The sequence below is a fragment of the Cavia porcellus genome, unplaced genomic scaffold (genome assembly GCF_034190915.1).
Source record: "Cavia porcellus strain 051 isolate PalLab524CR breed Dunkin Hartley unplaced genomic scaffold, mCavPor4.1 scaffold_4, whole genome shotgun sequence".
NCBI lineage: Eukaryota > Metazoa > Chordata > Mammalia > Rodentia > Caviidae > Cavia > Cavia porcellus.
Genome location: NW_026947487.1, coordinates 25,692,515 through 25,764,603, shown reverse-complemented (window position 1 = coordinate 25,764,603; position 72,089 = coordinate 25,692,515). Strand labels below are relative to the sequence as shown.

The window sequence follows — 72,089 nt, the reverse complement described above, 5'->3', positions numbered from 1 at the left end:
ACCATTTATTTAAGAGGCTATCCTTCTCCCAGTGAACATGTTTAGCCTCTTTATCAAACATAGGGTGGCTGAGTTCCTTTGTAGTTGTATTTGCATTTTCTAATCATTGATCCTCTGGTCTATTTCTTTGCCAGTATCAGGTTGATTTTATCATTGTAGCTTTGTAGTATAATTTCAAGCCAGGAATTGAGATACCTCCTGCCTTGCCTTTATTGCCTAGAAATGCCTTTGCTATTCTAGGTTTCTTCTGTTTCTATTTTTCAATTTTCATAAGCAGAGAATGATTTACTATTTTTTAATAGTGAAATAGTTACAGTTACAGTGAAAACTGTTACAGTCTTATATTGTGTGTCACAGAACATATGGTGTTAGGTGTTGTGACTTCAAAATTGAATTCTAAGATGCTAAGGAAATTTTCTCTCCTTATAAGGTGGTAAAAAAAAAGTCTAAAATGATAAGGGGAAATCTAAAACAATCTATAAACTACTTAGAGCCTTTCTAAAAGTTCTTGTAAGAGCTCCTGACAGTGAAATTTTCAACATTGTGTTGCAGAAGGCAGGGATAGGCTAGGTAGACAGACAGATGATTGACAGTATAGAGATAGATAATATAGAGATATGGATGATATAAAATAGATATAAATGACATATAAATTATAGATGTTAAATACATCTCTATATATAGATTGATATAGATGATACATATAGATTGATAGAGATAGATGATAGCTATTTATATATATATAATTTATGTTATGTATTATATATAAAATTTACATTCTAAAATGTAGCATATTTCCACTGTTTATAACTAGATAATATGTGTTTACTGAACCCATAAATAAAACAAGAAACTCAAGAGAAATAGTGAGAGGTGATTTGTATCTGTGTACATTTTTTTTTAAAAACAGGGGATCGAACTCATGGCCTTGCACTTGCCAGGCAGGAAATTACAGCACTGAGCTAAATCCCTGGCCTTCATCTATGCACTTTTTAATGGTAGCTTTCATAATTTAAGATTTTCATAACCAGTTGTATATTTGATCTGACAGCTTTTTAGTTACCTATTTCGTAATATGGAATTATCATGTATGTAATTTTAAGTTTTTTTAGATGAGTGTGCAAAATTCTTAGAATGAGGTAGAATCTTCTGAAAAGCAGATAAAAAATTTGACTGTTCCAACAGGCACTAAATATACCCTAAAGAAGAGTAGCTAAAACTATAAGAAAGGAAATTGATCAGGAAACATTCTCTAATTAGGCACAGCTCTGCAAATACAGACTGGATAAACACTCAAAAGTTTCTTAATGGATGAATGAATAAAATGAATGCATGAGTTATATGAGATATCACAACGCTATTGAAAATCTAAGCACAAAGGAAAAGTACTAAATAGAGAAAAAATCACAAAAAGTGTAGCAGTCAATTCTTTCCTCATAAAGAGTTATGCTTTAAAAACTAGTAACCAAGCATCCCTCACTCCTGCACTGCTTGATCCCTCTCATTCCTAAGAGGAGAAACCCAGCATCTGAGCAAAAAATAGGCTTTATTGAGAAAACCCTCTACAGAATCACCAAGTAGCCAGATGTGGTGGTGCATACCTGTAATCCCAGCATTCAGGACCTTGAGAAAGAAAGGAGAATCCTAAATTCAAGGCCAAAATACGCTACATAAAATGTTTAAGACTGGTTCCAACTACACAGTGAGATCTTGTCTCAGAAAAACAACCACAAAACCTCTTTTGTTTTATTTTTTCTGGAAACTGATACATTGCTACTGTTTACTAAATATTTCTTACCCTCCCAGCAAACAACAGCGAAAGACAATCTCAAAAATGATTTGGGAGCATCACTGACTAGTTAACTTTATCGTGTGATTCAGCTGGAGAAGTTTGTCCAAACTGCCTTGGCTTTTAATGTATCTAATAAGCACTTAGCTGTAAATAGGTGAACCTTCCCAAATATAACCACATAATTTCCTACTCAGAAAATGAACAGGAATATGTAATGTTTATCAATTGTTTGCCATAACTCAGACTTTAGTTTGCATTTTATTTTAAACAGTGTAATTTCTACCATCATGCCAAACATTTGAATGGATATATATATATACACATACACATATGTGAGTGTGTGTGTTATAAATATTTATATATGAATAGGCAAACAAACATTTTACAAAAAGCATGCTCTTCTTTAATCTAAGAGACACTTCAATTTTGTAAACAATGGCCTATAACAGTATTTCTAGCTCTTTCAAGTATGATATTAAAGCTTATGCTATTATTATATCTTAAATCTTTCTGTGACAACAGTTTTCTTTTTCATATCCACAGCTTGAGACCACACAGAATGACATGAAGCTTCCATAGATTCAGTATTTTTTAAAATGATCTTCTCATTCTTCGGGACATGCATATATTTTTGAAGTAAATTTAATTCAAATATTCATTTAATAGATATTTACTAAGTAACTGTGTTAGTTATAATCATGCATGAAGTTACCTCAAAATTTAGTAGTTTAAAATATTAAACACTTACTAGGTTATATACTCTCTGAGGTTAAGACCAGGAGTGCTATACCTGGATAATTCTGGTCATAGGTTCATGTTAGGCTTCAGTCAAGCTGTTGACTATGGATTTAGGGATCTACAGCTCAGCTCAGTTGTGAGGATTTGCTCCCAAAATCATGTTCTTGGATGTTAGCAGGCCTCTATTATTAGCTCTTGGCAAGCGCCCTCAGTTACTCCATGGAAATAGCATCTATGTAGCAATGCTCATGTCATGGCAGCTGACTTCCCTCAGAGGATAAAAAAATACAGGGAGAGAGGACAGAGATAGAGGACGGCAGAGAGACAGAGAGAGAAACAAGAACAAGAACAGCAAGAACAGAAACAGGAACAGGAGGCAGAGAGGCTTTGATCCAAACTCATAAATCACCTATTATAATTGCTACTATGTTTCTTGTAGACTTTTACATTCTCATAGTAAAGTGAGATAGACCAGCAATTAAAGAGAAAAGTATACACTTAGAGCAAAAGAGAGAAAGTGGTGGAAACAGGGTTTGTGTGAGATAGTCTGCTAATGTAGTGTAGTTCTTATGCACGGGTTTTGGTTGTAAAGTCTATTGAAAGATGCCCTCCAGAAAATAATTGGGCAAATGGGGAAGTCTTCTAGGTGCTCCACTATTTTAACTCTAAGAGAAAGGAAAATGATTCCACTCTTTCAACCCTAACAGAAATTTTTGCTATAGTTGGGCCTCAAAAAATTTATAAGTAGACTCCAAGTCAACAGAGCTTTTCTTTATTTGTTTAACTAGTTGGCTACATTTTTTCCCCTCTGGTGTACTTTAAAATAACAACAACAACAAAAAGATAACAGCAACCAAGGAAAGGCTTCGGTGGGATAGCTTGGGTCAATACAGCTGGGTCATAGGATAGTAAATGGTCTCTCAATGTAGAGTGGAGGGTCCAACCTTTTGCAATCAAGACATTTCCCAAAGAACTATACTAAGGTGAAGAAATTTTTTCCAAAGTATCAATTGCAAGCAGATTGGTTAGAATTTGGGGTTTTTTTTCACTATGTCTATTAGATAAAGCTTTAGAAATTCCTCTGCAATACAAAAGAGGAAGATTTGAAGGAATGATTTTAACTGTAGATTCTAGTAAAACTCAGCAGTTTCATCTGTGCCTTAGAATATTGGCAGTTTCATTTTATTTTATTCTAAATATGCATTTAGGTATTTTATGATTCATATTAAAATATGTATTTAGATATTTTAGAATTCGTATTGAGAGCAAAAATCTGGCTCTATGTGACAGCTTTCGAAAAACAAGCTGAAATTATCTCAGCCAAAAACATTATCATGACACTGGACAGCAACTATTTAGATGCTACATTTCAAAAACAGCATCTGGAGACACAATTCTTGTTTCTCCCTCCCTTGTAAAATCATATTTTGCTGCTAAAGATGGGCCTATGTATAAGACACATTTAGATTTAGGTCTTTACTTTATAAGGTAAAAGTAGGTGTTGGACTGTCATAAAACAGTGCTATAAATTCTCCTGGCACCAATAACAAGACCCAGCTGTGAATGCTAAATGCCTCAAAGATCAAATTTTAAGCACGGCACCCATTTAGCCAAGTTTCACTATTTCTGAAAACATCTCAGAGTTGCTAACAGTTTTATTTTTGGTATGTAACCAATCTATCAATAAATGCTGAATTTTTAAAGACAGATTTCTAATGTATTTTTGGAAAGTTAGTAGGTTCAAAGCTATCAAAATTTCTACATAATGTTGGTCTGAGATCTGCATTAATGTCTATAGTTGGTGTCTGCCATAATGGAACTTCCTATGAAACCATTTCTCTAGGCCAAAGCTATTGTCTTCCTGAAAACAAACATCAAAAGAAGAAGAAGAAAAGGAGGAGGAAGAGGGGAAAGGAAGGAAGGAAGGAAGGAAGGAAGGAAGGAAGGAAGGAAGGAAGAAAGAAAGAAAGAAAGAAAGAAAGAAAGAGAGAGAGAGAGAGAGAGAGAGAGAAAGAAAGAAAGAAAGAAAGAAAGAAAGAAAGAAAGAAAGAAAGAAAGAAAGAGAAAGTGAGAAAGAAAGAAATCAGCCCTGCTAATTTGTGGTACTGGGTTGTGTGTATATATGAACATCATTAAACAGAGATCTTCTGAAGTTAAAAATTTGAGACTGATACCATGAAGTCTATCATTTATTGACAGACTTAAAGTAATTTATTGCTAACAACCTTCATACATGAAATAAATAATGCATCTGAATTGACGTAATTTTCTATCTGATACAAAATCTGTTTACTTAACCTTTTTGTTACTGCTTACAGGGTTTTTGATTTCTTTTTACATGACTATTCTTGAATTTTCATAAAGACTTGAGCATATCTTTTTGACTAATAAATCAATCACACAACAGTCAGTTCCACCTGACTTCTGGTTATTAATACAACAGACTATCAAAAGAAGGCAGCTAGCTCAAAGAGCAGCATTGCTCAGACTGAGCTATGAATAGAGCCATGAATTCATCAAGCCAATCAGAAGTACTCTCTTGTCAATGAAATTCCATTGTACAATCTAATAATTTGTCCCCATCTTAGTATTTACCTTTCAGGAACCAGAAAATGTATTAATAAAAACAATATCTGATTATTTCCTAGACAATCAATCCATCCCAGATGCTGTACTGAATAATTTTGAACACAGACGACGTCTTACAAAAGAGACATCATTCTTCGTCTCCCCATGACCCTGAAACTACATAGAGGTAAAATGATTTGCATAAGATCCCTCAACCAGTAAATGGTCAGTATTCAGAGTACCTGAAGTCCATGGTCCTCTCCCATCTCTAAACCATCTCTCTGCAGAAGGTTTTGGTTCCCTCTCATTTCTAACCCAAAGGTTTACGTGGAAGGTATTGGAATATTTGGATGCAATGTATAAATACGCGCTCAGGGTCTTAACTAAATGTCTTGTAAAATCTAAAATAGTTAATGTTACATCACTCTAACATAGAAAGAGATTGATCCAAAACTTTAATAGTAACCATTAGCTACAGAAAACATGATGCATTATAATGTAAATTTAGCAAAATAAAGGCCACCCAAGGTGCACCTAAGGGTAGGCTATAAGATCAACCTGGAGGTAACATGACATTCTAAATATCAAAGAATAATCTCACATATGTGAACAAAATAAGTATACCTACTATGACAAGGATTTACAGTACCTTCTTCCTCTAAAATCATATCTGTGACTGTTTTGGTAAGACAACGCTGCAGATTTTGGTCCTGTTTTTCATTAGTAGCAAGATTTTTAATCAAAACAATTCTTAGTTTTGAGTTGGGAACATATTTTCTCATGGCACATACATAAGATCTTTACGTGATTATTTCTGTTGTCAGTCACTTCCAGAAATTTGTTGTAACAAGCAGCATACTGACAAATCCAGGAAATGAATCACTAACCTTTTGACCTTCATCTGTGTCTAGCTCTAAGATCTTAAGATCACACATGTTAGAATGTGACAGTTTTCAACTGAAAATGCGTGCTCCTGAACCATCATTATTGTGCTGGACCTTACTTCAACTTTTGTTAGGGACTTAGGCCTTAAGTAAAGTTGACAGGATAAAAATTAATTTACAAGTTAAGGAACGGAAGATGGTTTTCATTATTATAAAATTAAGCGTTACAAATACTTTAGAAAATATTTAGGACACTCTTAAATAATTTCGTGAAAATGTTGCTAAGACCATAAGGTTTTGCCTTGGCTTTTTACCCCTAGAGTGAACTTGTCTTCTCCCTGGGGTAAAGGTGAGAATACGTTGTTCTCAGACCTGATGTCTTCTTGACTTCCAGAAGCTGTGCTGCCTCTGGAATTCCAAAGGAAAAGGCCAGTGTTGTTTTTCAGGCAAATCTATTTACAGTTATACGTTTCAGATTAAATAACTTAAATATGTTGTCTCAGAGCTAATTTTAAACCAAACACATTGTTGATGCCTCTAGTGGTAAACATTTTCAAGAAAGGCATTTGAAAGGCATTCCTTTCAAAAACAAAGTTCCTTAAAAATACTATGTGCTGTAGCTAATTTTACACCAAAAACATTATTTGAAAAAAATATATAAAATACTTTGTAACAATACTGAAACCACTGTGTAATAAACAAAAAGGATGGAATGTTTCCTCAGAATATTTTGGGTGTAAATCAAGACCACCAAAGGTCAGAGAATGTGGTTCTTGACTCAGGTCAATTGTTGACATTACAGCTTTAAAAGTAAGGTGATACTATATCTGAGCACTTGTGAGGCTGAGGCAGAAAGATCACCATGATTTTAGTGTGTCTGAACTACATAGGAAGACCTTGACTCAATAAACTAAAACCTGCCAGGTGTAGTGACATGTGCCCAGAATCCCAGTACTCAAGAGGCAGTGGCAGGAGAATTGCTGTGAGTTCAAGGCCAGCCTGGGATCCAGAGTGAGTTCAAGGCCATCCAGAATTGCATAGTAAGACTCTGTCTCAAAAAGACAAAAAATAATGATAATAATAGTCATAATAAATTAAAAAAGAAAAAAGTAAATACAAGACTATTAGAATAAAAAACTTTAAATATATACATATTAAAGGTATTAAAATATATTAAAAGTAATATATAAATATACAATCTTAAAAGAATTTTTATCCATCTACGTTTTTGTAAGATTGTGTATCTGTTTTTATATATAAATGATTAAATATACATGAGTAATAATAATGCTTTTGTAACAAATATTTAACTAAAACAGGTATGTTCATGGTGAAGATGTAGCTTAGTAACATTTTCACTAAATTATTTAAGAAATTCCTAGTGTTCCCTTTCCTTCCCCCAGTACTAGGAATTAAATTGGGGCTTCACATTGAGCTACATCCCCAGCCAATTAATTAATTAATTAATTATTTAGAGACAAGGTCTTTCTAAGATGCCCAGAGAGAACCCTAATTTGTGATCTTCCTGTCTGAGCCTCCTAGAAAGCTGGGTTTACAGGTGAGTGTCAACTTGCCTGGCCTTCTGAAATATTTCTATGTTTAGCTTGAAAATAATAAAAACCACCTTCTCAAGCCCAACTGTATGCTAACTTCTGTAGTTATCAAATTTATATAAGGCCTAGTCCATAAAGAAAGATAAAGGTGCTAGAAAAAAAGAGCCTGTATTGGTCTAAATATATTACAGCTCATATTGTGGATAAATCTTATCCAAAGCATCCTCATCATGATAATCATCCAGCAACTTCTTTCACTTAGAATTGGAAAAATCTCACAAAAATATATATATATCAATTTCCTGGCTGCTAAATTCACCTCCAAATCAGGTGTACTTTTTTGTCAAATTGTCAAAAAGAGGGAATTTGCTTCAGATTTGTCTTGAGAACTCCCTCCCTGTTTGCCTCTGTCTTTCTTAGGCATAAACTTCCTCAATCTTCATATTTCCAGAAGATGCTGTTTACTTTCCTTATGAATTTTCCAGCCTGCCCAGGCTGTCATCAATCCAGATCAAGCCAGGACAGAGTCCAATAGCCCAGCCCTCAACATGCTTAAACTTGGGACCTCTCAACTTCCCTCAGCTCCCATAGATACTGCCTGATGGTCAATGCTTCCACAGATTCTTTTTTTCCCCCGCGTAGACTCTTGAATCTCAGACTTCTTCACTCAGGAGAGGCAAACTAAGTCATTATGAACAACTTTTCTATTGACAATATGTAGATACATACGTTTATGTAGCTAGACATTTATAGATGTATATATACATATGGATATATCTACGTTAATATATAAGAAGCCATGTGAAGTGATACTTGTGTTAATCAGCTAGATTCAGTTATTCCATAATACACATATATTTCAGGGCATCAGATAGAATATGGAAAATACATACAATTTCATCTGTCAACTAAAAAATAAATAAATAAAAACTCTGGGCCTGTTTGCAAAAGAAATAGAAGTCCAAAAAATGAGGCTGCTTCTATGAAGTTCTTCAAATGACTCTCACATTTTTCAATCTAGTTCTAAGAAGAGGCAATCTGTTCCACAGAGTGGCAATCTAAGAACTCAAAAACTAGAAGCCAGGACACACCATGAGTGAAGGCCCCTGTATATTTCCCCCATTTAGCGGCTGAAACTCTAAAGTGTGGTTTCTTGAGATATGACATAAAATGTGTCATGTTAACCAAGGGCAATGAGCCATCACCTGTACAGCAGGCAGCTTCAATGACCTGCCAGCAGCAGCATGCATGTGGGACATCAGTGGTTCCCACCTCCAAGACAATTTCTTTTTAACCGCCCAGTAATGGATACCTACACACCAGTCATGGTGTAAGGCCTTCTGATATTCAGACCTAACCAGGGTTTCCTGCTTGCCAGTCTCAACCTCAGGCCGGCACATCACCAGTAGGAACTTTGGCCTGCTAACTGGGGTCCAGCTCTGGCCAGGGAACTGTCATCACCACCCAGCAGGATGCAACCATACTGTGGCCTGCCCTTCTTCAGGGAGTGTCCCTCAGCCCTACAGTGATATCTTTTATAATTCTCTTTTGTCTTCTCTCATTACGTCTAGTAGGTGACCTCTGAAATGGATCCAAATTATCCCCACTTCCTGATAACCACAGCCTTGTTGTAATCCTCTCTCTCTTTTCATGTGGCCAGATCTACCAATTTGTCTAGATAGAAAGCTGTCTTCATGCTCTTACCTGCTCAGAGAGAAGCCAGCTATCTTTCAGAGAAGTCCATCTGGCCAGAAACTGCTGTCCAGTGTGTGAGGCTGGGCACTGGCTGGGAGGCGCATTTCCTGAAGCCACCTGAGGATTCCTCTGTTCTGGCCTCACAAAGACAATAGCTCAAGGTGGCATCTGACTGTAGCTTTGTGAGGGATTCTAAGACAGCACCATCCAGCAAAGCAGCCCTGGACTTTTTATGTATGGAAAAGGTCACATAACAAAGGCTTGTTACTCAAAATTCTACTCTTTTTTTTTTTTTTTTTTTTTCCCAATACTCACAGTCTCAGATTCTCATCACTAGCTCCTTCCTGTCTGGCCCAGCATCTGATGTCATCACTGTGGAGTCCTCCTCTCCAACACCACTGTCAGCTCACCGGACCACCCTCTTCAGGCTCTGTCTCTACCATGGAATCCACTGCCAAGGAGGGGAGAGTCTGCCCCACCCTGGCAATTCTCTTCACCCACCCTGTAAGAAAACCCTGTTCTTAAGATGAGCACTTGCTCCAAACTGGCATCTTCAGGTACCAGGAAACCACAAGGAAAGGTGTATACATGGGGGATATGAGAGTGGCATCTTCCCACAGGTCCAAAGCCATATAGCAAACCATGCACAGTACGTACTGCACAGCATAACCCCTTCCATTGCAACAGCCAGAGGGTTTTCTTTTTGTTTTTTTTTTAATATGATCTTACCATGGAATTATTTGCAAATTGCAATTTATATTAGTTACTATTTTTTCTTGTTTGATATGAGTGTGCTCCATTGATATGAGAGGAGGTAATGAAGCAGCTATTTTGATCCTAATACATTTAGAGAGAAATGTGTTTATTATATTTTATAGTTTAAATATTCATAATTTTCAATTTTTGGTCTTATCAAGTACTTAATTTCTGAAAGATACTTTGTTTTAAATATTAACCTCATGTTTAAAAAATAAATCCTGGCATAATATTTTAAAAACGTGTTTATGTAAAATGGTGGAGCTACTATAAAGAGCACTATAATCCAGCAAACCCATTTCTGGGCACATATGACAAAGAAGCAAAAACAGAGTCTTGAAGTGTTATTTGCACACCCATGATTGTGGCAGCACAATTCACAACAGCCAAGATGTGGAAGCCACCCAAATCATCCATCAATGAATGAACGAAAACAAAATATAATAGAAACAAACAATGGCATGTTATTTGGTCAGAAACAGGGCGAAAATTCTGGCATATATCCCAAGGGAATGAACATTTAGGAATAAACACTAAGTGAGTAAATCAGTCAGAAAAAGATGGAGACTGTATAATTTGACTTATATGAGTGATCTAAACTGGTCAAATTCACAAAAACAAAAATGTTGATTACCAGGAGCTGGGAAATCATCCTCTGTTGAGTAGAGTATTAGATTAGCAAGATGAAAAATATTATGAAGATCTGTTGGCCAGCAGCAGTGTTCCTGACACGGTTAAATTACTAGTATAATTTAAATGGCTAATCAATACATTTCATGTTTTTGTTTGGCTTTGTTTTACCACAATGAAAGTACATCAATATATGGATATTCAAAGTATTAACCATTCTTTGGTTCCCTGCGGTCATATCCACTCTGCTTTTTCTTCGGCTCTTAGTACCTATTGCTTTGGCAGTTTTTCAAATGCCACCCTTGCATTATCCAGCTGCCCTCATAGGAAGTAAGTCTCCTGTGCGGTTCCTGTGAGATTGTGCTAGTAGTTTCACTTGGATAACCCTGTACTGACAAAACTATTTCAGAATCTCTTTCTCCAGAGGTAATGATAACTGTTTTTCCTGGCAAGGCCCAAAAGAGAAGAGGCAATTTCCTGTATATGTCTCACTAAGCAGTGGGTCAAAATCATTTTATGACTTTGAAAACCCTGATGATCTTACCCCTTGACAAAAGTGTGCCCTAACTGTGAGCCATTGATTTTAAATTGGACTGCAGACTATATGATTCATCTGATGTGCAGTGAATCAACCCCCAGGAAAATCTGTTTCCTGTTAAATGTTGCTTCAAGTAGTTCTACTCCCTAAATCTCAAAGCACTATTAGAAACTTTTATGAATATCAATAGGTTTTGATTGGCAAGACTTCCATTCCCAGAGCTTAATAATTAGTAGAAATGTGATTTTAAAAATCTCATTAGTTAAATACAATTGGTAAAGAGGAAAAGAAGCCTGTTGTGGGTCTTTTTCTTTTTGGTGTCTGTCAGGATACTTGATTCTGTGTTGCAGAGAACTTTCCCTTTCGTTATAAAACAGCACTGCTCCTTTGTTCACCACTGAATTGTCAAAGCTCCAAGTTTCTCTTTATTTTCTTCCTAACCTCCTTTGAATGTTCCACATCTCTGTAGACTCTGTATTTGTACATCAAAACAACAAAAACAAGGAAATGTAAAAATTGTAGAAAACAATTACAGAGAAAAAATGCATAAGTGTATAAATTGCACTCCCTATGAAACAGTCCACAAAAGATTGCCTTACGCATGACAAGACTGTTCTAACATCAAGTTAAAATTGTGTTTCTTCAGGAACAAATGAGCTAAAAATAGTTTACATAAAAATCATGTGCATTGACCAACTAAGAAACTATGGATGAAACTGCCCTGTTTGCACTGGAATTTCTAATATATTTTTTAAGTTGTGTCTAAGTTTTGTAAGCAGTTTTAAGTCTGTAAAATAAGTTATACTGAAAGTTTATTTTACTGCAATTGATGTAAACAATATATCAAAGAAAGGAATACAGAAATCTCCTAAGTATTAGTAAAGCAAATAATTACTCTTTAATTAATGTAAATTATAGCTTAACTAAGCTGAATGGCTTGCCACAAATAAAAAAAGGAAGTATGACATTCCTGATTTCTATATTTTTATAAGCGGAATTCAATTAATGTGTTATTTCGAGTTTATTACCAAGCCTATCAAATTTTCATTACTTCAGGACAAGGACTACTTAATATAAAGGAAATAATCATTGTTAAAATCTGAAATCTTAGATTATATCATCTGTAAACAAACCTCCTATTTCAATTAAAATATATATATATTTGATAAAGCAGATATAATATCTTGATGGAAGTTTTAATAGAAATTGTATCTAAATTCAAAATATTCAGATTTTGCTATTTTCAAAATCTCCTTAGATAAGACATTGATGAAAACTCGTCAGCCTATATACTTAAATCTTGTCCACTTACTTGTGTATAAACTACATTTTACTTTTAAAAAGATTCTCAACCATATGGCCCAGATACCTATAGTCACTTAATATAAAGGAAAAATCCAAGAACTAGAAATGTTCATGCTGTTTGCTGTTGATTTGCGCAGTCACTTTAAATCTTTTTTATGCTCTTACTTCAACCCCTATTTGATCATTGGATCTACTCCTCAGGGAATGTATGGAGAAGCAATTGAACCACCTCTGCCTTCGTCTTTCACACACCTTGTCCCTAAGCATTCATGATTTAGAGAGTTCAAGGTAAGCTTCTAAGGTACATTCATATCAATAGGATTACATGAAAGTGTTAGCTTTTTTTGTGCTAAAGGGCTTTTCTTTTTTCTTTTACTGGGGGAAAAGATTTGCTTTTGGCAAACTCCCCATGGCAAACTTCTTTGAAGGAACAAATTCTGAAGTGCATTCATCCCTGTCTTCAGGAACTTGCTAGCTAAAGCATTTAAAGGAGGTACTGGGACATTTCCCAACACTACCTTTCTGAATTTGCAGGGTGATCTTAGTCAATTTGGAATTTTGACAGATTTCCCAGAATACCTTGTAAAAGTGTCTTTCTAAAAGCAAACTTCATGAAAGATTCCAATTATGCAGCCCCATGTCCCCAAATAAATTCTTTGTATATGCCAAATTCTTTGTATACGCTAAACAAACAGTATTCAGCAAATGATTCTTAAACTGAGAAACATTTTTCTAATATACACAGTGAAATTTATACAGTCTCTAACTATAGGTGACTTCATAAAGTTAATGAATATGAGACAGCAAGGTATAAGATGAAAAAAATCTGTGTCCAGAGTAGCACTACTCCAAGCATTATATATATATATATATATATAATCAAAGCTATGTCTGTTCCAATTGTTTGGCACTTCAGATCACTCTTACAGGATCAGTTTATCAGCCAGTTATTTATCAGAACAGAAAGTAACTTTAACTTTAACCCTGCCCTTCTGTTTTACAGAGAGAAACTGAAATTCAAGTTCTTGAGACTTAATCATGATTATTCATGAGGTTCAAAGATTTAACCTTTACATTTCACATGGTTACATTTACCCATGTTGGTGAAATATTTAAGGTTAAACTTCTATTAAATATTATTAGTGTTTTATAAGGGCAGTTTTCCCAATATATAAGAACAACATTTTTCCAATAAAAGCATTGCTTGCCCAGTATATAAGAGAAGATCTGCTTAGATTTGAATTAAATTTATCTAAAGTATAGTCTAAGTAACCAGAGAGACATAGATTCAAATCCTAGCCCCAAATCCTGGTCTCACAACAAACTAGTCATGTGACTATGAGAAGATTTTTGGGACTCAATTTTACTACCTATAAAATCATAAGAAATAATTTTGGGCAAAGACTCTTGTGAAGGAATAACTGAATTCCAGTAAATAATGTGCCTACTTAGGAAATGGGTCCTATACTCAGTAAAGTGTACTATGTTTTAAATTCCAAATGAGAAATGGCATATGTTTACTTCAAAATTATTTGGCTTCATGTTTGAGCCCTGTGACTAGAGTTGCTAACATATAATTAAATAATTTAAAATGAAATTACTAGCTTATGAAAAATATTTCTTGAGCTCAGCTTGAGTCAGGCATCGTGATAGCACAGAAAAAACATGTAATTCAGTCCCTGTCCTGCAAAAGAAATCAATAGTGATCCATAAATGTCTCTAGGTGATCAAGTGCTAAGCTATATAGGGGAGAAGAGAAGAAGTATACCTTTGTGGAAATCATAAAAATGCCCAGGACAGACAGTGGAGGACATATGAATGAAGGTGATGATTAAGATGACAGGGGAGAGACAGTCCTGGGTGAGAAGGCAAGAGGGATTGTGTAAGAGGACCAGGCTTAAATCTGCCCTAGAGAAGCCAAATGAGCGAACTAGTCATACTCCAAGTGCATCCATTAATTCCTCTTTCAGATAACAATGTGCATTGTTCTTCACTCTGCTATGAAACAATTGAAAGTTGACCTTTTTCACTGAGGTGGAGTAGATAAGAACTATGTTCAAAACAGCCTGTTTTGTAATTAGCACTCACAACTCCATCATACTTCACATTCCTTTAACCTCTTTTTTTTATAGTAGTCTTAACTACATGTTTTCACTTAAAATTCACTTTCTAAGATAGAAATTGATTTTCGGCTTCCAGTTTCCCAGAAAGTATTTCACTGGGGCAAAAACAAAAGAGAAGAAAAGAAAGGCAGAGAGAGAAAGGAAAGAAATAAAGTCCAACATTCAAGTCTCGTCTAATCCATTAACTAAGGGTGAAAACAAGAAAGTGCGCCTAGTCTCCAGGCCAAACCGCTCTGTGAATGGATGGAACATGGAATGGTGCTTCGGGGACCTGAAATGTCACAGTCCTGCTGGGACGTCACGGACCGGAGGACAGCAGAGTCACATGCAGTGCACCACTGGGCCTACTTGCTGACTTTTATGCAAGAGCAGAGCTGCTTTGCAGAAAAAAGAAGGCGCGCTGGCTATCCTCTCCAAGAGCAGCCCCAAGGCCGGAGAGAGAAGGAATGATTTCTCTCTTCCCTGCTGGGGTCCTTGTGGACTTGAAACCTCAGGGTAAAACAGAAGCAAAGAGCACAATCCCCAAACCAATGAGTTCCTAACAATCACGGCGCGACATTTATCCATATGAAAAGACACAGTGCGCCTTAAAGCGATTAACACCGAGGTTTGTTCCGGTCTGGAGCCCCCAGCAGGACGCGGTGCATGACAACTTGCCCTTGACTCAGATTCTTCATTCGTAAAAGTTAGAACGATGACAAACACAGAGCCCAGCCCGTGCGGGACGCGCCCTGGTCAGGCTGCCCTCTGCAGCGGGCAGCTCCAGCTGACGCTGTCCAGGCTTTGCCCGAGGGGAAAGGTTGCCGCTCGGTCTGGAGGGCGGGAGAAGTCTGGCGGTGATTGATGGGGAGTGGAAGAATGAATAAAAGTGCTTGTCTGGGGACAGCGGAGTCCCATTCCCTCAGGGTTTCGTCAGAGCCAGGCCCGCCTGCAGTTGGGGGTGGCGGGGGTGCCCCGCTCCCAGCAGGCAGCCCAAGTCCAGCGCGCGGACTGCAGCTCTGCGTCCCACACTGAGCTCGGCGCTGCTCACCCACGCCGGGGGCGTCCTATCCTCAAGGTAAACTTTCTAGCTTGGCGATGAGTTAAAACCAGTGACTGACTCTTGTTTTGGGTTCAGTTCGACTTACTTACTCCTTTGGGAAAATTTTTCTTTTTAAAGAACTCAGTAAGAAATATAGATGCAGCAAATTTAAATGAAGTTGTGTAAAGGAGACGTTTGAGTGTTGGAAGCCACTTAGAAGAGACAGAAGCTTCCAAGTTATTGCTGGTGTTTCCCCAAGTTAGACTTGAGGTGAGAAGACTGCCTCCCCGATTCCCTCCGTGCACTCCTGCGCGCTCTGGGGGAACTGCGGCGCAGCAGGCTGGGAGCAGCTACTTGCACCGCCGCGAACAGTTCTGGAAGGTCTGGGTGGCCCTGGGTGATCTGGGTTCCCCTGCCGAGCAAAATACAGAGATCACCACCTGCCCTTGGCCGCTAGATAAATTGATTCCCTAGTCCCTACCCTTAGTTACAATGCATATCCTCCTCGCCTTACCCTGGAGAGTTCTGTCCAGAGCGCTACCATCCTTCCTTCCTAGGCACACCCCTTCCAGAATGCCCCGCCCCACCGAGAGAGACCTACCCCTTGGCGGGAAGTGGGGGAGGAAAAACCCGGGAGAGGTATTTTAAGAAGGAGATTTAACTCCCAGCGAGTGACGCACACCGAAGCTCCCACTGGCGCGCAAACTTAAGTTACTTTTGCACGCGGGTAGTGGCGATGCGCTGAGCTTTGCGCTAGTGTTTGCCGAGGTGCGGCTCAGTAGCTGATCCTAGTGTCCCGTCTTGGTTTCCCCTCCAGCCTGCAGACCGAGATCAGCGGAGCGGCCACCGGACACCCACTGAAACAAGCAGCAGCATGCTGTCGCCGCCAAGTCTGTGCGGGCTCGCCCTGGTGGCGCTGGCTTTTGCCTGCATTTCGGCTGGAGTCTGGGGAGAGGATAGAGGATTCCGGCCAGCTTGGACCACTCCAAGGCTTCTGGAGACCAGAGAGAGAATAACGCCATCTACTAAGATCTCCTGGCCAAGAAGTTCCAACTCCAGCTTGCCAGAATCCTCGGCACCTGCACAGACACCCGAAAGAGGACAGACGCATGGGGGCCCACCTCGTCCTCCCTCCGCCTCACAATGCCACAGAAACATTGAGATCAAGGAGACTTTCAAATATATCAACACGGTGGTGTCCTGCTTAGTGTTCGTGTTAGGCATCATCGGGAACTCCACACTGCTGAGAATCATCTACAAGAACAAGTGCATGAGAAACGGTCCTAACATCTTGATCGCCAGCCTGGCTCTGGGAGACCTTCTGCATATCGTCATTGACATCCCCATCAGTGTCTACAAGGTACAGGGCGCTGTGCACACCTGGAGGGTTTATATATGGGAGGGGCCTGGCTGGACAGGGGCGCTAAGACCGCCATCAGAGGGAGCTTTCTCATGAATATTCTTCCCCTCCTAAAAGTCACTGGAACCAAATTCTCTTCTTGTCTTTGGTAGCTCTCTGCAAAGCCTAGGGCAAGTGCAGTGTTTTGATCAGCACCTTACCTTTACATTGGGAACTTACTAGAAATTGAGGTTTTTACTGCCCCACCCCAGGCCCAGTGAAACTCTGGGATGGAGCACAGTAATTTGCATTTCTAAAGCCCTCTATGTGGTTGTAGTGAACTCTGTGAGAATCACCAAGAGTAGTCTAGCTATATGGGTACATTCTCGACTCAAAGTGTAGCTCACAGGCTGGCAGCATTGCCATCCCCGGGGCTTGTTAGGGAATGCAGGTCTTCCCCAGACTTACTACAATAGCATCTGCACCTCTAAAACTCAGGTGATTCATATGCATGCTAACTTCAGGGAGCATTGTCTTGGGAGATCAAGAAAGTGAGTAGCTGGAGTAGGTTTGGGGGAAACAAAAGGCCTGGAAGGAAGAGGCCCCAGCCTGGTGAGTGGGAAAAACAGTCCAGCTGCTAAGCTTTGGTGTCTCCCCCAAACACCTGCAGTAGTACAACCCACAAATAGATATCTCCAACCTTTTACAGGTGACTCTAGAAGGTTCAAGGCCTTCCAATAGTGAGAACTAGAGCTGGAGATCAGCCCCAAGTCGGTCAGGTTCCAAAGTGTACACCTTAGATTATTCTATGGACAAGACTAAGGAGCACTCAAAGTGTGTGACAATTTTAGTAGTAAGCATTACTGTGTGACCTTATTATTAGCATTATTGTCATTACAGACATCAGAGGACAGATATAAGAAATGGGGCAGAACAAAAGCAACCACTGTTGGACTCCAGGTTATTTTGGAACTCTGGACACATCCCAACCCTCTGGGTCTCAGTTTCCTCAACTCCACAGTGAGGCTTGTAGTCTCCACATACTAGCTATTTGTGGTGTTAAAGAAAGCAGCTTGAGTCAAGGAGCAGGAAAATTTTAAAGCACTATGCAGATATTTAAAACATTGCTTCCCAATGATGAGCAATAGATTGTCACACGTAGAAGCATAACCAAAGCATTAGGGAAGGAGAACACCTTTTGTGGATTTGTGCACAAGTGCAAAGGTAAACATGGGAGGTAGGGTTGGGTGATATTGCAGGGGATGCTTTGAGTGTGGTTAACGAACAGCATACTTAACGCATTTGACTTCTTAAATCTCTGGAAATTCTAAGCCAAATGCCACATTATAAAGTAATTCCAGATATTTCTGAGGTTTAGAGGTGAGAGTCAGATAAAGATCTAGGTCTGCAGAAATCTCTTCCAGGATTGGGGAATAAACTGAAGAAACTGTACAATCCAGCACAGCACTTGGTTCTTAGGGACTCTAAGGGTTTACTTTAAACCAAAGTATGGATTAAAAGTCGTTTTATTGTAGTCATAACTCCAATAGGGAAAAAAAAAAATCTGCTTCTTAAGGAATCCTACAGACTAAACCATACCCTGGTAATTTGATGAAGAAATTTTGGTTCATTGAAACTGTAGCCCCCACACATCTAGCCCAGTTGTAAACCTCCCTAAATCAACCAGAAACTGAAGTTTGTGTTGAAGGTAGGGTTGAGAACATTTTCTTTTGTTGTGTTGCTTCCAGACAAGATGTAAATCAGTCCTTCCAGGATGGTGGAAGAGACTTTCTGTCTCATCAAATGACTGTTTTCCATAAACCAAAGACTATCTGACTGAGCACACAGGATTCCTTTCATTTCAAAGTCTTTTATTATTTCCCTAGGAAGTTGCATCCTTTTCTCTGAAGCCGTGCAATCTGTTAAAGCTGTGTTTTTACTTCTGAAATAAAATAATGAGTCATTACAAACCCAGTCATCTAGATATTTTTGTAAGTCAGAGATAAATCCATCACATAAAATTATGTCTCACTGTTAGGTTTGCTGAGATGGGCTCTTGCATAGCTTTTTTTTGGTTTAATATAATAACACTGGCTACCATTTAGTATGAGCTAGAAATTTGCTTCATTTCATTAAATTACTGCAAGAATTTTAGGAAGTAGAAATTGTTATCATGCTGTTTCAGATCTGGGAAAATTACAAGTTGAGTGAAGAAGTAAATCGCTCCCTGTCACAACACTACAAAGCGATTGAAGTAGGCTTGAACCTAGGTCATCTGGCCCTGGGACATGTGTTCCCTGCACCCCAGGGCATCAACTATACTCAACAACGTGGCCTAGAGCCTTGGCCCTTGTGACAACCTCAGCTGGGTGTCTCTGCAAAGTATGTGACGCATCACCACACAGTAGAATTCTTGGTAAAGATGTTCAGGATGAAGCTGAATTCTCTGAGGGTTTTTAACTCTTGAAAACCCAGTTATCTAGACATTGGTGGCCCGTAGTGTATAATATAAATATCAGTGGATGTTTCTCTAAAGACTCCTCACCAAAATGCTTAACTGAAACTAACTTATTCATCTAAAAATTGTAGAACCATAAGTTTACAAAATGCATTTAGAAGCTGGGCATAGTGGCTCAAACTTATACTCCTTGCATTATGGAAAGCTGAGGCAGGAGGACTGCAAGTTCAAACCCTGCTTGGGAAACTAGCAATTTAAAAATATCTTGTTTAAAATTTTTAAAAGGGACTGGGGATTTAACTTAGTGAGGAGGCCTTGGGTTCAACCTCTAGCATCACAAAAAAATTTTTTCTGAGTTGTCAAGTGTCATGGTTACTACAGTTAACTTAAGTGAATTAGGAATGTTATTGTTGAGAATGCCTAAGGTAAAACATTTGAATCCCTAAATAAGTGATTTCTGATTTTTTTTTCTTTCTTTTTTTTTTTTGTGAGATGTTAAAATTCTCCTTGAGAATCCAATATACACAATTTCTGGAGGTTCATAGAATCCCTCAACCCTTTGGTTAATATACTCAAGGGGCCAAAAATATCCATTTGAACCTACAACATTAATTTTGAACTAAACAAATACAGAGTTCAGTAATACTGACATCAATAGAATGCCATGGCTCTTGCTGGGGGCCACAGTCCTTGATGTGGCTGTAAAATGGAACAGAACTTTACAGGAAGAGAGGTGCCTGGAGGTGCTGATAGCCTTTGGAAGCAGACCTGCTTGCTGGGCCTTGTCTCCCTCGAAACTCTCAGAATCAATCACTTTCCCATCTCCTATGTTAAGAGATCAGTACTGAAGGCCAGGGGTCTCTGGAATGAGCAAATTGAGGTTGTTGAAGCATTTCAGGTACTCCAGTAAACTTGCTGAGCATAACGAGCTCTATTTACTTTCCACAGGAGCACAGATAAGGTCGTGCCTACATTTCACAACAGAAAACAGATGAAAAGTCAGTAATTCAACCACCCAAAGTGGATATTTACAGATACATGTAGGCATGGATATATGCTTTATATATATAAAATGTTAAATGTTACATGAGGGCATAGATACAGAAGTGACTCATGATTATCACATGGTAAAGTCTTGTACGTCATAAGCAAAAATGCTAGTGGAATGTATGTATATTTGAATAAGCAGAAATTTATGGTTGAATGATCTGTTTTTCAGCTATTATCTTTACAAACTTGGCCTCAAACACATTTGTACATCCCATTTTGTACACATGTAGGGCTATATCTAAATGGTATATTTCTAAAAAGTAGAATTACTAAATCAAAGATTGTATGCATCTGTAACTTTAATCTATTTTGCTGCATTATGCTTTGAACTTTTATCATACTCTCAGTTCTAATCATTATTTTATGTAACATTTCCACATAGATATACATACACTAATATAAGTCTCTAATATGCTTGAGTCACAATGCTCAATATTTACATGGTCTGATAGCCACCTGAATCAAAAGCCAAAGTTGAAATATCTATGAAAGTGAATCTCTTCTTATTTTCAAGCTATTTACTGTGCCCTTACATCCCTTAAAACGGGAGCTTCCTCTAGATACATGTTGGACACAAAGTCTGTTTTCTAGATACTAACTTGTTGTACAACACAAGTCAAAGCCATAAAGAAAGTCAGTTAAGTGTAATGTGACTAATGTGGTGGGTTTTTTATATTGTTACTTAACTGATTAGTTGATTTGGCTTGGTTTGGTTGAGTCATGATACCTGAAAACACTTGGTGACAAGTTGTGAAGAAATTAAAATTTCTCGAGCAAATATTTCTGGACTTTGTTTAACAGTTCAACTGTGCTACAATTTATATGAATAACTGGGTCAATATGGTTCTCAAATATAACTTCCTTTATATGCAAACATATCAAATTTTTTTAAAATCTTGTAAAATGATAAGGTAGATATTGATATTTGATTGGACTGACTAGGATCTAAATGTGATCAGGTTTCCAGGGGTCAGGGAGAGCTAAAAATTAGCAGGATGTTCCATTACAGTGCTTTCAGACTGTTTTGCTGCTAAGACTTTATAGGCTTCCATAAAGAGGCAAGGAAATTGCTTTTACAGCTAAAAGAAAAAAGGTGAAACAGCTGATCTTTAACATTTAACTAATGAAGATGGGGGTGCCTGTGATGTTAAAATGTGAAGTCACAGAATTATACCCACAAATGAGTTTTGAGTGAGGTGATCTTGATAGGTAATCAGATATTTTGCTCTTGGGACACAATCATACTTTTCTTTCTAAACAAATTTACCTTTCTCGCTGTCTTTCTTTATATGATTTCTGGTACTTAATAGATTTGTGTACAATTCACTATTTTCATTGTTAAAATTAAGAGTTGATGTCACAGTATCAAATTTAACTTTTAAAGTTATAATTTCCAAATCAGCAAATAGAAGTATGTGCGTAATGTGCATACAAATGTGTCATAAGGAGGGGAATCTTATTTCTCCCATTTTAGTACTACTGTTCTCATCACCACACTTTTCTCCTTATTGGTCAAATAACTTAGATATTATAGTGAGATATTTTAGTGGCAGATAAAGATACTTAATGACAGAAGCATTTCATTTCAAAAATGGAACTTATAGCCAGGTATAGTGGTGAATGCTGGAACTTGGGAAACTGAGACAGGAGGACTGTCCCAAGTTTGAGACCAGCCTGGGCTACAAAGTGAGCTTAAGGCAAACCTGAACTGCATAGTGAGACCCTGTCTTAACAGGACAAAAAATTGTAAAGAAATAATGGAACTTACATACCTTCAGGATATATTTAAAGCAAACTCAAATTAAGAAGCACCATTGAGAACATTTAAATGTTATATTTTAAAAAGTGTTAAATAAAGGATGAAACCATTAGTTGTGACTAACAAGTCAAACAGATATCCCCAACCCACTGGATAGAGTGCTTACAACAGTCAATGGCAGTTTGATGCTTCCAGATAAATGATACTACGCAAAAGACAGAAGGTTAGTGAGCTCTTTCTACTTGTATTTTTACAAATCACCAAGTGAAAGAGGGCATGCTTGAATTCTTGTGCTCCTGGATATTGGTCTAAATCTAGTAGCAGATCAGTAACAGAATTCAAATAACACAGCAACTCAAGACTTCATGTTCCCTGTGTACTGTTTCACCTGTTACCACAGATTCCTGTGACAAAATGCTTAGCAAACATGGGGCCCTGGGCAGTGAAAGGTTCCCCAGGTTGACTTTGTGGTACTTGTGTTTGCCTTTGATCTGACACTTGGTTGCTCCATAAATCCAAACCTCTAAAAATGTCAAGGTAATGTTCCTTTCAGTGTTGTAAGGGTTTAATCTATCAAAGGCTTTAGCTTTTTGCTTTGCTTACCTAATATGAGCTGTTCAAGATTGAAGGTTATTTCCAGAGTTACACAAAAGGATAACATGGCCACAACCCCGTTGTCTCAAGGCCAGGGAGCTATGTTCTTCATTTCACAAAGAAACCATATACGGTTATCTGTGTGTGGTTAATATGCTATAGCTGATTATTTTTAGAGAAACATGTCAAATGCTAATAAATGATTAAGTGCTTTAAAAGGTGTTGACGCATAAAGTCTGAGATTGAAATTACATTAGATGTAATTTATGATGTGAAATAGTCTCTTTTAAGACTTTGCAAAGTTAAGAAGTTGGTTATGTTTGGGAGATAGCTCAGTGTAGTGCATGAGTGTACTTTGGCCAACAGCTTGTCTAATTTTAGACTAATTTTATTCTCAGTGCTTTTATATTACAGAGTTATTTTGTCTTTGATCCTCGGGCAAAAATATGTAAGAAGGAGAAAAGGTACAAAATGTAGTAGCAGAAGGAAGTAGAAGGGGGATGGAGAAAGAAGAAGGAAAGATTGTGCCTTTAGAAAAATATTAGCTAAGCTGACTAATGCATTTCTCAAGCAATTTTCCCTCTCTAGGCTCCTGCTCCTGCTCCTGCTCCTGCTCCTGACCTGTGTCCCTTCTCTTCTTGTCTCTCCTTCAGTTTCATTGTAGCTTCCAGAAAGGAGGAAACTTACCCTGGGGAGGTTTATAGTGTACACCATCATTTTCCCTCACTCGGTATCTTCAAACTATTTTAAAGGACTTTTGGTTTCCATAGAAACCTGATGTCTTCTGATGGTAGCTGATGAGTATTACATAAGATCACCCTCAGATGGATGAGCTTTAAACACGCACATAAGCGCTTAGTCAGATTTGCTGAATTAACTCCAAGAGTCTCATTCTGAGCCGTCAGACTGTCCACATTCCCATTCTTCAGTTCCATCAGGTGTCTCAGAGGGTCCAGCTCCCATAACTGAATCTGATGAATAAATTCTCTTGCTTTTCAAATACATAATGTATCAATGAGAGTTATTTATTTGTTTTGCAGTACAGAGGATTGAACCCAGGGCTTTACTGATGGATAACATTGCTGGTCCTCTTTTAAATATTTATGTATTGAAACAGAATCTAGCTAAGTTGCCCAAGTAGAGCTCAAACTTGTAATTCTCCTGCTCTACCTTCCAAAAGTGCTGTGATTACAAGCCTGTGTTATCACGCTCAGGTCAAAGAAATTTTCAAGAACAAGCTTATTAAAATGCTAGTTCACACAGAAGAAGTTATCTTCTGTGGATATATTTTTCAGTTCAGATAATAGGACAATAGCATCCATACAGTTACTGGCTTAGAAATACATTTTATTGTGATAAAATGATAAGAAAACATATTTGAAGTAAACTTCAATTTCTTCTAAGAAATATTTTAAAAACTATTTTCCTGTTTCTGCTTCTCTTAGAGATTTTGTTATGAGAAATTTAATCCATTATCTAAGCCCATTATTCTATTTCATTAAGTCACAGGAATTTTCTGGAGGAATGGAACACACTCTGTTCTGTGGATGTGCGTAACGTAGGTCTCCAGAGCCTCACCTCTATGTTACCCCCCTCTGGAAGACATGTTGTGATCTATTTACATGGTCCTCCTGGGGGCTAAGATGACATTATTTTTGACCCACATATTTCTAAGCCATATAGCATAATATTTTAAGTGATTAAGTATATTTTTGATAGATGCAGAGTGAAACTTGTAATTTACATTTGTCCCTGAGAGTATGAGCACGTTTGTTAAAAAAGTTTATACACTTACTCAGGACTTTAAATTTTTCCTATACATGATTAAGAAAAAGAGAATTCTGACATGGAAATCTTTGAATGAGGGTGTCCTAGCTTATTAAAATGCTAGTTCACACAGAAGAAGTTATCTGCTACAGGAAACTCAGATAAAAACACTCTTTCCGAAAGTCATGGAATACTAGCACTCCATCATTTCCCTCTAGCTTTGCTTGGAAAAACATTGGTGTATCGCCAGTCACTTGAAACAAATGTTCACAATTCACCAAGGGGCAGAACAGACTGGTTGTCCTTTGTACTGTGTTCAACGACCCTCTGAAATGATGTTTCACACGATGCCTGTGCTTGCTGCGTCACCTCCACAAAGTGTACAGCTCTTTCAACAACAAAAGCTCTCCATAGGATCCCATCAGATAGTGAGAAACAGTAGGATGTGTTTTACATCAGTCACTCCCTTGACAAGTTGAAAAAAGCGTGAGGGATGAATTTTTATCTTTTCCATTTTCTGGCCTCCATGGAAGGACAGAAGTCCAACAGGAGGACACCAGAGTCCCAAACCTCTGTCCCTGAGGCACTGGCTAAAAGTGTCCACAAGACTCCTGGTCATCTGATTGGGAAGCATCAAGATAAATACAATCACCTCAATTCTCTTAAGAACGTATTTAGAATATAATACTGAAAAGCTCATGACAAAAGTTTTATCACAGAAGATTTCTGCCCTATGACCAAATGTATACATTCATTCATTCATTATGTTTATTCAACAAGCTTTTAATGAGTAACCACTGTGTGCCAGACACTATTCTAGACATTCCAAATACTATACTCTAAAACAAATAAATAGTTAAAAGTTTATTGTATACTCTTAATTTGAGGAATAAGGGGAAAATGGTATGTATGGTTAATGAGGCAAAACATTACTAGTGCAAGATGGTTAATCTTGGCATTTCCAGACTTTATACTGCTTGATTCTTTTTGGTGTTAACAGGGTATTTACCAAGGTTCCACCAACCTCCCCTCCTTTAGTATCTCAAGAATGTGATTTTTAATTAAAAAAAATGAAAAATGTAAATCTTTCAGTTGGTGAGATTTTGTATTCACACAGTACTCTTAAAGAAAGAATATTTACTTTCCATTCATGCTACTAATGATTTTAGGAATTTTTTAAAACTTACATAAGAGAAAAATAATTGTACAACTTCATTAAAAAGTGCATTTGGATCCTCTTGCCTTTTCTTCTTTTACCCAACGTTATGAAATTGTGACCATCTTTGATCCTTTATAACCACTATGGTCACATCTTTTTTTCAAGCTAGTACTTTTATCATCCAAAGGAAGTGTGTTAGGAAGCAATGTAAGCCTTAGGGAAAAAGAAACCCAGACAAACATGAAGCTATCACTCTGTCAAAGGAGACCACATTGCCCTAGGACCCAGTGCTTACAAAAGCTATTCAGTTAGATGAGACAGCGTGATGTGAAAACCAATGTTAGTTATGGGACTCTCTGCTGACTGGCTCAAATTTGGTAAATAGTAGGTAATAAATATTCAAATGTAACTTTGAACAGAACTTAGACGTTTAATTCACGTGGAAAGAACACAGTGTCAGTATTGAACACTAACATCTTTTTTGTGGTCAGAGAGACTGAATACTTCTCCGTCCTGGTGGTGGGGATTGATCCCAGTATCTCACACATGCTAAGCATGTGTTTTACCACTGAACTACAATTTCAGCCCGAGAATGACTTTTTTGATTACATGTCTGGTTTCTCTTCAGTATTTAGACCTTAACCTTGACTTATGTAACTGATGGGGTAAAGTCCAAATACAAACTAAAAATAAGGAGTAAAGAACATGTTATTACTGGATTAAATGTTTTAGTTGCTTCCTCTTGTAATAAAATGAGCCAGTTTCCTCTGCAGAGAGCAAAGATATCATATTGGATCTAAAATTATAGATGTTGTTATTTTTGCTAATGAATGGTAAAAGAATGAACTTCCAAAGATTATAAAAGTTTGTATGAATGTTCTCTCACCAAAATTTGAAGATGGCATCTTGGTTGGAAGTGATTTTCTTATGACACTTCACTGCTTTTTCATACCCAGGACTTTAATTCGCATTACACAGGAAGTTGATGCATTTGCATTTTGACTGAGCTCCAAGCACTAACCAAAGAGTGTCATACTAGAGATCATTCTGATGACAGAGATAGCATCAACAGCAAGCATGGTTTCTATTGTAGAGTACTCAGGCTTTTCTGTGTCTCTACAGAAAAGGTAGAGATTGAACTTTTTAGAGGAAGCATGCATAGAGGCCTACCACCGTTATTCCTCCCGCTGTAAAATAGTGGAAGCAACAGTGCGTACTCCTCTGGCCTCTCCGAATCAGTAGCATCCAGTTTGAAATTGAAAGCATGAAATATGAAAAGCTGATAAAGGTCAATGCTCCCTTTTTGTGCAACCACTTTCCCTTCAAAATTATACATTAGAAACTTGTAATCTCTTGCGTATGATAGATTTCTTACTATCTCTGTGTTGAACTTGAAGCGCATTGTTACAATTTTCAGTTTATGTTTCCCTGTCTTCTGTGATAGCCTGGGTCAGAGGTTCAGCTGCAGGCCTCCCAGTGGTATGAAGAGCAATAATCCAATTTCAAGGCTGAGCCAAAAACAATAGCAACCTCAAAACAGACCCTGGATGCAGTGCAGAGCCCATTTTCATTGGCCAGCCTGCTTCTCCTTCACTGACCAGGACACTCATTGAGTCTTATGAGAGCTGTATGACTTTGAGACAGAATAAAAATTTTGAGAAGACACACCTGTTGGACATTAAATGACAGTAATAGCTAAGCATATTAATCGAAGATTTCCAAGAAACAGTACCAGCAGATGAATGAGTAAACAGACATATGATAGGTAGGCAGACAGACAGACAGGCAAGTGGACAGACAGACAAAATTATGGAGGGTGAGGAATTTCACTACCAGAAACCCAGGAAATCTAATTCAGTTCAAATCCAAAGACCTGAGAACCAGCAGAGACAATCATGTAAGTCACAGTTCAAGAGCCATAGAAAACGAGATGAAATGTCTGCTCAAGCAGTCAGGCAGAAAGCAAAAAGAGTGAATTCCTCCTGCCTCTACTTTTGTTCTATTCATGCCATCAGTAGGTTGGATGATGCCCATTCACACTGTCAAAAGCAATATAATTTACTGAATCCACAAATTCAAATGTTAATCTCATAGAAACCCCCCAAAATAATATTTAATCTGGGCATTCTGAGGCCAGTCAAATAAACACATAAAGTCAACCATCACACTAATAGATCAGAAGACAGTTTTACACGGTCCAGATCTTTTACCATTATTTGACACATAGGTATAGTTTTAAAATATTTCATCCTAAGCATTGTTTTGATAAGGCCTACCTTATATGCTTGTAAAGTAAGCATGGATTCTGAGGTCAGACCAGCTGGATTCAAATGTTGACCCATTACTGGCGTGAGCAGGGATGGATACTCTAGTCATCTAATGAGGAGGAATAAATCGCTACTTCTTGCTTAGAAGGGCCAGAGTGCAGGGGATTAAGGAGTGATATTGTCTCACTGAAATGTGAAATATTTATGCATTCCAGGGATAAATTCAAAGCTGTATAAAACCATAGCTTCCGGTCTTTTATCAACTGTTTTATTGCAATAGTTTGAATCACATTAATTATAACATAAATTACAAGTAAGATCAGTAAAATAGACATTCCTAGCTTGAATGTCCTAGAAAATATAGATGCAATGTCCTGGGGTGACCAAAAAAACAATCTTGTGCACTAGTCATTTGTTCTTGGTGCTTCTGAGGGCACTTAGAAAAGCCAGGAAGCCCGTTTTCAAATCTTCTCATGGTAAGTTGCAATTTCAGCAGTCACGTTAATACAAACACACAACAAGTTCTCCTATTAGCACAATCTCTTCCTCACTCTATGGTTATTGAGTACTGCGTCAACCAAGAACTATATTTCTTTTTGCTGATGTCTCATAACCCAGGCAATTTCATTGGCTGCAGTTTCCAGAATAATAAACAAGTTTCTAGTCATGTGTTCATGGAATCCTAATCCTTACCAGGACAAGAAGCTTCTATTAAATATGCACCAAAGCCCATCTTCCTGATATCCAATAAATAGCTATACATCTCACTCTTAGTCTTTGAAATAGTTTTATGACCTAGTCCAGAACTTAGTTTTTTGAGTCCATGGGATAGAAAGAGGCATAGGCAGATATCCAAGTAGACAGGTTCGCCTAATTCTATTCAGACATGGTTATGCCCACTGGTCTCTGTTTCATCACCACAAACAAGTGTCTTTTCAAGCACACAGGAGCTCAAATAATTTTTTTAAATGTTAAATCTCAGAGCAAAACTTCTTGATAGATCAAACCAGTAGAGTTTGAAATTTTGGTTGGTGTTTCATTTGTCAAAATTGTTAAGAGCCAAGATAAAAGCATATGGCCAGTAAAGAGGATGTTTGTGGACTTTGAGTATCCAAAATACTGAGTTAACTAAAAACTAAAGGGGAAGTGTTGGTGATTTCCTTGATAACTCCATCAGTGTAGTCCCAGGAAGCTTACATGGGTTAAGACAACAATAAAGTAAAGACAAAAATGTTGCTAAGGACAGTTACGTCCGTAACAGTGTGGGTGAAATCACATATGGTCTTAGCCACTTATATTTAGAAGCTACCTTTTTGAAAAAGAAATTTGCAGTCTGTTTTAGAGATCAGGATCAGGTTCTTTAATTCCTTTGGGTTAGGCTATGATGGAGTGAGCTTGACTTGAGTAACATGTTTAATTCTACAAGCTTACTCAACAAGGTGGGAGTTAGCAGAGTATCATAAGATCTACTTCACTGACAGAAAATTGGTTCTCAGATCCCTCGTTCTTTCTAGGTGTTAAGATGGACTTGATTTCCAGCCTGGTATGGAATGGTAGAAAGAGACATTTGTGAAGAACAACATCCTGTTGAAAGAACATTCACAAATGGGAGTTGGGATTTCATTTAAAGCTTTTACAATGACCTGTGGTTGTGATTTTCATTCCTAGGGTCAGATCTCCCTCTGATGGGGTACCTGTAATGTACTGCCATACATTAACTCACACAGGGTCCATTGACATCTGTGCCTAGGTGCCACCCCTACCAAGAGCAAACCAATGCCTTATCTCATGTCAAGCTGCTCTCACAGTAGATATTTTGATGGTTCTATTAAAATTGTGATCATCTTCTCTGTTTCTTGTAGATTGCAGTCTTCATGAAGCATGTAATGTAAGATCCTCAACACTTGTTTAATTATTTTAGGCACAGTACACTTCTTCCCAAGCTGGATGTGCTGGAACATGCTTGCTGTCCAGCACTTAGGCCAAGCGTCACATGGGCAGCTTGGCAACTCTCTCTCTCTCTCTCTCTCTCTCTGTCTCTCTCCTCTCTCTCTCCTAGTAGAACACCTTAGCGTTCAATTCCCTGAGCACCACACACATACAAAAATTCCATTATCAATCTGCAAACACTCAGGTGGTTCATATCGAGTAATTTCTATTTCAGCAAAGCTTTATTACAGAAGCCCTTCATACAGTAGAGGGGTAGGCTTCAACTCAGCAATATAGGAATCTATCTAAACTACTAGGCATATAAAATTTCCAGGAGTTCTTGGCATCTTGCTGAAGTCTATTTGCGATTCTCACAGGACTTCATGCTTGGTATGGATTTCTCCTTCCCCCATTGGAAAGTTTAGTCTTTGGGATTTTCTTGGTAGTGAACACACATTGTTGGGCCTTTACATGTAGCTTGCAACCTATCAGATACCTCTGGACCCACTGAAGGCTGGTATCCTACCGTAATTGCCACTCAGGGTGGGTTTGTTTTAGGAGACTCTTTAGAAAATTTAGATTCTGGCACTAGTTCACTGCTGTTAGCATTGAATTTCCGAACAGAATGCTGTGGGGAAGAAGTCTCAAAATTCTACTCTTGTTTTATTTTCAGTCTAGTGGGGTATGTTCATGAGCCTCAAAGTTCAGGGTTCGTGTGGCCTTTCTGGCAACCTAATCAGCCAACTGGTTTCCTTCGCCCAATATCAAATTTCCATTTTGTGACCTAGCAGCAAAGCAATCCAAATTTCTTTGGCTTATTGATAGCTTATAATGGAGCCAAAATTTCAGGAGCATATTTGATATCACCCAAAGTTAATAAAAGTCTTTCCATCCATAAGCACAAACTACTAAGAATGGATATCTGGAGCCTGTGTAAATATTGACCACTATAATTTTACACAATTGTAATGCTCTTGTGAAAGAATGAGTCTAAGATCCTGTGCTGAGGTACCAAGGAGTAGGTCTTAGCTTTCTTGCAAAGTGCCAGTGATATATCTGACCTAAAATTGTTCTTGACCTATGAAACTGCTACCATCCATAAACATGTTTTCCCAGTGGTTGGTTGATCAGGTCCAGTCAATTGGAAACATTTGTTTAATTATCTGAAAACAGTCATTTAAATTCAGCTCATTGAAGTCAAGCAGCAACAAAGTGACAGGAGGTAGGGTGGAAGCTACCTGTAATTTTACATTAGGGTTGTCTAACAGGATTGACATCTTTCCAATCATGTTAAAGTCAGCCAATGGACTCTTTGCTCGATCATGAAAAGCAATAGTGAGAGGTTGGGTTTGCGTCAGAGTGAACGTTCAGCTTCCTGGAGAACATCCTAGGTTGCTGCCACTGCCTAGAAGCAAGGAGGCCATCCCTTTGTAGTGTGGTTCATTTTCTTTGAAAGGTGAGTGACAGGGTGACAAAAAAGACCAACAGTCTAAGTACATGCCGAGACTAAGTCCCTGCTTTTCATACAAAAAGTAAAAATATTTTCTTAAATTGAAAAGGCATAAAACTGAAAAGATAAGCAGGGTCTCCTTTACCCTTAGCCCGTTTTTTCTCTTTAGTCCACTGTGAGAGTCTCCTTCCTTTAGCACTTTCACTTAGGAATTCAGCACTCAAACTTAGGAATTCAGACAGGGAAAAATCTGACCATACCCACAAAGCCATGCAACTGTCAGCAGTTACTAGGAGTGGCCACATGGTAAATAGTTTCTCCCCAGTCAGGAAACAAATTTCCAAGACTTGGAGAATTTAAATCCAAACATTTAGCAATCTTAACAGATACGTGCTTTTCCTTAGAGACTCTATATTCCCCACCACCCAAGAAATTTACAATCTGAACAGCATTTTTAGTTGCAGCTTCTTTGTTCTTACTTGCAACCAAAATGTCATCTCCATTTTGTAGGAAGATTCCTTTGCCCAGGTGAAGATATCTTAGATCTTTAGCTAATATATATCAAAAGACTGTTGACAAGTTCTTAAACGCTTATGGAAGCAAGGTCCTGTTGTTTGGCATGGGCTTTGGGTCCTACTTTTCTGGTGGGCTACAGAAAAGTATTCTTTCAGTTTACTTTAGTGAACTGACATAGGTTTTCTGATAGGGTAGTCAGGAGAGTACAATAGTTGAGAAAAACTCAGTGCACATTTGATTGATTGAGAGGCCTGGGATTCGGCACAAACTAATATGCTTTGGAATTTAGGCTTTGCATCAAGCAGATGGGCATATAGTATATGGAAGAACATGGCTTTTCATTATTAGAAGACTATCCTAAGTGGTCGTGTTTTTGTCCCTTCTTTAGGGGATGTTGTTTGAGGTTACATATAGTATATCATGAGTTTCTTTTAGGAGACAGGCGTGGTGGTTTGGGTACATTCTTACCTTTTTCAGTTCAAGATGCCTTTTGATTCCTCCAAAGAGTTTGAGAATTATTCTGTAGCAACAGCATCCAATGGTGCAGTCCTGTTCAGGTGAAGCTTCTATTTCTAGCCAGTGTGGTGAAAAAGTTATGTGAGCATTAGCTTACAAATAAGTCATTGCCAGTAGAAGAACTGGCCAGTCAGGCCTACACAGGAAGCTATGGTTTAAGTTCATGTCACCAAGTGGGATTCCAAAGGCTTACAGGAAAGGTTAGGCTAGAGCTTCACTTATCCCTGTTATGTGGTTTTTGAATGAGGCGCTAGGTATATGGTGATGAAAGACTAAGCAGTCCTCTTATGCCCAAGAAAGTCATGGGTTTGTAACTGAGGCTCCTGTAATAATATAGTGGGAGGTTATGTTACATCAAATGGAGCATCTGGGCTTCTTCATTCTTTATAGAAATTTATCTTTTTAATTTCACCATTCGGGTGGCACCATTCTTTATTTTTCCTACTCTTCCAGCCTAATCCAATATCTATCTTCCTTGCAGTAACTATATTGATTTTTTTTCTGAAAAGAGATTATTTTTGCTTATTTTCTTTAAGATTTTCTCCCAATCTTTTCCGATTTTCCCTTTAGAGTTCTGAGTGAGAGCTACTGTGAGCAGGGGATCCTATTGCTTCATTTTCTTTTGTTCCTTCAAATTCTGTACTGGATCTGTGTTATTACAAACTTCAAAACCCGATTTTAGTAGTTGTAAAGTGGACCTTCTGAAAGCATTATTCACATCTTGAAGACTTTTTTAAATATTAGGAACATAGTTGGCCAATAAAAAAAGCATTATTTATTAATATGTTGGGGTTTTTTTAGAGCCTTAGGTTGATATCAACATAGGGTTAATAGCCCTAAAATCTTCACTTCAAAGATTTTTAGACATTCTCTGGAGGTTTCCATTTAACCTCCTGTGCTTTTTAAATGTTTTTTAATTTAGGGTCCCTGTTTTGGTACCCTACCTATAAGCATCTCTTATAATTTTTGATATAGGGAATTCATCATCATTTATATACAAAATGGGTTGTGTTGTGGACACTGCTACGATTACCTCTGATCCAACAGGATTCACTGGATATGGTAGGTGGAACCATCAGACTTCTCTTGCTTTCTCAAGAACTAGTTTAGATTCTCTAGCCATTAGTATACATGGGAGCCCAAATACGAGTCCAAAGGACTGACAGGAAGCAAAAATGGAGGCAAATAAATCTTCAATGTGGGAGGAATTTCCTTGATATGAAAGACTACTCTTTTTTCCAGTTAAATTAATCTGAAGTAAAGAAATGCAAAAGTACCCAAATTATTCCAGCTGTCATTTGCCTTCAGCCTTCCAGTGCAAACATGGCAAAACAGATGCTGCCCTACCTAGGCATCAGTGGCACTCTGGCCAAACCAGTACCTTGATAGGTAGAGAAGGGGAGACTATTCTAGGCATTTCTTCTTTTATGAATGATTGTCTATCCTCCTCCTGAATGATTTTCTTCTTCCCATTAGACAGTAGAGTGGCTGAGAAGATTGTGTTGACAGATCAATTTGTGGATTTAGGTTATTTAAAGTCATTTCTCCATCTTTCTCCCATTCTGTGTCAGGAACAACAGGCTTAGACATTTTGCCCACTGAACCATGATAATGTTGAGCATTTTCATTTTGTTAAAGTAGCATAAAGGCTTCCTATCTGACTTCTCACTTACTGAATAATTCTGATTACCAAATGACATGGTAACTTAGGGTTCTGTTCCTTGTCCATTTTTCTCCCATACTGAGGCCAAACATTACAAAAGATCATTTTCTACCTTCTCATATATTCATAACTGAAAGCAGCCTAATTTTCAGAACACAGTATAATGAGTTATAATCTGAAAGCAAGCTGAAGTTGCCCATGACATAGAGAAAGACAAAATACATCACAGTAAACAAACAACTGATCCCACAGGAAGAACAAGAGTGTAAGGTCCAACAAATGCATACACTTCCTGAATAAGAGTCATTCTGTCAAATTGTCCCAAGGGTCCCTGTACATGAAACCCAAGAGACTGAACACAAATAGAAAGAAAGAAAACTCTGCAATTAAATCTCATAAGAGAATTCACCTAATTAGTTCACATCAAAACATAAAGCTAGATGTATAACTCGGTAATAGAGCACTTGCCTAGCAAACACAAGACACGGGGTGAATCCCGTCATGACAAAATGAGATGGAAGGGAGGGAGGGAGGGAAAAAGGAATGGGGAGAAAAAAAAAAGGAAGGAAATAAGAAAGCAAGCAAGGAAGGAAGGAAGGAGGAAAGGAAGAAACAAAGCTTAAAAGTTTCCCTTCTCCAAGTTATTTTGTACCGTGCATGGCAAAAGCCATCTGTGAAGACAATCTAGGGACATCCCTAGAACAAACAGTGCCCTAGCAGCATAACTTGATTATCAAGGTGCTACCACAAGCTCTTTTCTGCTTACCAAACCTTGGTACAGATCCCCCACATCAAAATCATATGTCCAATGTGTAACAATTACAGAGCAAATACTAGTGCTTGGAGTAGAGAAAGTTTAACCAAGAAGGTATCAATTAAGAAGAACAAAGAACAAGACTTGAAAGCCCCCTTCCTCAGCAAGCGTATTGTAAATTGTATAAGGGAAAAAGAAGCAGATGGAGAGTTCAGGTGGTAAACTGATTGTTTCACAAGTTTTAATAGAATCAAGGTTTTCAGATTTCTTAATGTTAGCAGACCACCAAACAACGTGTAATTCTGTAAATCAATCTAGCAGATTACCTTGTGACACCTTTAGTTCATTGTCCTATACTGAATATGCTGATGTTATCAATGGTAATTGATGCTGATAGGAACAGCAACAGGGATCACATATTCAAGGTCTGCTTAGCTTGACCAGAGGAAAGAATATAGTTTGTTCTTAATATTAATTAGCGAGGGAGGTTAGACCAAGATGTTATCTCATACAAGACAAAACATATTATTAATTTCATTACAGGGGTTTGTTTATAAAAAAGCCTCTTCTAAGACAAACATTTTATTAATTTCAGTACAGGAGTTTGTCTACAAGAGTATCATGTAGTTCTCAACAATATCTTCTTTTCTTGACCAGACAGGTAGTAGTCTATACTGAGTAGCCTGAGTGATCTTTGAAAAGGGGATATAGTATCATTCCATTTCCATACAAGGAACCTTGCAATGGGTCTCTTCCAAAGCTTTCAAACTCCTCCTCTGTGTAGCATCATCTCCTATGCACTTGGCCTGGGTCACTCTGTTCCAGCCTTGATGGCCTTCTGATTATCTATGTCTCCAGTCTACCGAGATTAATTGTTTTATTGTCTTTTTTTTTTTTAAAGTTCAGGGTCTTTGAGCTTGCTCTTTGCTTTACCCATTATACTCCTAGCATGGCTTATTCTTTAAGTCTCATTGCTACTTAAATATAATATTCTCAGAGAGACTTTACTATAAGTTCCATAAAAACAGGTGGTTTGTGTTTGTTCATTAAAATGTACACTGGACTCCAAATGGTCTTTGGCATGTAGTAAATACTCTGTATTTGTTGAATGAGTTGTTAAGTAGAGTTATGAATTGGTTAACCCAAAAGTTCATTTTGTTACTACAATATTATATGACAATGCTCTTTAAGAGCATTAATTAGCTGGCAGTTTTTAAAACCTGTGAGATTTTGTATCAAAATTACAGCCTTTGGATTCTTTTGAAGAACTGAGGTATTTTTATATTTTGGGTCCTTTAACAAAAATCACATGATGTTTATTAGAACCTATTATTTTCACACATTGATTCCTGGCAGCCCCAGCATCTCCTGTTGACTTCCTGACACCAATGTCTTGCTTACACCTGCCTCTCTGCTCTGTGTTAATGTGCCTGGCCCAACAGGCTTTCAAGGCCTACATGAGACACATATGTGATAAGTCAGCAACATCTGTCTCAGATTTCTGTATAAGTTTTCGTGTCTGATTTAGAAATGAAATTGACCCTGTGTTCAGTTTTCAAGTCATATCCATAATGAGACACACATTTTAGCCTTTGGTGCCATTCTAGTTATAGAACAGTCAACCGAGCTTGACAAACTAAACTGAGTCTTTATAACTAAAGAACAGAAACACCCAATTGTGTTTCAAAATAGTTTTCACTTTTGGAAGGTTACTTTTTATACATTTTGTTTAAAAAAGCATGGATTTGAAATATTTTTCTTTATTTTCAAAACCTCATAAACATTTAGTCCAGATGTTTACCTAAAGTGATTCATTTGCCAGTGTGGGGCACACCCATTGGTCCTAAGAAAGAAAACAACCACATTTAATAATGGATAGTTGCATGGGTCTGAAGTCAGATAAAGAGTGATACTTGTATATAACAGCAAGAACTATGTCTTTTTGTTCATTGTATTGCTCATGTCTATATATTTTAGAGGCATAAATATGTATCAAGCATCTTTCAGGTATCAGTCACTATTCTAGGTAACTGAAGAGATCATATTCTGTGTTATCCTGCAGGAATCAAAATAGTAAAAATAAAGCAACCAAATAAGAAAAAGTTGCAACATATGCAGTAAAACTTGGTAAGTGCTGTGTTTAAAAAGAAAGTAGAGTAAGACAAATGGGAAAATCTGACTAGTTACAGTATTTAAGAACTTGATCCAAATAGGTCACATTGAAAGGGAAGATTGAGGAAGACCAGAAAAAGGTGAGAGAGTTACCCAAGTGGCTCTGTGGTGAAAGAACCTTCCAGAATAAGAGCTGGAGCAAATTCCTAATGTAGGGTTATGCCTCATGTGTTGAAGAAGCAGTGTGGTTATTTTGGCTGATTAATGTTCTGTTAAGTTAATTACCTACAGCTGACAAGGGAATGAATGCATATACTATACTTCATAGAGAACTGTTTCTTTGCGTGGGAGGTCTAGTCTTTTCAGCTGAGTATATTTATCATCTGGTTTACAGTAAGCTGTATTTTGATTTAGCCATAACCTGAGCTTTGAGAGTCTATGACAGTATGCATCAGTTTTCAGAGGGGACCTTAAGCAGTTGACCACAGTGAGTCCTGCACAGGAAATTCTGACTCAGCTAGTGTACATGCACAGTCAATTTTTATCACTCCCCATACATTCTCCTGTTGCATATTCTGAACACTAGTGCTTTTCAAAAAGGTAGTAAGTCCATGAAGAAAAGAGTAAGAAGCAGAATTTGTTACCCTTCTCTTTCTGTTAAAGATTCTGCTCAAATCTTCTCTTTTCAATGTGACCTTTTAGATCACATTATTAAATGCTATAGCCGGTCTGGCCTTCCCATCTCCCTTACACTACTACACTTTTGTTTTTACCCATAGCACTTACCATTACTGCATATGTCAGAAGGTCCCCTGTGAATGCCTCCCTCACCAAGCTTTCTGTCCCCTCCTGCAGCTGCTGGCCGAAGACTGGCCCTTTGGAGTTGAGATGTGTAAGCTGGTGCCTTTCATACAGAAGGCCTCTGTAGGAATCACCGTGCTAAGTCTGTGTGCTCTGAGTATTGACAGGTAAGAATTTGTTTTTAAGTTAAGGAGATCTTAAGCACTGTACTATTGTTTGCTATGTTCTGTAGTAAATAAACTATGTAATTCAGTAAAGCCATGCTCCAGCATCTTGAAAATCCAATCTCATCTTCAGATATCGAGCTGTTGCTTCTTGGAGTCGCATTAAAGGAATTGGAGTTCCAAAGTGGACAGCAGTGGAAATTATTTTAATTTGGGTGATCTCTGTGGTTCTAGCTGTCCCTGAAGTCATAGGTTTTGATATGATTACCGTGAACTACAAAGGACGTCAACTACGAACCTGCATGCTTCACCCTATTCAGAAAACAGCCTTTATGCAGGTGAATCTTACTTTTATTCTCTCCTCTCTTACCCTACCTTAAAAACATTTAGCTACTTTTCTCTGATCCCATCCTTAAAAAGCTATTGATTTGTATCATTGGCATAAAGTAAGAGTATGGATCCCAAGACTATAGGATTAACCTTGACTAAAGACCAAAGTACCAAGAATAACTTCTCCATGAACTCTTTGGATCTCAAGGACACAAACTAAGCCAAGTTCACATGAGAATCAGTGTGAATGTATGGCTTTTCTACCCTGTGCCCTATAAGGACTGGCCACTCCCTTTACTCGGCATCAGATCCCACAGCAGTCTTCAGATGAATAGACGTTCTGCAAATGTTCATATAAATGCCACCTGATACGGGTGGATTCTAAATGGCAAGCCTGCCCCCTCTCTGTCTAAAGGAAAGACAATCTTTGTAAGAAAGTTTTCATCTTACTCACGTATTAAAGAATGTTTAAATAGGAAAAGAACTATGCCATTAGTCTGCACAAGATGGAACCTAAGTGTAAAAAGCTCTTTTCAACAGACTAGAGAAGTTAATGCAAGGCAGCAGGGTCTATCACCAAGAATTATTTTCTCTTTTATGTATAAGAAAACTATATAAAACTATATGAACCATGTTTATTACAGTAGGTAAAATAATAGACAGTAATAAATTAAAAACTAAAAACAGGAAATACAGCATAATCAATATAAATTCATCTCAAATAGATACAGTAGCAGCTAAAGCATGGAAACACAATAAGAGAAAAGGAATTAACCCTTTGTTTTTTGATTGACAGCTTATATTTATACATTACTAACCTATATTAACTTTTTCATATATGTTTTTCCCATTAAACATAGTTAATAAAAAAGGAGAATCTCACCTAAACATTAGGATACCTTTGTATAGTCAGATAGGACATTTCACAGAAAGGAGATTTTTAAGTGTAATTTGCTTATATGGAGACAAGCAGTGTATCACCAACACTCCCAATTTTTCCCAGCTCCTTAAATTTTATGCATAATTATACTATGCCGATACAAAGAATTGAAATGCTTTTTAGGAAAATTTGTTCTATTTAATATACATATTTAATTATTCATCTAGTAGATGCAACCTGAAAGATTCTATTCAGTATTTGTAAAAGAACATCTCCTTTAGATGATAACTGTTCCTTGGTGAATATTTTTTTAATTTGAACATTTCATACAGAAGACTTTTTTTACAAAGCCACATAACCATAAAAATTATTTCTCCTTCAAAGTTTTACAAGACAGCTAAGGACTGGTGGCTCTTCAGCTTCTATTTCTGCTTGCCATTGGCCACCACTGCCTTGTTTTATACCCTGATGACCTGTGAGATGCTGAGAAAGAAGAGCGGCATGCAGATTGCTTTAAATGATCACTTAAAGCAGGTAAGAAGATGCAGAGAATGGATGGCTCATGGTTACAATTCCAAAGATGAAAATTATGATGATTGATAATAAACTAAAGTTATGCATTACAGAATATCTATTTCCTCCTCATATTTTTGAATTGTAAAGAATACATTCATATTATGTACTTATAAATATACATCACCTAAAAGGATCTAGAGAGCAAGGTAACTGATAAAAGATGACTCTGTAGTCATTTTAGTTCTAATTTACATTAGTTGAAAACTCTGTGACCTCAGTTTTTACAAATGTCACTGATTTTTGTAAATAATATTAAACTTTCTGTTTGGGAAGGTAGATACTATGATTATAAAGGAGTTACTTCCAAGGGCCTGCCTATGTTTCTATTTCAGAGGCGAGAAGTTGCCAAAACGGTGTTTTGCCTGGTCCTTGTTTTTGCACTCTGCTGGCTTCCCCTTCACCTCAGCAGGATTTTGAAGCTCACTCTTTATGATCAGAATGATCCCAATAGATGTGACCTTTTGAGGTAAGAAAAGTAGAATAAAAATCAACGCTTTGGTAAACATCATGCAAAGTGTTTCCAGTGGTCCCTTACACAGGCAGAGACAATGTCACTTTTCTAATCCTTAGCGACCACCTAAGACTCTCAATTTTACCTTCCCTCCCATTTTAGAGAGAGCAATAAGGGAGAGCTGTGAGAGCCCTGGGAACAAAGAGACAGAGATGTCAAAATGAGGAGTGAGCGCAAGGTGGAAACTACCATGTCTGATTCTCCTTTGCACTTGCAATTGCTCAGCACTCTGATTCCAATGAGATTTAATGTAAAAGGAAGAGTTGGGCAGAGGAGGGGAAAACAGGAAAGATGGCAGAAAATGGGAGACAGAGCTCACCACCAGAAAACTAGTGATAATAGCGTCAACACTGGACATGCTTTGTTTTGTTTTGTTTTCTTCACAAAAACACAAAAGTCTGCAGTGAACACATGTTCAGAGCAGCATATTTTTCACAAGTATGATTTGAGCTTTTAATTTGATTGCAGCTTTTTGCTGGTAATGGACTACATCAGTATCAACATGGCCTCCTTGAATTCTTGCATTAATCCAATTGCTCTGTATTTGGTGAGCAAAAGATTCAAAAACTGCTTTAAGGTAAGAGAATATACCAATATAAAGAGCTCTTTGTAGCTAGATGGGTGTGGTGATAATCCCAGCACTGTGAGCAGCTAAGGCAGGCAGGTTGGAACCCAGCCTAGGTAACTCAGCAGTGTGGAAAGACCCTGTCTCAAACTACAAAAGGAAGGCAAGGCTGGGTAGGTAGCTCAGTGAAAAGGTTCTGAATTCAATCTCCAGTATGGGGGTGGGTGTGTGTGTGTGCGATTTGATGTCAAATGAAACTCTTCAAAACCATTAATATTTCTTCCTGAAGAGATCTAGTAAACTGCTTTTTAGATTTCCCTTGCTTTATGTTATGGCTGATTTTTAAAATATGACATTGGCTTCTATATTATTGTAGCTGAATTTTGCCCATATGTTTTAGCCAGTCATTCCCTGCTGACTCAGCCAATCAGTGATACTCATGGAATTGTTAAGGAAATTAACAAAACTTACATACACTGATGTCTGACATGTGTCACATAATAAAATAAAAACTAAATATAATTAAATATACCACTTTTCTGTTCTGGGAGATTTTGAACTCTTTGACCACAATTGATATTATGATAAGTCAGTTCCTTTCTCACATGGCTTATGAAAATAGAAAATCAAGCAATGAAATTTAAATCAAGACCTACCTTTTCCATATTCAATAGATAACAGAAATGTGCTGCTCCATGCGGAATATGTCTAATCAGACATATGAGGAAAATGAGAATTTAGCTGCTTGCATCAAAACGTGCATCCATCCACTCATTAGCTCCTTCAACAATCCAACATGAAATAAAATACACTATCCCAAGATGGGAAAAGGATCCACTGTTCCTGGATCTCATTATTGGAAAGCAAATAGCTTAGCCTTTTTGTAAACTTTAAGACAGTCTACAACATTCATTGGCCATTCATTGCTCAGATTTTAGGGCTGGAAGAAGAATTCTATCAAGAGAGACTTCCTTATTTTATAGAACAGAAAATCATGAACTTCCCATTTTCTGGTACACATAATTTTTTAGAAAATATACAAAATGAACAGTTTTGGATTTTTAAAAAAATCCAAGAAATAGAAATCAACTGAATGCAACTGGGACACTTGCAAACTTTGTAACTTTATTATGTAACAATATTGAAAAGGCATATGAGAAAAATGTGTGGCTGAAGAAAACAGCAAAGCAACAGTGAATTCACTGACATGGAACAATGCATATAGTGTACATCATGAGTGTGTAATCTCATTAAAACAAATTCACCACCTCTGAATAATTACTGCAAGGACAACAATAAACAAAGCATTAAACATTGTCTGTCTCCTGCTAACCAGTTTTGAAACTCTGTTGTATTGTTATTTTTATTCTTTCTTTTCACAATAATAGAAGAAAAAATAGCCACATTCATAAATACATACACATATGCAATCATATATGTGACAGTATTTCCATTTGCCAGACAGAAAGTTTTAAAAATCCATATTTTTAAAACTATTAAGAATACACATCAGGTAATCAAGAGTACATGTCAAGAATTAAGAGGATATTTCTCTTAGTAAGAAATATTAATTATATTTTTTATTTTTAGTGAACAAATTATCATAGGCTACTAATATAATTAAATCTTAAGGAAAAATTAGAATGTGCTAAAGAAAAGGACCAAGAACTCGTAGTGTTGCAAAGAAAGAGCCCTGGAGAGCAGGAAGAGCAGTGACAGTGTAACTAACGCAGACGTGTAACGAGTTGCTTTGTTTTGTACAGTCATGCTTGTGCTGCTGGTGCCAGTCATTTGAAGAAAAACAGTCCTTGGAGGAAAAGTAGTCATGCTTAAAGTTCAAAGCTAATGATCACGGATATGACAACTTCCGTTCCAGTAATAAATACAGCTCCTCTTGAAAGAAGGAGTATTCACTTAATCTCATTTTCTCTATCGGACAGAGGTCATTAAAACAAAGTGATACATTTGCCAAAACAAAAAACTATGTTTGCACAAAACCACATAAAAATATAAGCGGGATCATTTTAGCACTCATAATTCCACCTGACCTTTTAAGGGCTGTTTTTAGCATGTGAAGAAGTGAGAATTAAGGAAGCCTCATTGTGAAAGCACTTAATGTTTTACAGTTAGCACTTCAATGTAGCTCTCAGTAGCTTCCAGTTTATTCACTCACCGCCTACAATTAGAAAATGAACTCACTCGGGATTCCTGTGGAAGAGGTTTATTCTTTTTTCCCTTTTTTTTTTCACACGAGGGATCGAACTCACAACTGTGCATTCGCAAGGCAGGCGCTTATGCCGCTGAGCTAAATCCCCAGCCCATATTCTTATATCAAGTGAATTGTATAAAGGAAATATGAAATTTTAAAAATCCTTCATGAAGCAATGTTTTGTGAGTAGTTAGAAATAATGAAATGATCAGGAAAAAATATTAGAGAAATTAAGACTTTATGAAAATCATTACAGTCTGCATTCAGATAAGATCAAAGAAACAGAGGTTTGAATTGCTATCACAAAAGACTTCTCTGAAATATCCCATTCACATATGTTGCAAAGAAAGTGTCTACACTAACTACAGTTTTGAGGATTGTTAAAATTTTCTTCTTCCATTCATAGTTTAATCTCTGTTTGTTTAGTTCTGTCACCTGTAAATAGCTACATATCTTACACATAGATGATTAAACAAAGGGCAGGCCCCCGTTTTCATAGCTTTGCAACCAAGAAGTGCCAGGGACTCCACAACACAAAGGACAAAATGTGAATTGCCTGGTGCAGTCTTCACATGGCAAAGAGCAAGGAGCCTCGCCTCTCGCCCCTGGTCTCCAGCATTAGAATGTAATAGTTACGATACTGTCTTTCAAGTCGCACAAAGTAGGCAATGTAGCAGCCACCTGTAAGGCTTACTACTAATTTTTATAATATTTTTGTAAATAACCAACAGACGGGTGTCTGGACATGGTGTTTTTCTATCAATTAGAGGCCAAAATGCTTCTTAGGATATGAAAGTCCCTTTAGTTTGTGCATTCTTGCCTCACTTTTTAATGTCCTCAGCAAAGTGTCTTAGGTTAACTTGGGATAAAATGTGTGTGAAAATATGTACAAGAGAAGCAGAAGGGAGAGGAAATGAGGTGGGGTGGGAGGAAACCCAAGGGGACAGATTCCCATTCTTAGCCTGGAGTTCATCGCTGTCTCGTCACATCAACGCAAAAGGTCCTGATTCTGTTCCAGCAAAACACAGCGCAGTGTTCTCAGACTGACTTTAGGGACAAATTAGACCCAAGAGCTTTAACTCTGTCTTAAAATACAACAGAATTTCCAGTCTTTTACTTTTTTTTCTTTCAGTAAACCAGGCCACATGTTAGAAATAAGCTAGGAATGTTACTTTCTGCCAGAATCTAATGTGATGCTACAGTAAACCAAAACCCAACAATGTGGCCAGAAAGAAAGGCCAGCAATTAATTCACATTTCACATGTCACATGGACTCTATTTACAAGTCACCACACATTTATTTATTAATTTATTCCCAATCTCTCTTTCAAATGCTTGTCATAATAAAAGACATTCAGACTTTCGATTTTAAATTAACTTTGGATCACTAATGTTTTCACAGTCTGTGAATGTATGTTTTGTTCCTATTTAAGTTTTAGATCACTTTATTGTCATGTACTGCATTTTTACGTCTCATACCCTCTTTATTTGCATCCTAATCTCTTTCCTTCTCCTTGGCAGAATCATGGTCTGTAATCTCTTGCCAAATTTTAAAATTGCATACAAAAGTATTCATGCACTATTTGTAATGAAAATGTATTCAGTAGCTTTTTGATTTAAAATGTTAACATGATGATAAAGTGTGGTGAGGAACAACCATGATTTCTTTACATATGTAAAACCAAATTTTTTAAAAATGTATTCAACTTAAAATATATTTCCTAGTATAAACAACTTTTAATATAGCAATAAAAGTAGAATTTTTAACATAGAAGTTATGGCTCACAAGATTTATAAGTGATGTTAACCTGGTTTCTCCTTTGTTATCACCTACTTACTGGGAATAGATTCAAACACCTTTTTGTATTTGACAGCTTAGATATCGCCAAACCAATGCAGTTTATAACAAATTGTGGGGTATGCTGTAGCTAACCTTATAAAGTTGTAATATAGCCATGTAAAATAATTATATATTTTGTTTTGCTGTGGTCACTTAAAGTGGCACTACTGTAGTTGCTGTTGCTTTATTAGGTAAACAAAAAATAAATATATAAATTGTTCTTTTTAATCCAGCTTATCTTTCTTTATGAAGGCATTAATGCATTAAATCTTAAATATTTAAAAGAGATGCAGATGTTATACAACGAACATTATGTTAAGTTTACGGTGATTCAGGATATATAAAAGTTGTTAAATTAAAATAGCACATTTCTGATCTTTGGACTGTGTTATTTTATACAGACATTCAATCTCCTAAGGCTGATCATTTGTTTGGTAGCTTCCAATGGCCTCTAAGTCTTTCTTTCTCTGGTTGTCTGCTTTTGGAACATTTCACTATTTAATCATTACTGTACCACAATCAAAGTTGAAAGCTTGAAATGAGTTTTGAGAATTTCTCGTTTCAGTTCGTGGGCCTTTTAGTATTTACTATGTACTAAGTGGCATAAATTATTACAGGCTGAGCATTGCTAATCAGAAAATCTGAAATGCTCTAAAATTCACAAGTCCTTGAACACCAATACAATTGCCACAAGAGGAAAAGTCTATCCTTGACCTCATGTGACAGACTGCAGTCAAAACTTAAATGCACTAAAAATACTGTACGAAATGAGCCTTCACATAACTATATATGGTATATATGCAACAAATGAATTTCCTACTATACTTGGACCCAAAAACATCTCATTATGTATAAATATTCCAAAATTTAAAAAATCTAAGAGAAATGCTCATAGATAGTAAAAAGAGAAAAAATAAAATATTGGGAATCACAAATGCAAGAAAAATAGAGAAGAGAAATTCAGAAGAATCTGCAGTTAACAAGCTATACCAATGCCATGAAAGTCAAGGGTAAGTGTACATGAAGGAGTAAGCAGAAAAAGGACAAGTTCAAAGGGCAATGAATATGTAAAAGTGAACTTTGGAACAGCAACTTACAAAACATCAGTGATGTCAGTTTGTGTGTCTGTATGTGCAATATGTGTGTGTGCATGACAAAAAATATATTTTCCAACTATTCACTCAATAATAAAAATATCTTATAAAATTATTGTCACACTGTCATTATAGAAGAATAGCGTTCTATAAATACAGTGAATTAAATACATTTTTATTCTCCTGATAAAACTCCACTAAAAGGGCAGAAAAAAATTAAAAGAAATAAAAACAAGCACAGAAATGAAAGCTATTGGCCAACTGGAAATATGAACAGAATTGTGCATATAAAGAAAGACACAGATAAGAGATAATTGCTCATATTTCTGCTTTCTCTATTAAGGTTCACAATGTGTTACAATTCAGAATATATCCAGGAATTGAAGATAGCTGGTATCTTTAAAGTCAAGAGACAGAAGTGAGGACAAAAACAAAACTTTTGATTAAAAATCTATCAGACCAGAGCTTAGCTCCCAGAGCAGCCTTGAGTAACTAGCGATTGCTGCTAGTCATCTAGAGAGGTGGCTCGTTTTCTCTTACTGAAGTTGTACCAGATTATCTCTGGATCCTGAGTGTGGCTACAAAAGGGCAACACAAGGTGAAAATGTGGTTCTGTCCTGGAATCAGACTGAGCAATGTCTCATAGTGAGATTTCCAGCCCTCATTCCAACATGTCCAGACAAGAGAATGAAGATTCTGTTCTGAAAACAGCAAACTCCCGCCCCATACATACACCAAAAACCTGTAGTTATCAACAGTGAAGATAAACAGTGTTTCTCACCAAAATGTATGGTGTGCCACATACATAGAATTTCCAGGTTGACTGTTAATATCACATTTTTAAATGTGAACAACTAGGAAAACGCCGGTAGACATTTTAGGAAAGATAGAACCTGAATCAAACTGAAAAAAGAAAACACTAAAAACCATAAATTGAGAAAACAGGAAAAGTACATGGAACAAAAGGAAAAAAGACAACTATAATCACTTTTCCCAGAGTAGTAAATAAACAAGAAGCAAAACCAGGATATTAATGAACAAAAGAAGCATTCAGGGATCAAAACTCTGCATTCTGAAAATAAAAATATGCTACAAGAAATAAAGCACTGTAAAAATTTCAAAGATGAAAATAAAGAAGAAGTAGAATGTGGACCTACTTAACTAAAGTGTGCTTCAGCAAACTAAGGAAGGAAATTAAAGCGTACAGGAAACAGGTGAATCCAACACAGGAAACAGTCAAAAGCTACTCCCAAGTGGATGGGGGTGGGGTACCTCTTTTAGCCTGCCTCAGTCCAATTAGGAAAACAGCAGAGGAAGGATATCTGCAAAAAAACTAGAATTTAGAGATTGCCTGGTATATTTGATACATTTATAGGAGTTTGTATCTTTATGAAACCTGAGTATAAATGAATGACTAGGTATGTAGAACATCAAACAAACAAAATATGAATAGATCACTGCTAATCCTCCCCAAATTCTTTCTTGGATAGAAATAAATATTTATTTCTTGAACATAAACATTTATATATATAAATGTTTTGGATATAGCCAAATTTGCCCTGCAAAAGATTATTTTTTCCAAAACTGTGATACAAATAAGTTAGAAGGAAAAGTGTGTTTCGTTGTTATGGGATAAGCAATCTAATTCTTATGTTTCTATAATAAAATCTAATACCCACTTCAGAAAACACTTGGAAATTAATCAAGGAAAGATAAAAACATGTTTATCCTAGGACCAAAAATTTCCATTTTGTAAAGACACTGCTATGTGTCCAGGATATAAATGCCAGGATGGTCACAGAAACATGTTTTATGTCAATTAAAAAATGGAATTGAGCCGGGTGTGGTGGCTCACGCCTGTAATCCCAGCACTCAGGAGGCTGAGGCAGGAGGATAGTTGTGAGTTCGAGACTAGCCTGGGCTACAAAGTGAGCTCAAGGCCAGCCTGAACTGCATAACTGCATAGTGAGACCCTGTCTCAAAAAGACAAAAAAAAAAAAAAAAAAAAAAAAAAAAGAAAAGAAAAGAAAAGAAAATGGAATTGACACAAATTTTAATAGCAGTAATTCAAATAATAAAAGCATGCTTTACAGCAGGTTACTCAACCTCAGCATTATTAAAATTTTGGTCTAGAAAATTGTTTATCATCTACAGTGTCCTGTACACTGTGGGATGTTTACCAGCATTCCTAGATCCTACCCACTAGACACCAGTAGCATGCTGCCAAGTTATGAAAACCAAAATATTTCCAGACAGTTCAAATATCTCCTGGGGGAAAATCACCCACATTGAGAACCACCACACTGTAGCATGATTCCATGAATACAAAGTTCAAAATCTGGCCAAAGCAAGCTATATTTGGCAGGGATGCATATGTAGTTGATAAAACTGAAGAAAATCAAGGCAGTTGCTGTTCTTGGGAAGTAGAGGACAGTTTTGACTTAGGAGACATATGCTGTGTGATCAAAATATACAGTGAATATTTAAATTTTAAGATTTGATCCAATAAAAGAAAGACATTGCCATTAATCTCAGAATGCTCACCTCTGCTGGCAACACATTTATCCCATCATTTTTCCTGCTTTCTGAAGCAGTGCCGGAAATCCACTTTTGTGAGTGTCTTTACAAAGCGTGATCAATCATCCAGCGAATGCTGCTGCCGAGTGCCAGCCAGAGAAAGAGGCACATGGGAACATTTCAGTGAGTTCACCCTACTCACCCAGATTTGACACCATGCAGCTTCTGGCTCTTACCCAAAGTCAAAAAGCTCGGCAGGTAAACATTTTGAATAAATTCAGGACTATAAGGCAGCCAGGACAATGCAACTAAAAATAGTCTCAAAAGAGACTTCTAGAACTGCTTCAGAAAATCGCAAGCATGAGAGGATAAATGTGTTCAAAGTGAGGGTGGTGTTTTGAGGAGAGTGAATGGCAATGTGTCTCTTACTGTAATAAATTTAATAAATGTAAACATTCACTTTATTTTTTAACCAGATCTTGTATTTAAGTTTCTCTTGGCCTAGGAGCACTATTTATAAGAATTTCCTATTATTTTATTAATTTATAGAGTTATTCTACATATTAATATTTATTAATATAGTTATATTAATATATCATGCAACATGTTTATTACTTAAACTTTTATAATTTTTATTTAAATATATATTTATGACATTTCTCATGTGCTATATTTACAATTTAAAGGCAATTAAACATAGGAAGTGCATGGGTAAATCTAAATGAAAAATTAAGAAGTAACACTAAAAGGAAGTTACTTAGAAAAAATGTCTGAGATAGACAAAGAAAACAAACTATCAAAAAAGGGAAACCACAACGATGATAATTTATGACCTTTTCAAAAAGTACTAGTAAATGTATAATGTGAAAACATGCTGAAAAGCATATCAGCCCTTTCTTTTCCATTTTCAGGCATGAATAATCTGATTTCATAAAGCTATTAATTATGATTTACAGTCATAGTGTGACCTAGACATAATTAGGTCTTTTAAACTGTGTTACTTGTAAGTCAAATATGAGAAATTTTTCAAGCCACCTATCCCATCCCACCTCTGCCTTAAGACACACACACACACACACACACACACACACACACACACACACACACACAGACTCCCTACCTCGAGCTATGTCAATGCTTTTAACAGCCAACACTGGATTAGAAACTGAAGCCCTTTCCTTCCCCTCAGCAGTAGCCTCTTATCTAACGGGTTGCAGCAACCTTGTTTTCTAGATTAAAAGTGTCTCCTGAAAATCCTGAAAATCCTGTAAAGCCTATATATATATATAATAAGCAATATTCCTTTCTCTCCATTCATTCAGATCAGGTCACACGAACAATCCCACACTAGCCTGGATGTGTACCCCAGAAATTCTTGTTCTTACTGACCACACTCAGGCAGTCTCAGTTGGCACTCAGAACAGCGTGGTGCCCCCGGATCTCCAGACCACCTAAGGCTCACGGTGCCTGTAGAAATGAGGCCTTTTGAGTTACACTTTCACACTTCAGTACTTAGTCCCCTAAGGAGAAAAAAATCTACCTTTTCAGGGCAAATCAACTAAATGTAAACTGGCAGAATAGAATCTTCCTATTTCTCTGTGTTTTAGACATTAGATTATGGATTTAAAAAACTGGACACCTTTGAATGGTATGAAAAAACAAAGACTCAGAAACTGAAACAAGCTATTTTCTTTCCTGACAATACTTTTCAGATGAACAGGTACAAATGAGTATATCCATTTTATGAGCACTATACAGCGTCCTCTTTAAAAAATGCCTATAGAAAACAATATTTCTTTTATTGTTATCCTGAGCCACTTCATATCCAAAAAGTAAAATATTTCAGTAATGAACAATAACATTTAGAAATAATAATATAACCGCTACTAAATCCATCTTTTCTATAATTTAAAGAACTAATAACATTTTTACAAGGCATATGTGGTAAGAAAGTTTCTTATTATAAATTTATAAGATTGAAAAATACTCAATTTGATTGTATATTTTATTGAAAATTGTACATTTTAAAAATGACTTGAATTTTCTACTCCTAATTTCTGGACCAGTTTCCCAACATATGTAAAATTGTTAGCTTCATTGTATTTTCTGTTTCCTCCCCTTTTTCTCTAGTCTTAACAGCTTTTATTTATTTTTACCAATTTACCTATTGAAGAGCATAGATTGCTTCTTATCCTTATTATACCTACAAGAGCATTAATAATCTACTGTTCTAGTCTCCAAAAGATGCTACAGTGTATTTGGGAGGAGAAAGTAGCCTTCTGAGAAGGCGGAGGTTGGCTTTACAATATATTGCAAACACTATCAAGTCAATACTAAGAAGTATACATTCACACATACCTCTAGAGTGGCTGTGGTTTAAAAGACAGATAATAACAAGTGTTGCTGAAGATGTAGAGAAACTAGAACTTTTATTTATTGCTGGAAGGAACAGTGTGTTAGTCAGCCTTCCTGACACTGGTGCACAATACCCAACACATACAAAATAAAGAGGAGGCTTCATTTGGCTCACGGTTGCAAGGAATCCAACCCACAGTGAGTTAACTCTAAGGTAGAACCACGTCACAGTGAAAGGGCATGACAGAACAAAGTTCTTGATTCATTATGACCAGGAAGCAGAGCAAGGGAAGAGTGCCAGAGACTATATCTAGTACCTAAAGTCACATCTCTGATCCACTCACACACACTCAAATGTAGACTTAATTAATCTCCTTGGCATTTCTTAATCAAATCAAGTTGACATATTGTAATTAGTGGTCATAAATGTAAAATGGTATAACCACTTTGGAAAACAGATGCATGGTTTCTTAAAAAGTTGCACGTACCTATGATCAAGTAAAATATATTCCACATGTACCTAAGAGAAATGAAAACACATGCTCACACAACGACTTGTATACAAACATTCATGGGAGCTTTGCTCATGTATCCTAAAACCAGAATCAGCTCAAATATCCATCAATTGGTGAATAAACAGAATACAATAGCCACATAACTGAATTCTATTCATCAGTGAAAGAGAGCAAGAACTGATAAGTGCTATATCATGGAGGGTCCTAAAAACAGCATGCTAAGTCAAAGCCAGATACAAAATCAAAACTGTATTATATAGCTCTATTTATATTAAATATCCAGAAGATCTATGAAGACAAAAAGTAAATTAATGGTTACTTGAGCTGTGATTAGGAAAGGGAAATGATAACAAATGGACATTCACATTTTCCTGAGGTAATGTGAATGTTCCAAAAAAAAAATGGAGTAGCAATGTTTGCAAAATTCTATCAGTTTATTAAAAGTCTTTAAACTGTGTTCTTAAATCTGATAACTTCTATGGTATATAAATTATGTCACACTGGGGCTGGAGATTTAGCTCAGCAGCATAAGTGCCTGCCTTGCAAGCAGGCAGTCTTGAGTTCGATCCCTGGTACCGATAAAAATGAAAAAGACAAAAAAGAAAATGAAAAAAAAAATTATGTCACAATAACTTTTTTTAATAAAAGAAGAAAGTAATCAAAACAAATTTGTAAAACCTATAGAGAAGGATACAGCACAGAAATATTCCAAAATGCCACCAGTGACTCAGGGCAGGTTAAATAAGCTTTAAGCTAACTTACTTTGGAAAAAGCAAATATGATCCTATTACATGATTTCCTGTGAACTGGACACATAACTCAGTGGTAGAGCTCTTGCCTAACACCCATGAGACTCTGGTTTTGTTCCCTAGCACTGACAAAAAGGGGGGGGGGGGGGCAGAGATTCTTTGTGCAGAATTTTTGAACCACAGTCCAAGATAACTTTAGTACCTTATTCTCTTAATCAAAGCACTCTGTAGAACAGTTGCCCAGTTGCATGTAGATGGGAATTTAATCTTTCCAGAAATTAACCCTATTCTATAGTTTCCTAACAGTAGCAAAGCTTCCCTTTCAACCTTTTGTTTTTTAATACTTTTTGACCTGTTTCCAAGGCACGACCAAAGATTAAAATCCTACCCTAACCACTTCCCTGATCCAGCTTTCACAGCACAGTTCTAATTGCCCCAAGGCTAGATACCAGACAATTAAGAGCAAACCATTTGTCTTGGATACTTAAAATATTCAAAGTAGCCAATCCACTGGCAGCCCAGAACTCTAAGTAACCCCACCCCTTTGTCATACCACCACCCAGCAGTCCAGCTTACCGATACTCTAAACCCTAGAGCAAATCATTGCTTGGCCTTCCTTATTGGCCTTTTCTCCTTTAGAGTTATTTAGGACCTTTTTTCTGTCCAAGTGTCAATGTATTATATATCATCAAAACGGACTTTAAATCCTATAAAATAAAAAATGGGTGCTTTATGTCTAAAAAGAAACACACACATCCTTGTATCTCCAGGACATTGGAATATACTTTACAAATCTTCTCATGTGCTAAATACTTTTTGAAATCAGTCTAACTGACTTGGGAGTATCTGGTTTTAATTTTAATTTCAAGTCTGATATAGCTACCAGTTCTCTAAAGTATTTGTTGATTCTTGTGTATACTCAGAGGAACAAGTGATCACAAAATTGCTTACGCACTCTTTTCTTTTTTAAAATATAATCACTATTCTCTCAGGAGTTTTATTATATCCTAAAACGCTTTTGACAATTGAAAACTCAGTGATATTGTGGTAATCCAGCTATCTTTTATTTTGTACAACTGGAAGCACAGCATTTTTACACTTATAAAATGCAAAACTAAGTTTCAGAATTACAAACAGGAGAGGTTTCATTCATAACTGACTGATGTGCCTGCTACTTAGAGGGACATTGGGTAATTAAAAATATTCCCCATCCGCTTCCCTCTTCCAATGAGTTGGATGTTATGGTTACAGGGTACTGGCTGAGCAAGTAGCATTTAGTGGTTCCAGATTTTCTTTGGTAAACTCTTACATACAACAAATCAGCTGGATGACGTACTTTAGTGAAGAGGAATGCGTTGTTTATTCTCTTTTCGTGTTTTTCTGGAAGATAGTTATCATTATCCTCTCTCGGAGGTTGGATTTTCAGATGGCTCACTTTGCAGGAGATTCAACAGATAAAGCACATAGACTGTGAGATGTCTAACAGAAATGTAGTCTTGCCATCAATATCTCATTTGGTTCAGTCACTACTAGATGATTTTGGAATTGTTCATAATTTTTTTTTGTTTCTTTGTTTTTGTTTTTTTGGTACAGGGATCGAACTCACCACCTTGTGTTTAACAGGAAAGTGCTTGAACCGCTAAGCTATATCCCTGGCCCCATCTTAACTATTTTTACACTAGCTTCCCAACATTTGCAGTGACTCTAGAAGATTTGAGACACTGGACATAAGGCTTCTCAAAGAGCAAAGAGGAGCTGGTAGAAGTAAAAGCTATTAAAATTCATTCAAATGGGAATCAGCTTTACAGAAATTTACTTTCTTTAACTAAAGTTCATTTGGATTGTTACAGACTTTTGAAGACACATTTAATTAAGTCATCAAATAAAACTTCTGAGAGAAAATAGTCTATGGAAATTACTTAAAACACAGCCTACTGCTCCTGAAATAGCCTCTTAATTAGTTCCACAAAGTACTAGAGATTGAAAGCAGGGGGAGGGGCTGGGGATTTAGCTCAGCGGCATAAGCGCCTGCCTTGCAAGCAGGCAGTCGTGAGTTGGATCCCTGGTACCGGTAAAAAGGAAAAAGACAAAAAAAAAAAAAAAAAAAAAAAAGCAGGGGAGGGGAGATGGTTAATACTCTTTAATATAGTTATTGTCTCTAGAATTTCCTTGGCAAATCACCAAGGGAATCACCACGAGGGAGCAAGGTAATTTATTAGCCCAGGAAGGTTTATCTAGTTGGCAGAGAGTAAGTCCTGAAATAAGGTACTTCAACATAGCCTGGTTATCCTAAAAACTCACTTTAAGAACTTTGAACATTAAAAAAAAAATTTCTTGTATGTTGTTGTTTACACAAATATCAGAACTTTACTAGAACTGCACCAAGTACTGTCAAAAACTTGCTATAATCCTGACACATTCAACATACACCCTGAAGAAGTCTAGGTATTCTTCCTACATAAAATTTTATTTCTGACACAGTCCACAATATATGTAAACCAAAGACATTGATAATTTAGAGATATGAATGTATCGAAAAACTTTTTAAATAATTAAAAAATAAATCTATACCCTTATCTTCTCTATGAATGTAAGTAGTTGGTTATAAGCTAACTACCATGCTAGTATAGCATGTCATTTTTCAACAAACAGAAAGCTTGTAAAAGAAAATAAAAGAAAATCTTGTAAGGCACAATAGCACACGCCTGTAATCTCTGTTATTCAGAGCTTGTGGCAGGTAGATCACAAGTTCAAGGCCAGCCTAGGCAACTTGGTAAGATCCTGTCTCAAAATTTAGAAAGAAAAAAAATGAAAAAGTGAAAGTGTTGAATGTATAGTTCAGTGGTAGAGAGCCTCTGAACTTAATCCTAGTGCTAGAAAAAGAAAAAGAGAGACAGAGACAGAGACAGAGGCAGAGACAGAGACAGAGAGAATAGGGAGAAGTTTAAATACTTCCCCAAATTACACATTCCACTGTTTCAAAAATATTTCAACGTATACACTAATGTGTTTCATTTATACCACAACTTTTCCTTAGTACATTGAATAAAAAGTTTGTGCTATCTTTTTGTTTCTTTATTATAAGAATCTTTATGGGTTTATATGTTATACTCTTTGTAACTACTTTGATGATAAGGATACACAGTGTATTTACTATTGTTATTCTCTTATCATTTTGTTGTGAAATTTTATTTTTTCAAAAATAGTTCATGTAAAAAACTTTAGAATGATCTGAAAAAATAAACATCAATGGCACTGATTTAAAATTCACACTGTGTTACTTAGCATAATTAGGCTGTCAGAGCAGCCTTCATTCCAGGAAAGTTGTAACATGCTAGACTATATTAAATATAAATATAAAAGAGGGAAGATAGCTGCAGAGGTGTTGATAGGCTGAACCACTAAATCATGCTGCCAAAGATGGGTAGAGAAGTGTCCTTCCTACACCTATTCACTGTGAAATGATTTTTCTCCTATTCCTATCAAGTTTATGTGTATTCTGATTTGGGATAAAATTGTGAGGCTTATATACCTCATATTAAGAGATCTACACTCTAAGCCTCAGAGTATAGCTGTTCATATTTTGTCTAGTCATATTAAGTCTACTTGAGCCAAAATCATTTACCTGTATCATTTTAGACATTCATCACAATCCTCGGTTCCAACAGGATATTACTCAGATTGTTTTGAGCTGAAACAGAAAAAAAGCTCCAAGAAAACTGGAATTTATCTCCACGGCATTTTTGTGGGCTCTACTTTCCTTTCAGTTCAGGTTTAGAAAAATTACAAAACTTGCATGCAGTCCATGTAACTATTTTTTAAATGTTTTACCCTTTTCATTACTAGACTCTATTGGAAATTATCTTAGTTACTTTCTCTTTGCCAGGACAAAATACCCAACACCCATAATTTAAAAGAGGAGAACTTTACTTGGGCTCATGGTTTTTATAAGTTTCAGTCCAGTCAGCTGACTCCAAGGCAGAAACCAGTGGCAGAGAAAGAAAGCTGCCCAACCCAGGGCAGCCGGGAAGCAGAGAGAGAAAGAAAGAGCTGGGAGGGGGATATATCCTTGTGGGTCACGCTCCAGACATCCTCCTCTTCCAGCCAGGCCTTGCCTCCTCCGCCACATTTACCCCTGTTACTCCCAAGATCCAATCACCCTCAAAATCCCACCTCTGAGAACATGAGAGTTTTGGGCTCATTCTTAATCTAAACCATAACAGAAATCCAAGTGGAAAATGCATATTGAATACTATCACGTCTATAACAATGGTTATATAATTCACATGATGATTACCTCAAGCAACTGAAATGTAAACTAGTTAGGATGAAACGGACCTGAGGAGGGATACAAATCCCGTGCACAGGGCTCTGCTACTTCAGTGATAGAAAAGACTATTATACAAGAGTACAAATGCTTGGAAATTATAAAGACCTGATGAAAATCCTAGCTCTACCTGTTGGCTCTACTTCTACCTCAGCAAACCAGAAATAAGAAATATTCCTTTGGATCACAAATAAAGAATTAAATTTGCCATCCATCCAATATTACTGCCCTTTAAATCAATATAGAATCCCTGCTCCACCAAATTCAGAGAAGAATGCAATATTGTCCATTATATGATAAAGATTCCATATATCAGACAGTTAAGAGAAAATAGAAACTATCTCATCTGAGCATCACTTAGCAATTCCCAGTTCTTCCTCATTAGTTCCCTTGCCTTAGACCCCAGGTGCCTGTTTTAACCTGAAATTCCTGGGAAATGCCCCTAGTCCCTCCTTGATGGTGACGAAAGGAAAACAATGCTTCCCACAAATTCCAGTCTAATTTTAGCATTGCCTCAGTCCCCTTCTCTGCACATAGACACATCTGCCTTCTAACGACTCACATGAAGTAACAGATGAGTGCACAGAGTCCCTGAAGGACCATCTGTTAGGTTCCATTCTCTCTGCCATTTCCCACAACAGCTCCAACAGGGCTTGGTGGTTCTCTCAGAAGACACATCTGCCTTTATTTCTACATGATTGTTCTTAATGATGTACGTGATTTTCTTCATGTGTGACCACTTGCTTCATCTGTTTCTTGAGTCCTCCAAAAGTGTGTCAACATCACCATCACTGATCAGTGATGGGAATTACAGTGATGCACATCTCTTCCAGAGAAAGGGCTTAAGATGTAATCGCCCTAGAGTCATGCTGTGCTATGGCACTTCCCAAATTTTCCCCAAAAATTCCAATGACAGCTGAGAGGAAAGGATGTGTGACCTTCGGGGTTTGGAGAGTTAATATGAAGTTAAACAGATGTAGGAAACTTTGCAAGCACGAACCTCTTTGATGTCTCTCATTGCAACTTAAAAATCCATGTGATTTTTTGAAATTTATTTCATAATATAATTATTTCTAATGATAAATGTTTCTGTCCCTACCATAGCCCTCCAATATCTTAGAAATAGTAATATTATATTTACTTTTTGTGTTGCAAACCTAAGAAACCTTTGCATTTCATGACAGGAATGATTATCAATCATCATCATCACGAAAGCAAAGGTAACAACGTAGACCTCAAAAATAATGTTTATTGAGTGGTTACCATATATCACCAGTTGCACAAAGCCCTAAGCAATCATTATGTCACTTAATTTTTAAAACAACATTGTCAGCAGAAACATTACTCTCCTTTTGTAGACTAACTAAATGAGGGACAAAGGAGTTAATAATTTACCACTTATAAATATTCATCTACAAAGTTGAAGATTCAAAATAGAAAACCTCACAGTAGTGGAAATTATTTGTATTTATGCTTATATACTTATTGTTGACTTATTTATGGGTAGATTGAACTCAAGGCTTTTGCCCAGGGCTACCTCCTCAACCCAATTTTCAAACTTAACAGCAAGATCTTGCTGCATAGATAAATTGCTGAGGCTGGATTTGAACTGACAATCCTCTTGCTTATGTCTCAAAATGCTGGGATTACATGCATTTGCTACCATGATATACTTGACTTGTTTTTCTTATTCTTCATTAACAAGAGGGTCTAATACTTTCCTACCATGAATCTTCAGAAGCCTAAGCACCCAGCAATTGGAGAAGCTCTTGAATCAATTAACACAGACACAACAGTAGTAGGCCAGCAGAATAACAGCTATTTAGGAACAAAAATTGAGAATGAAATAGGGCCTAAATAAAATTGTCTGTTAAATTCTTTCTAGACTCTCAGATATTTCAGTGAGTTCTGGGTAGAAGTGACTCCATGAACAAATTCTCTTTCTAGTACCAGCAGAGCAGATAATCTACATTAATGACAATGCTATCAGGCTCATGTGCCCTCCTAGGGTTTAGTTCGCACTTCCAGAAGGTCTCTCCACTCTGTTTCCATTGTGCCTTAAGGCAGAACTCTGGTCTTTGGCTGTCTTACTCTTAGAGGTAGCCTTTTCCCTTGAACTTTCTCACTCTGCTTTCACCAGCATTCCCCAAGTACTAGGGAAATTTCAAGTAACCAAGAATCTTGGCCAAATTTGAGCTAGATCTTTATAATTGTCTCTGCTCAGAACATACATGCATTTGTACAAATCAGGTCTCAGGAATACTCCTGCCCTCTCTATGATTCCAAAGCTAGGTCTGGAAACTAATTCTCAGGGCAAGGTCATATGGGTAACAGTGAAAGGCCTTTACTCAGAATTCCCTGTTTCCTTACCTGGCCAAAAATGTCTTCACCGACCTACTTTAAAGATGTAACTTCTACATTCAAAACAGGTCTCTACAAGAAGTACTCTTTTTAGCAGTGTGCCAGTGTCTTTTGTAAAACTTTGACTGAAGCTGTAAATCATTCTCAAGATCTTTATAAGCGGTCATCCCAGGACATTTCTATTTAAATTTCATTTTAAAAAAGGGTCATGTGTAAAGAAGAACCTTTATACTTTATAATGCAGAAAATGGAGGCTATGTTACATGTTTCCTCTTTGCAAAGGACTTTGAACTCAATTTAATATCCAAATGAGGTAATATTTTAGGTGCTTCTTAGTTTGTTTATTTGTTGATTGATTTACTGAAGATTAAACCCGGGTTCTTCACACTGGGCTAGGTCACCAGCTCCACTCCCTTTTCTAAGATAGGTATTCTCTAAGTCTTAGGTTTCCCAGAGTTATCATCCTCAGCCTTGAAGAGTGTATCACTGCATGCAGCTCACTAGCTCCCTTTGCTTCAAGACGCTTCATAATTTTCCTCTCCAGCTGCACATTAGAATCTTCTCTGTTTCAAATATAACTGTTGTCTGCAATGGAGCGCCATGTAGATCTAAAGGTGGGATCCAGGTACTGGAATATTTAAAAACTGATTCAAAAAACAGCTGAGAATTACCTGCAAAGGTACCGTGAATTTGTTTTGCTTTGTTTTATGTCAGTTATCTTATGTGTATACTAATTTAGTTATCTCAACACAATGTTTTGGATGAAATCATAGAAATGCATAAACCATCAGTTTTATAATTTATAATATTGAGCAGACCTACACCTAACGAGTCTTTCTCAGCCTTGCCTGTTCTTTAATAGGACTTGAGGAAATACTAAAATTCCTGGTACTCATTTCTCTTTTTTTTTAATTTAGAGAAAAAAGTAAAACAGAAAAAAGAGTAGAAATAATACACAATTTCAAAAAAAAAAAAGAATTCACTAGTTGATTAATTACATATTGTTCTTTTAGAAGTAATTATTCAAGTTACAAAATCAAAGAATAAAAAGTAAACAATCAAACAAGGACAGTACAAACCATCCAGTTTGATGAACTAACAAAAACTTAGCAATATGGTTATTTATCTTGCACACTTAAACATACATACAGTTATATCCTTTAAAGCACTTTCTTTCCCTTTCAGTATTATAATATCTGTTATACATTCTGGATCTTATTATCCTTTCAGTTTTTTAGTTTTTACACTAGAGAGACAATATGATATTTGCAAATGTGAGTCTGATTTATTTCACTTATGGGGATAGCCTCAAATTGTCTCCATTTACCTATAAAAAGCCTCAAGATCATCCTTTTTAATAGCTGGATAATATTCCATTGTAGAAAAATATCACATCTTTTCATCCACTCTGCAGTTGATGGACATTTTGTTTGTTTCCAAGATTTAGCTATTACAAATTGTGCTGCTATAAACATGGGTGCACGTAAATCTTTGTGACATGACCTTCTCAATTCTTCTGGGAAAATACCCAGTAGGGATATAGCTGGATTGAATGGAACTTCCAATCTTAGTGTTTTGAGGAACCTCCATACTGATTTCCACAGTGGCTACATCAGTCTATACTCCCACAACAGTGAAGATGTGTTCCTTTTTCCCTGCAGCCTCATCAACATTTATCAGTTGATTTCTTGATGGTAGCTATTTTTTCTGCAGTGAGATGAAATCTCAATGTTGTTTTAATTGGCATTTCTCAAATGACCAGTGGCAGTAAACATTTCTTCATGTAATTATTTTCCATTTGCATATTTTCATCTGAGAACTAATACTCATATCTTACCACAAACCAGTTAAGTCATAGCCTCTGTATTAGTTTTCCATTGCTGTAACAAACACCTAACAAAATCAACTTAAATAAGGAAAGATTTATTTTGGTTCTCAGTTTTACAGGTTTCAGTCTATGGTCAGTTTGCTCCAATTTCTGGACCCACAATGAATATCATAGCAGAATATCATTGTGAGATATCACAGTGGAAGGATGTATTGAAGCAAAATTGCTCATCTCATAGTGTCCAGAAAGCAGGAAGAGCATAGAGGGTTTGGGGGAGGTCCAGAAGAAAGGGCCAAGGCTAATGTGTCATCTCCAGTGGCGCACCTACATGTCTTTTCAACCATGACCTTCATACCTATTAGCCATTATAGGTATGAACTTGTCAATGGATTAATCCATCAATGAGTTTAGAACCCTCATGATCCAATCACTTCCAAACTACCCAGCTGTGAACCTTTTGGGGAGCATCTTAGATCCAAACTATGGGGATAAGCCTTTTGGGGAGCATCTTAGATCCAAACTATTGGCAGTCTCTAACACTATGCTGAAATGCTGGTAACTTTTAAAGCTCATCAGCTGGTTTCATTGTACAGCCAGAAGTGAAAAGTGCTTTTCCACACTCTCATTCCAATCTTGCAAATGTTTTGAAGTAAGCACTGTTATGAACAAAATTATTAAATAGTTCATATTTATGTTTGGTTGCCAACAAAATCTTTTGTGGCTCTCATTTACCACAAACCATAATGTTAAGTGAAATAAATCAGACACACAAGCTTAATTATCATATGATTTCTCCAGTGAGAAACCCAAAGTATAAGTAAATTAAAGAATAGAATAGAAAAAAGGTAACAGGGCTTTTGTAAATAGGAAAGGACCAAAGTGTTAGCACTTGTATCGTGCTTAGGACCTTGTCGTGTGTCCTGACCCACTGCAAGCCTGCCAGGCACAGCCCCCTCTCCCTGGATCTCCTCCCTTCCCTGGAGTGTGTTCCAAACCCACAGCAACTGCTCGTTCCGCTAGTCTCTGCCAGGCTGACTAGAGGGACACTCACATGCAGAAAAACCCTGTTTGTCTTAGTAAATTAAAAAATGACATTGCATCCTCCATCTCTTCTCATTTTTTTTTTTTTTTTTGGTGCAAATTTGTAACTCATTGTGATACATTTTGAGGAAGGTTCTTGAATATCTCTTTTAGATGACTTAAGTTTCCATTGATTCATCAATTTTGTCATTTTTTGGCTTCATTAATTGTTCACTGAAACTTGTAATTTATTGATTTCTAGACATCAAATTTATACAAAAATTATCAATATTGTTTGGCATTTTTTAACTAACATTGACCCAACTGCAATACAGTGCTTTGAAATTTTTTAATCACAAAACTTTTACCTGGAAAATTAATTTTTCTTTGAACTCTGCCTTCTCACAATGCAATGATTTGCTGTTACTCTTATATAAACAGAGCATGAATCAGAGTATAGATAAGTGTTTTCCTGGAGATAAGAAAGAGGTAACAATAGGGTGGGTGTGAAGATACAGTGAGTGTAGAGATGAGAGATCACTTTTGTTTTTAAAACTAATATCTTCTCTCTGTCTTTTTTTTTTTAAGAGAATTTCTCACTTTTTGGTGAAGATTTGCTTTGGCTTTGAACTCTCTGTAGACCAGACTGGCCTCAAACTTATGGTGATCCTCCTGCCTCTGTCCCCTGAGTGCTAGGATTACAACTCTGTACCACACACTGATTTTTTTTTAATATCTTAAGCAATTTACTTTACTGATATTGCCTCTTGTGTTTATAGAACAATGATACATAATAAAAATAAATGCTGATAGAAATCTAAAATAGCTTTTTCAATGACTATAAAGTAATTTAAAAGTGTTAAGAAAGGAGTATGTCAGTCTTATTGGCAGCAAGTTTTAATTGAATTTTTATTAGTGCATGTTTGCAACACATAATGATTACACTCATTGTGGGTAGTTGGCATATATATACAACACAACTTAATTCTTTTCATGTCAATTAAGCTTGTGTGTCTGATTTATTTCACTTTACACTCTGGTTTCAAGGTACAGAAGGATCGTTTTGGTGAAGGAAATGTTCGTTGTCTTGACCCTAACAGTGTCAGCGTCTGCTTGAATTCTCTACTATAGTTTTGCAAGACATTATTAACAGAGAAAATGAGTAAAAGTTAAATAGAGTTTCTTGTATTAGTTTAGGGAACTCTCACAAATGCTTCTGAATCTACAGTTACCTGAGAATCCCTCTAGGTTTCAAGTCTCCACCTGGTCTAACATCAGCTCACTCCCAAGCTTCATTTTTGTCTGTCTTCGTTTTCACTCCCTACCTCCCAAAACCTGCCAGCCTTGCTCTTTCTGTCCTGACAGGAGGTACAGTGATACCAGCCTCCTTTGCTCTCCCCATGATTCAGCTCTTCTTTTAATGTCTTTTCTTCCAGGAGGTGTCCCATTTCGTCACATCACCGATAGACCAGAAAGATTACCAGCATCAGTTGAGATAATATAAGTGTAGAGCTGCCTTAAGACAGTGTGGGACTTGATTTTGGCTTCAAAGAATGTCAGTACAGGGCTGTCAGTCCCTCATTTCCTTCAGGAATCCATCTGTACATTCCTCAAATTTCAGCCATTAATTCTTTTGGAACATTTTTTCATTCTTTTCTCTCTATTCTTCTTCTGCTAATTCTACTACATGTATATCATAAATAGTGACTCATGTTTCTCTGTTATTCTGTTCATGTCTCTTATTTTGGTCTTTGTTCTGACCATTATGCAATTTTAAGTTAATTGATTCCTCCTTTTATTTCAAATTACTACTAAATCACTCTAGCGACATTTTTATTTCAGCTATAGAACAAGGTCTGGTTGAAAAATATGGTGACTAATGTTTTAAAATTTTTTTACGGTAAATAAGTATCAGCATTTATCCCATTGGTTTGCCCCTTTCTGAAGCAGTTCTGGAAGTTCTCTTTCATGAGTGTCTTTCATTGCACTGTCCTGGCTGCTTTGATGTTCTGAGTTGATTGAAAACATTTTCCTTTCTTGGCCATTTGGACTTTGGGGAAGAGAGAAGTCACATGATGCCAAATCCCTTGAATAAGGTGGACAGGGCCACACCAGAAGGTGTTTACAAACCTACATTTCCATTGAATGGTACTCAGCAGCCGACATTCACTGGACTTTTTATTACACCTTGAAAAGACACTCATAAAAGGAGACTTGCAGAACTGTTTCTGAAAGTGGCAAGAACAACAAGAGTCACATGTTCAAAGTAAGGGGAATATTTTAAGGGAATTATTGTATCTTTTTCCACAACTTTTTTTATTTAGACATTCACCATACATTTTGGTCACACCTTACACTTGTCAACTTCAGCATTTCCATTTGATCCTTTAAAAAAAAACCTATCATGTTGCTGATGCTTTCTGCTTGATGAGAAAGTATTACCATATCTACCTTTACATTATCAAGTATGACTTCCCTAACTCCTTGACCATTCTTATGATGACTACTTTAAAGCTCAAGTCACACATCTGAGGCTTCTCATCCATGTCTTCTGTTGCCTCCTCCTCTGGACTATCTTTTCCCCTTTCATCAGACACTGTTCAGTCCCTGTTGGTATCACATCTGTCTGTTAGGCTCCACTACCTGCTGACTGATTGCTCTATTTTTTAGCCTACAATATGAAGAGTGTAATTTTCTCTAAAGTGTGATCCAATTAAATTCAAGCTCCTTTTTTAAAGGAAGTTTTCTAAAACCTATCTGAGGTTTGTTTTCATTTCAAGACCACTTCTCTTATCTGCCTATTCTTATAGTTTTCTAACATAATAAAGTACCAACTTATAATGAATTTTATTATCTCAGAAAGCTATGAACCTCCTCTTAATTGTTTAATACCAAAGTCTCCTTGCTTTCAAGAGTGATTGTAGACACCATCTCCTTCACACTGTGTTATAATTAAATCAGTCCCTTGAGGGATATTGGCAACCCTCTCTCTTATCATATAGACTACTTCTCTGTAAAATCTCGGCGCCACAGAGCTGAGGGTGGGGATAGTGTCTGCTGCAGTCAGCACAGCATGCCTGCCTTGTGCTCGTGTTAGTAGGCAGGACTGGAAGCTGTGCTCTTCTCAGCTTGCCTTTCCTGATGAGGATCCTCTGCTCTATGAAAAGGGAGGACTAAGGAAAAGGCTACAGGAGATTCCACTTTCTAGACCTATTTTAGAGCCTCGACCATATAGAGAAATGCGAACATTCAAACTCGTGGACACCTGCCTGGAATTTCTCAGAACAAAAATCATTTCCTTTCCCAAAGCTTCTTAGATCTGAAATGTCTAGTACCTTACACACTACTACTAATAGTATGAGGAATGGTCTTTTTCAAGCTAAAAGTAAATATATTGTTTCATCCATTTCACAGAATCATATCTACATAATCAAAATTTTACCAAAATATATCAATCGCAGCAAAACTTACATCCAAAACTTACCAAAAACTTACATCCTCTCCATAACAAAGAAATTCGAGGAGTAGCTTGAGATGACCACTGCTATCAGGCAATAATTAAACTGCAATTTTTCTTTCTTAATTATTTCTCATGTTCCACCTTATCAGTCCTGCAACTGAAACAGCTTCACTATCTTGGCTTAGCAGGAATGTTTCCAACTAGAATGTAAGCTCCATTGAGGTAGGCACTACTTTGAACCAATGTCTATTGCAGAATATCTACTTGGGATGCACCCAATAAATACTAACTGAACAAACACTGAGAGTATGAACTGCTATCAGCACAGTTATAATCTGGGAAGTCTTAGAGAAAAGTAACAGTCCTCTTAGTGAAATCTGATTTGAAAGTCACTTAAAGACTAGCTCATTCCTTGAAGTGCATGCAATCTAAAATATCTAGCAAGAGTTTGATTTGCTGTGTTCATATTCCCTCACTGTCTTCCTGGTCCTCCCTTCTCTCACCTCCAAGTGAAACCAGACTAAAATTAATAGCAAGGGCTAGTCTTGACAAGGAAAGCAATGTCCTACAAGAGAGGTCTGAGAAAAAAGAGAAAAGCCATTTACTTTTCTCGGATGTTACTGTGGGCCTAGTGAACTGATCACGTATTTGACAAATGCAGCTATGTCTGCTAGCTGAATCAGTTTTTTCCATCATGTATTCCCTTTTTGATCCATAGTGCTGTACACAACTTTGGATTAACCTAAAGTTCCAAACTAACATGACTTTAACACGTGCCATATCTGAATTTTGCATGTAGTTCATTCCAAGTACCATTTACTTCAGTCGTTAGTCCACCTGATTTCTTCATGAATAAATAGCCCTATTGTGAGGACACTGACACACGAGGCTACTAAGGCTGAGTCTACATTTTGTCACTGCTGCATTTTGGTTTCTGAGAATGTAACATGCACTTTTGTTTAGGAATTATTATCTCACTTTCTAAACTCAGAGACTTAGCCCTCATCCCCAGAAAGATTCTGATGCACACCAGAAGCAATATACATCATCCCCAGGGTTATTTTTATGTGCTTATATTTCTTACTAGCTGAAAGGTAGACACTGGAAAACATAAAAGAAAGCAATGAATATTAAAATATTAAACAAGTAGCATAACGTGTAGTATATACTTTTACTATTAAACTCACTCATCTCTAAAAATGTTGTTTTCCACTAAAAAAATGATCTAGTTTCCCATGCTAGTCACTTAATAATGGAAGAGAAACAGTGAAATTTTCAATTTAAATAACAAAGAGCGAAATGAGAGAGAATACAAATCAGATATACCTGCCATGAAATTCCTGGTGGGCTACTTAAAATAATGTTAAAATTATTCCAATGATAGCTCTTTCCCTAAGGATCAAAAATCCTATTTCACTCCTCTGAGTTATAATGTTTAGATTTCTATTCTTACACCAAAGATACCTATATGATTCTCAGTCAGTTACTATAATAATTTTAATAAAATTCATCTGTAAGTCTTAACAGAACTGGCCGAGGCATCTCCAACATCAAATGACTAACAATAACACCAATTTTAAATTTACAAAAGCTTGAATAATATCACCAATTCATGCTAGCTCTTTACAAGAAAACATAAATTAAAATAAAATAAATAAGTTTACTGTCTGTAAAAGATTTTTCCTGTGAGGATAGTACAATAAAAGTGACTTATTTAGTTGAACACATCATAAATCACAAACAGACTACAAATTACTTTCAAGGAAAACAGCTTGCCAAACAATTCTATCAAAACTGTCTCCATTTCATCATTTTAGGACTATGTTAGCATATTGAATAAATTTAATTTTTTATTGCTTCCATTTCTTTTAGCTCTCAAATCTAACCGTTTTCTAAATTGATCATCCCTTAAAATTAGGTTATTTATATTGTGAAACAATCAATAGACCAAAAATATTAAATATTACTGAAAATTGCATTGCATAATCTTGTGGAGAATCAACTTATAACACTTTATTATTCCACTAAGCTCTTACCTGAGAAGACAAAGTATAAATAATTCAATTGATTTTTGCAGTAATCTTTTAAAAATTTATTTATTGCAATAATAGAGACTTTTCAACTACATTAGGATTCAACATACTATCTCAGGACATTGGATTGGCTGACCAGACACATCAATCAACTGTTTACTCTTCAAATCTATTTTAACTCCCACCCCCCTCATTCATGTCCACCCACTCTAAACTATTTTGTTACAACTTTGATCAATCTTAATCAGTCTTCAACCCTGCATTCAAAACTTATACTGGAACCCCAAAATTTCATAAACATTCTGCCTTCTAAGAAGCTACAAAGACTCTCAAAGAAAGAGTCTTCCTTACTGATGTAATAACTCAATTTAGGGGGTAAAAGTGTAGCTCAATGGTACAGAGACTTCCTAAAATAGCTTAGCTTTGCTTTATCAACAGGTTGTTTGGGTGGTGGTCTTGTCCCAGGTTAATGGACTCAGTAATTGACATTGGAAATTTTCAAGGAACTTACTTTATGTTACAAAATCAATGATAGTATCATTATTTCATTATTCTCATTTTTCCACTGAACTATATCCCCACTCTTTTTATTTTGATACAGTGTCTAGTTAAGTTGCTAAGGTGCTATGACTGGGCTCAAACTTGGAACCCTTCTACATCAGCCTCCAAGAGCACTGGAGTTATGGGCATATACCCACATGCCCAGATGGGACAGACTTTCTTCACTGCTGTTAAACCAGGCAAAGAATCATTTGAGGATTCCTGGAAGATTGATAGAGCAGTTCTGGCATTGGTGCTGAAGTATGAGAAACTAATAACTCTCCTTTTGCTAATCCAAGTTCTAAACCATTTGAAAAGTTTTGAGGCATACAATGTATTGTTTTATTATCATTTTATTATTTTTCTTGGAGAGCAAAGCATTAGCTCTATTAGTATAGTCAATTTAACTGGCAGGGCAGATACATGGCAGAACTCTCTTTATAGGCCAACTTTTATACAGTTTCTGAGATGAGAGTTGCTTTTCTCAAAGAGTACCATGAAAAAGGGACTGAGTTATATCTTCCTTCTAAACCTTTTCCATTTTTTTCTTCAAATATTTCCAATAAGATGTCATTTTACCACCCTTAGAGAGGCATGAAATCAGAAATAGAAAGTAAAGTGGACAGGCTACCAAGAAAAACTCAGTATATAAGCATAAAGTTAGGGAAAGCAGTCTGTTTCTACACACACACCATCTATTTAGTATGATTAGTAGAGTGTTAATAGGTAACTACCATTTACTGTGCTTTGAACTGTTTTCACTGCTATTTACAGAAGATGTTATCCTTATATTTAATATTAATATCTCCAAAATTTCTTGCTTTACTAGAAAATGTATATTAAAAGGTCTTTCATTAAAGGGGTGAGTTCATGCTTAGGGCTAATATAAATTATTAAATATCAAAAATTAATTTATTGATGAGAATAGTAAAACACTGGAGCTTATTCTAAATAGATGTTAAAAATACACACACACACACACACACACACATATATATATATATATATATATATATATATAGTCAAGAACACTGACATGAATGTATAACTAGATTCAAAATTGCTTCATATCCATAGTACAGGAACAATGGATAAAAATTCGGTTTCATTTCTGTGGACAAAAAGTTGTCTGTATGAATGTCATTTTTCTACTACTTAAGAGTTATGAATTCACTTAAATGTAAGGAAGTGCATAAATAATCTAGAAGAATGCACTAGATGTGTACTCAGTAATTTTTTATGTATTTCCCCAAATTGTGCAAAGTATAATATTACTTGACATATTCTACTGAGAAAAACTATTAAATCACACAGTATCTTAATTCAGATTATTACATTTGCACATCGTATTTCACAGATAAAACTATGAGCTGTGCAGAATATACAGAACTTTCATCCTATTTATAAGTCACTGTGATTCCCACCTCACCCGGATTTATGTTGTCAGTATCCCTGACTACTAGGATTGACCTGGCAGGGAGTCAGTGGGTGTTGGATGTGGAATTCCTTCTCATTACTTCCCTTCCCACAAGCAATCATAGGAAAGATTAACTGGCTCCTCATGTAGTCTCTTCCAAAAATATTCCTGCACTCACTAACTTTATTTCTGATTCCTCCAGAAATCTTAATCTCAAAACCAACTTTTTACTGCTAGAAAGCCCTGTATCTATTGAAAAGCCCCATTATTGCAAATCAAAAATCTCAGCATTTAGGACTGTTTTGCTTTTAGTTCAAATCTCTTTATTAAAACCAATTTTATGAGTTCTGACTATAACTTTTAATTATTGTCTCTGCCACCATACTTGTGAATTCTTCAAAGGCAAACATCTAGAAAAGAAAGAGATTTATGTATAACAAGATATAAGATGTTATCCTAAATGCAAGATTGGATCTAAATTATGTGTCCCACTTTTAAATAAGAAAACGTTACTATTTTATGATGACTAAAGAAATATGAGCCAAAAACATTTAGAACATGGCCAATAAGTTTACAGCAGGTTCTGAAACAAGTATGAAGGGAATAAATACTGTATTATGTTATTTTAAAAATGGAAAATAAAGCCTATGCACTTGTTAATTCAGGTATTGGTAATAAATTAGTTTCCTAAAGAAAAATCTTATGGATTCATAAAGAAGTCAACTATCTCAGTCTACTACACTATCCATAAAAGAGAAAATCATTGGATTAATCCCTGAGAAGTATTTCCAAACAATGCTCATTTTTCTCTTTTTAAAGAGCTTTGTGTTTGAGAACACCATCTGAATTGTGTTGCTGTTAGAAAACACAAGTTTGATTCCTAGTATCATCCACCAGTATTACTCTTATTGGTAACTGCCAGTATTTACAAAAACTTTTTCAGTTTTGAATTGCCTCATGTCTAAGGCAGTTTGAGTAAAACAGTTAAGGTAAAACAGGAAGATAGAGTTTACAGTTTGAAGGAGGCAACAGCTGTTTGATGTCTTGAGAGGGAATCAAGGACAACACCCAAACTTATGTTGATCATGCATGCAAGCAGAAGAAATAAATGACTCACTCCAGCTGCAAGTAAACCTTGTAGCTGCAGCTCCTCTACTATTGTGTTAAATATTTAACTTTACCTTTAATTACAGCCTGTCTCCACATCAAAACTTCAATTCTTCGAGCCTGTTACACAGAAAACATTAAATGCTTACTTCCAAAAATAGCTTTATTAATTGCTTTTGTAGAACGTAAGTCTGGCAGCAGATCCTTTAAAAATAAATACTCCATGGATCAAATCATTTAATGAGTTTAGACAAGCCATAATGTGTATTAATGGCCAAAATTGTAAAATAATTAGATGCATTGCACAATTTGGTTATGGAGGGACTAAATTGCTTTGGTTTTTTTTACTATTAATAGTAATATTTTTATGCATTCAGATAAGACTTGGAATGACACACAATATATGCCAAAGAGCCCTCAATTTTAAACAAAAGAAAAATAAAAGTTATGATTAAAGTCCTTGAAAATATTCTCACTTTTCTATTTTTATATTAGATTTTTTTTTTCGGTCTTCCTTTATTCTTGAAAAAGCTCCAAGGAAGAGAAAGGAAAAGATAAGAATAGGAAAAAAGGAGAGAGAAAACTGAAACAGAAAGGAAAAGGGAGGAAAGCCAAACAGGAAGGAGATGAGTGGTTGATCAGTCGGGGGTGACCGGCTGTAAGCAAGTAACAGAAGGTGACTCCAGCTAATTTAAGCCAGAAGAAAGAAACCCAGAGTGTGGAAAGAAAGAAAGAAAGAAAGAAAGAAAGAAAGAAAGAAAGAAAGAAAGAAAGAAAGAAAGAAAGAGAGAAGAGAGAGAGAGAGAGAGAGAGAGAGAGAGAAAGAAAGAAAGAAAGAAAGAAAGAAAGAAAGAAAGAAAAAGAAAGAAAGAAAGAAAAAGAAAGAAAGAACGAAAGAAAGATTGGCTGGATATGAATAATGAATAATTTATAGAATACTGAATGACGACTAGAATAAAAAGCTTGGAAAAATAAGAATAAGAGTGTAAATTGATGGACACCTTCTGCGGATGGAACAAATCTGTTCCAGTGAGTTCCTAACCTTCCATCCTGGTGTCTTGGATACAAATATTAGAAGTAGAGAGTCCTGTGCTGATTTAGTGGGCTAATGCTTAGCCCTTAACTAACAGGGATAGATGTACTAATATGGATCTTTGAAGAAAGAGAAGATAAGACTAGTAAACAAGATTTTGCATCAAGAAAAGAATAACAAACTTGAGAAAGAAAATTTTTTCAAATTTTGTTAATTTTTCAAATTAAAGCACACTTTTTGGCATTGGGGGAATAAGGTGAAGTTGGGAAAGGGTTAATGAGGATGACTGAAGGACCAGGAAAAAGGTCCATGTTTCTCAGGAAACAGATCTATTTTTTTCAGAATAATTTCTAAATAGTTATCTGAATAAAAGATATATTTCATTTAAAATTCATCTTGAAAGTTACACATATATATTTCAGGGTACAGTGTACAGAAAATCAATTTGAATTACAAGTTATATTTCAAAGAAATTTATTTCTATTTGTTCATTTAAATACAATAACAGCTAAATACCAATAAATCTGGAGTTTCTAGAAGTCTTGTCAATAATAATTGAAATAATAGATCCCTTACCCTGCAAATAAACTACATCAAACATAACCAAACAGCTTACTTTCTTAAATATTCTGTTAGTATTTTTCATTATATTATTTAATCATATTTTTAAAGGTTTTACAATGGTAAATTCTAAAACAACCTGCTTGGAATTTTCATACAAGTAGAGTTAGTAAGACTCAAATTTTAATAGTTTTATTTATTTGGCTGACTGATTAAACCCAGGGGCTTTCACATTGAGCTACAACACAAGCCCCGCCCCTTCCTTTTTTTTTTTTTTTTTTTTTGCTTTTTTAAAAATTTTAAAACATGGTCTCTCTAAATTGCCCAAGCTACGTAGGCTTCAACTTGCAATTCTCTTGT

General features: G+C 36.5%; 1 protein-coding gene across 1 annotated transcript; it reads left to right on the top strand.

Moving 5' to 3' along the window:
* Window positions 1-16,234: 16,234 nt before the first annotated feature.
* Ednrb (endothelin receptor type B) lies at window positions 16,235-45,040 on the top strand. The gene is made up of 7 exons (XM_005007169.4): window positions 16,235-16,963; window positions 37,792-37,904; window positions 38,035-38,239; window positions 39,496-39,645; window positions 40,020-40,153; window positions 40,667-40,775; window positions 42,527-45,040. The coding sequence occupies exons 1-7, from the start codon at window positions 16,478-16,480 to the stop codon at window positions 42,584-42,586; spliced, it is 1,257 nt and encodes a 418-aa protein (XP_005007226.2). The 5' UTR covers window positions 16,235-16,477; the 3' UTR covers window positions 42,587-45,040.
* Window positions 45,041-72,089: the final 27,049 nt, after the last annotated feature.

What these genes read in the sequence shown, in the direction of transcription:
- Ednrb (XM_005007169.4), top strand. Translation starts at nt 16,478, where the DNA reads ATGCTGTCGCCGCCAAGTCTGTGCGGGCTCGCCCTGGTGGCGCTGGCT. An exon ending in AGAAAACAGCCTTTATGCAG is followed by an intron (nt 38,240 to 39,495) that starts GTGAATCTTACT and finishes TCTCCTTCAAAG; the next exon opens with TTTTACAAGACAGCTAAGGA. An exon ending in TAAATGATCACTTAAAGCAG is followed by an intron (nt 39,646 to 40,019) that starts GTAAGAAGATGC and finishes TTTCTATTTCAG; the next exon opens with AGGCGAGAAGTTGCCAAAAC.